This window comes from Nuphar pumila, chromosome 13 (genome assembly GCF_984573655.1).
Source record: "Nuphar pumila chromosome 13, dmNupPumi1.hap1.1, whole genome shotgun sequence".
Taxonomy (NCBI): Eukaryota; Viridiplantae; Streptophyta; class Magnoliopsida; order Nymphaeales; family Nymphaeaceae; genus Nuphar; species Nuphar pumila.
The window spans coordinates 91,436,852-91,508,940 of NC_143261.1; the positions used below are offsets into that span (position 1 = coordinate 91,436,852).

Below are 72,089 nucleotides of genomic sequence, written 5' to 3' on the forward strand. Positions count from 1 at the left end.
TGTGATTCGAAGAGGGCAAATTGGGAGACAGAGAGCGAGAGGATGGTTTGGTCTGAGTTAGGATGGAGGGCGAACTAGTATTTAAAATGGCAGAAGCTAGCATTCAAAGAGCGTGTGGAGAGACGGGTGGGTGGTGGTTGGTGAGAGGGGGAGGCTGTTGAGAGAGAGAGAGAGAGAGAGAGGCGATTTTACGGCAATATTGGCATCTAAATACCACACGCATAGTAATAGTATTCATAACGAAGAGAGAGAGAGAGAAGTACTGGCCACTCTTATCTCAGTCTTTCCTAGAAGGCACTGCCATATGTGTAGGGAGTTGACCTTGCAACTAATGCATTTATGAAGCCAGCCTTTCGCCCTTTACTCTTTTCTATCATTTGCGTTGCACAGGGTGTCAGTGGGTAGGATCTAGTTAATTCGGACTCAGGTGAGTTCAAACTTGGATATGAGTTTGAGGTGATGGTACCAGGTTTGAACCCGGATCTGATTAGATCCGCGGAAAAAAAATACCTAGGTACTATAAAGATTACATGAACCAGAGCCATTTTATACATGGTAAAATAATATTGTTCATCTTGTTTGTATTAAAAAATTACAGGTCTTAATCGGAACTCAGGTTGGACAAGGGTGTGGTATGAAGTTTTACAAACCATACCGGACTCTTTATATTAATCATACCCATTGGATCCAACCCGGTTTCTAATCGGGCCTCCTTCTTTATACCCTGAGCTTATAAGGTTTGGTACAGGTCGGGTCTGAGTCAAACCCCAACCCATCGACACCCCTACTCCTCATGTGGTAGCTATCTTAGAACGTAAGAGTGGCACTTACATGAACATGGCGCTTATGCAGTTTGGTTGAGCCCAACACCTACAAGACTCTAGACAATGGTCATGTAACTGGTTCGAAGATTGGCTTGCATATCTAGCAGGTCCGAGTCCACGTAGTTGGATTTTCAAAGCACCAACAAGATCCGTTTAGATAAGAACTCAGACTCAAACCTGAAAGATGCCCAAATCCAATATAGATTTTGGTCAATTAGCCCCATAATCCTATACTTGACCCCCATTAGATCAAAGTCGGTCATACCAATATCAGAACCAAGTTGGACATGACCAAGTCCTAGACATGCCGCTGATCTCATATCGAACGGTCCACACCATGGCTTATCTAGGGAATATGTCATAATTCTTATATCTACTTGTGGGGTGAAAAAATTAATTTAAAATGTTCGTGCATTGCACCAAATGTCTAGCTTTGGTCCAAGCAGATTAAAAGAATCTGATGGATTTATTTTGGATACGAAGATCCTATTGTCATGTGATATATAGATTTGGCAAAAAAGATTAATTGGAAGCACCCCCAAGATGGCACCAGATCATCTACTGCTGTTTAGGGCCTGTTTGGAATCTCAGCGCTGGGATGAGCGTTTATGCATTTGGTGTTCCCGAGGCAAAATCTTGGTCAAATGCCCGTGGTAGCCCCGTTTGAAATCTTGGCGTTTATGCATTTGGGATGGGATACATTAAAGGACATGACCAAGTCCTAGAGGTGGTAGATGGCAAAGCAGCTGCCCCTTCATCAAATGCATAAACTCCATAAACGCCAATCCCAGCTACCTATCCCAAACAGGCCCTTAGTTTCGGTTGATCGGATCATAGACTTTGGCATTAATAACAAGAAGAGTGCTGGTGGATGCCATCAAGAAATTGTGATCCTTTGTATTATTCAAATGCCAAAAGCATAACAAAAAAAATTTGAATAGTAGCATACATATAACGCTTCTTCTTTTTTTTTTTGATGATTTGAGAACAGCTAAGGCTCTGTTTGGGAACCGGAGATGAGAGAAGAGATGGAATTAATTTAATGAGGGTTTAATAAAATCACCCAAGCATACAGATATTTGGAAGCCTGTTTTGGGAGATGAGAATGGTGTTGAGAGCCAAGGGTATGGAGATGGGTCAAGTAAACCAAGTCCTAACAAGAATATAGTTGACAACTCTAACATCATCGCCCATTTTCTTTCACTTTGATCACCCCTCTCGTCTCCTCTCCAACACCAACTTCTAAACAGACTCGGTGAAATGCCCCGGACCTCGAACCCATTCACACCAAGGTGAAAAAATTTAACGGCTTTGGTCCCTAGTCCATTTAAGATGCCCCGCCCCAATCACTTATTGGTGGGCTGCCCACACTGGGGTTCGAACATTAGATGTCTAGGAAAAGCTCAAACAGTCGTGCTGGCCCCAGTCAATTACAGTTGGTTTGTAGTTTTGATGGGACCAATACGTGTTTGGCTGGTCCCCAATTTTAGCGGCGGTTTTGTTTTGGGAAGCAATGCCAATGATCTCTCTCTCACACGCACACATTCAACCTAATGATTTTTTTGGGGAGAAATTGAGAGTTTTTCTTTTTTCCTTTTCCTTTTTTAATACAATTTTGGGTAAAAAGATCAGGTGCAACATGATTGCATAAACATTTGTGCATTAAGCACCTGATCACCCTCCATCTTGGGGACAGGGCCTGTCAGTTGTGGGGGCAATCAAGTGCTTAATGCACAAATTTTGTGCCATGTGATTGCACCTGATCCTGACTCTAATTTTTGGCTCTTTTCATCATAGAATAGAAGAAACTTCAAGCGTACTGTTAGCCTAATTTTACCAACACAACGGAGAAGCAAAGAAAGGATCTGTTATTTTAGGTTGACGACGCTTCAATATGGCAATGAGACAAAAATCTTTAAAAATAAAAGAGAGGATCATTTACGAAAACATGCTCAATAATTTCTCATAATTCAAATTCATACCAAAAGTTGGTAACTCCAAATTGACACCTCATTTATTTTATGGTTAACCGAAAGAATATCTATGGTTAGTTTCTAAGTTGGCTTTTTCCTTTTTTTTGGCTCAAATTCACATGCTTGCCCACCAGAAAAAAAAAAGACAATTTTTACCTTTATGTAGAGAGAGAGAGAGAGAGAGAGAGATTAATAAGGGTAAAAGAGAACAGATACATATTTAATATGGAGTTCGTCATGAATTTATTATCTAATAACTAGAAGGAAAAAAAAAAGTTACAAGGGTAAGAATTTGAATCAATGAAGTTGAAACTAGGCATGATTTTCAATCATAAGCTTTTTTACATATGAACTTGAATTACAAAAGAAACTGATATAGACATAGATGGCACTAGCTTTAGTGCACAATACCAAAATTGGCCACAAATTAGAAAATATAACAAATCTGGCCAATTAATTTTTAATGGTTTTCCCCTTTGATCGCCTGAAAATTTAGACGCCTAGGTCAAAACCACTTTTCTTAGTTTCTCGCCTGAAAAGTTTAAGCAACTTGATCAAAAAAATCAGGCTGTATGTTCTTGCTTGAAAAAAAAAAATCAAACACTATGATAAGACCACTAGGCAAGTGGTTTTGACCAAAGTGCCTGATTTTTCAAGCGACAAAAAGGCAAAAAAGTGCCAAGACAAAAGTTAATTGGCTAGATGTGTCATATTTTCCACTTGGTGACCAGTTTCGTTATTGTGCCAAAAATTAGTACCACCTATGTCACTGTCCTCAGAAGAAAGCAGATATGTAATCGTATGTAACCCAAAACGAAACCTCCAACTCCTCCATGTTTATGCATATCTTGGTCACAAAAATGAAATGGTGACAGAACCGTTGGATCTTAAAATCAATCCAGCTCCCTGATGCTGTGAAGTGGCAACACTTCATGGCGTGGGCTTGGTTTTAGAATCTTCACATCGATCAGTTTTCTTTTTTTTCACTAAAAAAAGAGTTTGTTGATGAGTTATATCAAAGCTTGCAAACACAATAACACATACACCTTGCTAATTAACGCGTAGAAAACAAAGCTGTAATGGTGTTTGTCGGTGTTCCCGAGCAATACGATCCACAGGAAAGTTTTGAGCTGAAACTAATGGTGAAGGCTGCAGATGAGTTTGGTTTTGAAATCTGAACCAATGAACTAGAATTATGTGGACCATCTTATCAGAGGTGCTTTACTGACTATCAATTAATGCATAATAACATTTTCACGAGGTTAGGTGTATGGCACCATCCAGACAAACCTGTGATGGTTCTACACTGGCTTTAGAGTAAGTTTTCCACTTTTTCATTTCTAATGTGGTCCAAACATTTTTCCTGAGCACTCTCCTGCTCATTCAGAAGATCCCTACTTTATTTTGTGCATTACTTTGACAAGAACTAGACCTAGAAGCGTCTTGGGGAGAGCACTTGGTGGTGTGAGGAGCCAACGCTTACCATCGATTGCATTCTGTCACCCCCTGACTGGAGACCAGGTATCATCACTAAAGGCAGGACAGTAATGACTCAAGTTGAATCTAGTATCAACCCTAGAGCCTCATGCTAGGCATACCTGCAACTTCAAATTAAGCCCTCTAAATCTAAAGCTTTCTTGTGATATCATTGTCAAGGTATAATATTAAGGGACCCTACCAACGGGGCTCTGCTTGTGTAGTAGGAGCAGCTAGTGCACGTCACCTTGTGTTGGGACGTTGCAAGTCCGAATCCCATTGGTATCATTGTATACCTGGTAGGGGTCTGCCTAACCCCAGCTTGGCTTTCAAAAAAAAAAAAAAAGTTATTAAGGGATCCTAACACAGAATTAGCTAAGGCAATGAGCAATAAGGGTTTAAGGGTTAGATGGCTTCACGTGGATTTCCACCAACACTTTCCTTGGTTGGTTGGAGAAGGGCATTTTCCAAAGAAATGAGGGTTGTTAGCATCGACGGTGTGCATCTAAATGTTAGCTTCACGTGCACCTGTACCAACCCGAGTTTCCCATAGCACATGCCACAAAATTGGAGAAAAAAAAAATTTATACTTTAATAGAAGTACTAACAGTAACCCTAAATGCTACGATAATTGATTTTCAAGAATCCTGGACGCGGTTCGACAGTGATCGCACGAAATGAGTCATTTTCTCATTAATTTTCCGTTTTTTTCTGGAAATGTGTGGAAGAGGAGAGAAACAAGTATCATAGGCTTGATTCGTACAAATTCTGGATTGCAGATGGGAGACGGCAGAGTAGGAAGGCCACTTTCTTTACTTTTAGAAACGAAAAGAGAAAGTCTAGCTGGACAGCTCATTATCATTTTTTCTTTTTTTTTGAAGGAAAAGCTAATTATCAATTAATTTAGAGAAGGTAGGAGCAGCTAACACCTTGTGTTGGGATGTTGCAGATTCAAAACCCAATGGTATAGTTGTATAACTAGTAAGGGTCTGCCTAACTCCAGCTTGCCTTTCAAAAAAAAAATTTAATTTATAGAAAAATCTAACGCTCCACTTCTTTCATTACTCATATTTTTCACTCAGGCTGTGTTTGTGAGCCTGCGTCAGAAAGGAGAAGAGAATTGGAGATGAGATTGGAGTTGTCAACTACACAGTCGTGACTCCCATCTCCCAAATCCAAGCTTCTAAACATCAGCCAGGGTAGATGGGATCTCCCCTCCTATTTCTGCCTCCCAAACCAAAAATTAATAGGTGACTCACATTTCACAGCTAAATTACCATTTAAAAAGTCAGGTTTGGCATGTAATTGCTTCTGTTTAAATTAGCATCACCAATAATGTCAACAGTCCTTGTTAAATTAATTTTGGCAACTAGAAAAACAACCTGCATATACAGCCAAAAAGAAAGCCGTGTTGTGAACTTTTCTTGCCTATTCAGTCATATAATCAGTAAGTTTCCTGAATTTGGTAATCCACCTGCAGTAAATGGTTTACCTACCCGTTTGAGTTTTGAAGTCCTACTGGATTAGCTTAATTCTTTTCTTTCTTCCACCTTCACAATTTTGTGTGCTTATCATTTTTCTTTCCTCAGTACATGCAAGACAGTTAGCTCTTTTTCTCATCAAATAAACAAACATATTAGTGAAAAAGATCGAAAAAATAATTACTCATGCAAAAAACTTCTAGGTCTGAGAATTTTATAAAAATATATTGGCACCAAAACTAAAATAAGGAGGAAACTACTTTTCACACACAAATATGTGCCCGTGTGTGTGTATGGATCTAGTAATATTTGATTATGTTGATCTGACCATCCAAATGAGCTAGAAATAATAGGTGCAGGTCCTGTCGATCCAATTAGATCTCATAGATGAATTAAACATGGTTCAAATGCTAATAACTAGCTCTTGGATCCTATTTTTTTTATAAGAAAACACGATTTCTGGGACGAGAAGATATCTCGCACATTGTATGCTGTTCATATTCAAGGCTCTTAAATCGTGCATAAATGTAATTGAATGATCCAAGAGCTGATTCCCATAAACTACCCATTTAGTTGATCACATCTGCAAGGTTAGTTTCAAGAAAAACAACCAAAAACGAAAAAAAAAGAACAATTATACGTAATGGTGATCTAACCACGTTATATATATAGTCACTAGAATATGATAACTGAAATATGAAAACTAGAATAGGAGAACTAGAAATATGGGTGTTCCAAACACTTTGTTTGCAAATCCAACCATGTGGATGTGTTTGACATGGTGAATTTGCTAGGAATCAATCATTGGATCATGTATTTTCGATAAAAATGTGATTTTTGAAATCTTAAATATTTATAAAGATTATGAACCATTGCCTTAAAAAATCTCGTTCATGCATCAAAATTAGATGATTCAAGAGCAGGTTATTATAAAACTAAGCATGTAGATCACATTCTTATGGTTAAATTCAAGAGAAAAGAACAAAAAATCCACTAAAATCTTGGTTCACACATTAGTTCCCTCTATATGCCTGTGTGTGGCACTGAACTGCCACAATTTATGGCGTACACAATTTACATGCCCTAATTTCTAATACCAAAAATTAATTTGTGGATCACATTTAGCATATATTACTTTACTATTTTTATGTCAAAATTGACTCCAGTATGCTATTTTACACCATTTTAAGCCATCAATATTTCAACATTCCAAAAATCAAATCTTATTATCAAGAATGAGAAAACCTCCTATTATAGTAAAAATAACCACATTAAAATATGTCTATATGGCTAGATCTAAAATTTGGTTGCTAAGATCCACGTAAGGGTGGGTACCACGCTACAGTATTATTGTTCAAAACCACCATACTCTCTCTCCCCACATATATGTGATAGAGTGTGAACCAGAAATTTTATGAGTTTTATTGCTTTTCCTCAAACTTAACCGTATAAATGTGATCTACATGCTTGGTTTTATAAGAGCTCTTGCATCATCAGATTATGATTGATAAGCTAGAGTTTTTTCAAGACTTGAAAATCAACGGTTACACATTTTTGTAAATATACAAACATCTAAATATCTTGTTTTTTGTAGAAAGATACGATACAGTAGTCAATTCCTAACAGACGAAGCATGCATAGCATATCTGGAGGTTTATATTTGCAAAAATGCGTACCTAATCCACACTCTAGCTCACATATTAAAGTATATATATTGAGAGAGAGAGAGAGAAAAACATGCTAAATGGGTTTTTTAGGCTTTTTTTGTTTTATTTTTAAAATTGACGATACAGATGTAATCTACGCACTTGAGTTTATAGGGATCAGCTCTTGGAGTGTTAAATTCCAACATATGGATGAGTTTTTATAAGGTTTGAAAAATTATCTGTCTAAAATCTTTGTAAATTTTTATGGATTTTTATGAGTGATCCAACTTGGCTCGGTGAGACCCACAATAGTTTCTATAGTACAACTCGCCCTTTTGAATGATGGCACTGATCTCGCTTGGCAGGACCACAAAAATGGTCTTGACAATCTAGTCATCCAGAAATTGGCCCAACTTCACTCAACGAGACTATAGATGGTCTCAAAATCCTGATCGATTCACCTCCTGACCTCGCTCGACGAGATCACAAACGGTCTCAAAAACTAGTTGTCCCAACACTAGACCAACCTTGTTCGATCAGACCACCAAAAAGGTCTTGACAATTCAGTGGCACTAAAAATTTGACAGTCTCTACAGGTGTCTACTTCTTTGCCATAAGTCAAACTGCATTCGATTAATTCGAAAGAGAGGCATCCGTAAACACCTAAATTTTGATCAAGTCATTATAAAGTTCTGCTAGCTTAAACTTTTAGACTCCAAAATGGCATTTTCTAGACTTTTATTCAAAACATCAATTAATATAAATGATCTTAGCTTTCTAACAAGCTAAAAATCAGGTCAATATGATATCAAAGTAGGAAGTTATGCAGAAAACAATGTAACATGTTCAATAAAAATCATGTTTTCAAGTAGGACCCACTTTGAGTGTATTTTTTAATACCAAAAAAATTGAATTTGGTTGCACTTAAAAGATGATTTAAAGTTGGTAATGTTATCTTTTCAACACATCAAATGTTGCATCAATTTGACATCTGGATAGAAAGTTATAGTCAAAACAAATTATCCTGTCATAACGGATCTAAAGTATGACTTCTAAAATTCCATTATCCAATCTGTAGGAAACCTCTAGAAACCCCATCTACACGTGTTATTTGGATAAAAACCACCTAAAAGCATATCCTTATCTCCTTAGATCCCAAAAAAAATAGAATCCTATCTTACTCAAAATCCTATCCCAAGCAGAACTCTTCTTGGATGAGTCTTATCTTCTATGAGGATAAGAATAAATCCATTTAGGTTGAATTCAAACCCAATAATTCCTGAATCCATATCTTATACAAAATTCTTATAAATAGAGGTAGCCCCCTTTATAGTTTAGGAGGATCAGAAAATCTGAAAATTAGATACCAAAGTGTTGGCCCTACAAATAAGTCTACTCAAGCCCTACCTACACTTTATCTTGAAGCTATTGAAGAACCATCATACCTATGCGGAGGTGTTGATGGACCAAAATGAGCGTAAAAGCTAAACGAACCTAAAATATAAAAAAAGTATTTTCAAATCATTAATTTTTTTACTTCTATTTCATTTAATCTTTTAATTGATACTTATACAAGTTTTCTATATTTGTTTGCATATTTGAATCCACGATGGTGTGATTCGAGTTATGGATATCAGAAAACCTATTTTGATTTTACTTTTTTCTCAGGCAAATGATGGTTAAGACTTGCATATGACATCTCGGGTAAGTCCCTTCTTTCCCACATTCAAAATTTGTATCAACAATATGCAATATCTTTGAGTGAGTACATATTTTTAAGATAGTTTCAAGTGTCAAGCTCAAACTTTGCTAGGGTAGAACACTTTTTAGTGTCTACCCTATTGATAAGCCATGGCATTATTTTCATGTGTCTCATTCTACACTCCTTCCACCTTTTTCCATAATCTATTATGACCTCAGTCTTCTCTTTGCAATGCTACATCTTTTCCATTCTTGACTTTGGTAAGGAGAAGTTTGGGTTCAGGATTTGAGCCACCCATTAATTATCATGAACCATTATCTTAAATGTGGTACTTCATGATAGAGGACCATATTATGTAATTTGTAATTTAGCTTAATGAACACAATGATAACACTCTTTTTATCCTCTGTGAATAGATACAAATAAAGGGAGAAAGGGTACAAAAGAAACAGAAAAGAGAGATAGAAGATATTGAGGAAAAACACGTACACTTTAACCACATTCACTTAAAGAGCGATCCACAAACACATGAACAATGAGATTACCAACTTTCAAAATTAAGAACACTATAGCTTTGATACCATGTAAAGAAATTAAAACTATCCCATGAATACAAATGACTATCAAGCTAACCAAATCAATAGGAACAAAGTGCCACTATGGGCACTCACAAAGGCCTCAAAGGGTGTACTTGATGTCTTGTACAAGATTGAACAGAACAACAAAACAAAACAGACAGAACAAACATTGTTTATAGTGTACAATTGTACTATGTCCAATATTTGTTTCGAATGTACACGAAAGTTGTGTTTCTTATGTCAAATATTTAATTTATGTTATGTGAACAATTTGGATACACATCGATAATGGGTCGAATAACTTCATTTTGAACATATGACTCCATCTGCCCACAATATATTTTTTTGATGTGTTTATTATGGATTTTAACCACAAATATGAATCTCAAATTGGATCCAATTACCAAAAAAGTATAAAACTTATGTAAATCAAATAATCAATCATATTTTTCATATACAAGTGTTATAATTGGTGTCATATTATATCAAATTATAAATGTATGTCAAAATAATATATGACCTCAGAATTATTGAGTTTAAACAACCCATGATCTTTGTCAAATATCCCACCAAATACAACCCGAACATGCTTTCCCACTATGACATTTCCTGAGAAAAACCTAACTTCAAAACCCTTATTAATCAGCGATGGGACAGACACAAGGTTCTGTCTCATGGATGGTACAAACAAAACATCGATCAACGGAACATTATTTTTTGGGATTTCTATATCATAAGTCCCAACACCCATAACATCAGAGTAGGTGTTGTTCTCCATGTACAACCGATGTTTTTCGGGTTCAAACTTAGCTATATCTACTACACATTCATTGTTCTTGGCAATATGTCATGTTGCTCCATAATCCACCCACCATGTAGAAAGTTTTTGGTCCGTATATGAACACTCCAATATCACACATACTATATCACGTCTCTCATGTTACCTGCCAGATTTGTAAGACCTGTGAATTTTCTGAGAAAAATTCAATACACAATTAAACTTCAAAAAATATACATATATATATATATATGTGTGTCTATGTAGATCTATGTATGCGCATATGTATGTATGTGTGTGTGTCTATGTATATATATATATATATATATATATATATATAAACCCTAAAATGAATGAGTATATATATCGTAATGATATTATACCGAATCCTTAAGTTTTTATTTAAAATACATAAGAAACATTAGAATTGATCCATCGAAAGATTTAAATGCCTAAGCTCAATGTACTTTGAGAAATTCTGATAAGAATTGAGGTTTAAGAAAAAAATTTAGGTTTTAATTGGAATTTAAAAAGGTTATTTCCAAAGACCAAAATGGGATTTCAAAAGAGAAGGTATTTTTGGAAATGAGCCAAATTGGAATTTTACAAAAAAACAATAATATAAAAGAGGTTTTTAAAATTTTTGAGACCTTGGCATAGGGCCAACGTCACTCTAAGGGGCATGGGCACACCCTAGAGTGCAGCCCACGCCATCTTGAGTAGCCTAGGGAAAAAAATATGTTTTTAAAACTTGAAATCGCCTAAGGGAGGGGCGATGCCTTAGTGGCATTTTCAAAAATATTGCAAAACCTCAGCTGGGCATGTTTGACTAGCTGGGTGGGTTTGACCAGCTGGGCAGTGGCCCAATTGAAATTTTTGTAAGTCTTCAAAAAGGAGCATGCTTATTGGCCATAGGGGGTTGCTACCCTGTGGTATTTTTGAAAGAATTTTACAGGATTTCAAACAAAAGAAACCTATTGGGTGTGAGAGAGGTTGGGTTGAAAAAAATCACTAATGTGTCATTGTCTAGATGGGTGTGAAACACATCTCCACTGTACCTTTTAGCGATTTAATCTCAGTCACACATTTGAAACCCTAACATTAATAGCATTAGAAAAGAAAGAGAAAGCCATGGGAGGGGCGATTTTCTCTCTCTCTCTCTCTCTCTCTCTCTCTCTCTCTCTCTCTCTCTCTCTCCCAACCGTGGACCTCCTCCTCCCTTTGTACTCTTGTGTAGGGGTGGGTACCGAAAAGGGACTCCCCTCTACACATTGAGCCAAAGGGATTCCCCCTTCTCAGGATTTCCAAGATAGCAAGGTGAGATTTCCATTCCACTTTATCGTTTTGTTTGGAAAATTTTGGTATGCATGATTCGTATGAAGCATGAAGCCTTCAACCTCCTTTGCATTTGATGCATGCAAGAGGTTTTGGTGGATTAGAATGTTCATTTGGGTGTTTCTTGCTTTCCTACGTTGTTTCACTCTTGTGCACACATGCACATCACATTATGCATTTTTTTTTGTTTCGTGTTTCCCCATTGTGCTTGGGTTTTCATGGTTCCCCCATGGCCGTGTGGAGCTCCAGCAAGGGGCAAAATGGCATGGGTGGTTGGAACGCACCCTTGCTGGGATTGCGGTTTTGGTACCCCCATTTCCTTCTCATTTTCGTTCTTTTTGTTTTTCTATTTTGGCTGTGAGTTGCAGCTGGGCTAATCCCGGTCCAGACCATGCAGCCCAAAGTTCTGCACCCCATGTGCAACCGCAGGGCATGTCTGGACTGGTTTGGTTCAATCCAGTCCATGCCCTAGCCTTGCCCTTTTGTCTGCACTTTGGTCATTGTCATTGGACGATGAGGATACTCCACTTTTTCTTATCATTTTCTTCGCCTTCTAGATGCCCAGGCCAGACCGGGCCTTGCTGCCACAAGAGTGGTTGCAACACCTCAAGTGTTGTGCCCATATTCGGTAGCCTTGCCTAGAGGAGTTTGAGCTGGGCTGCAGCCGCAGTGGCAGCTGCCTAGCCGGTGCACCTATTCAGCTGGACCTAGTAGGGTGCAGTCACTACAAGAAAAATGCTACTTAGTGACAGAAGTTTGCAACGAATTTTTTCCATCGCAAATTTGCGACAGATTAGCTAGAGAAAATTATATGTCGCTAACATTCGAATTATTTGCAAAAAATTAGCGACGGAAAAAATTTTGTCGCTAATCTGTCGCTAATTTGTGATGGCTTAGCGATGGGAAAATTTTGTCGCTACTTTTCTATTTAAACCAGCCCATCTAGGGTGCAAAATTCTTCCTCGCTTGCTCTCGCTCTGATTACCCCCAAATATTTGGCTTCTCGACGGGGAAGAGGGCGTGATCAATATGGCTGCCGCGAAGCCGCCCCAACCGGATCCTGTGGCGCTGAAGAAGGCGACGAACGTAGAGGAAGACGATGTGGGTGGTGGTGGCGGATTAAAGGAGTATGATGTGGTAGGGAAATCGAAAATGGGTGGAGCTGTTGGTGGTGATGGTGGGAAGAAGTTGGCGTTCTTTCCCAGTGCAAGGAGGGGCTTCGATATGGAGGACCTTTGGGCTAGCAGGGATCATAAGGATTAGCGCTTAATTCTGGTTTTACAGACTGAAGATGGCGGAAGAACCAACCTCCATCACACACGACGTCACCGAGGTGTGCCCTTTTCATTGAATTCTCGTTCGCCCCTTCTTGAAGAATCTTCATCCTTTTTGTTTTGTTTTGAATTTGCCTATTCTCTGTTTTGAACAGTTGATCGGGAAAACGCCTTTGGTGTATCTCAACAATGTCGTAGATGGTTGTGTTGCTCGCATTGCAGCTAAGTTGGAGATGATGGAGCCATGCTCTAGTGTCAAGGATAGGTACTATGGTCACCTATATACATTCTTTTTCTTAAGTTTATCATATGCTCACAATGGTTGACTTTGTTTTTCACAGAATTGGGTACAGTATGATCCTCGATGCAGAAGAGAAGGGGCACATAACCCTTAGACATGTTAGGAAATTCTTTTCAAGTTCAATATTGTATCTGGTGAATGGCCTTTTTGCATCATAATCACAAATACCGGGTATTTTCTGAAAAAATGTTGCAATATTTTCATAAAAATATATTATCAACCATCTTTGAAAAGATACCACCAATTTGAATATCTTGTGGAATTTATTTTCTATGATCATCGTCCATATTTAATTTCTATATTTTGTTGACATTTGTATATTTTTCCTAAGTTATGAAAATTTGTTTTTCTTAGTTCCAGTTTTATATTTTTCAAGTTTGTAAAGATTTTCCCGTGTTATTCTTGAGACTTATATAAGAAAAGTGAAATAATCATAAAATAAATCTCTGTGTTGCTGAGGTATTTGGTGTTAAATGACATTGATTCCTTCTCACCACTTCGTACTCCTTCCCTTTTATATCTTGAAACTTAGCCTTCTGGTTCCATTCTTTACAACATTATTTACAATACTCTCTACTAAACATTTGTTGGTATTTCTTTCGGGAGGCAAAGTATAGGGACTTGATATTCTCAAATCTTAACCCTGGATTTAGCTGCTCGGCCCCGTGTAGCTTCAGCAATGTTCCATTGAATGTATCTTTTTTTAGAGTGTTCAATTCTAGTTGTAAGAATTATGGCATGTATCGGGTTTAAACTGACTCAAGTTGATTGCTTCTCTCTCTCTCTCTCTCTCTCTCTCTCTCTCTCTCTCTCTCTCTCTCTCTCTCTCTCTCCCTCTCTTGTGCAACCTTTGTGTTTTTATGAACACCAAAGAGTGTCTTGATCGAGCCTACTAGTGGCAACACTGGCATTGGGTTGGCATTCATCGCAGCGGCCAAGGGTTACAAGCTTATAATCACCATTTTGCTTCTATGAGTCTTGAGAGAAGAATGATCTTTCTGGCTTTTGGAGCTGAACTAGTGCTCACAGACCCAGCTAAAGGCACGAAAGGTGTTGTTCAGAAGGCTGAAGAGTTGCTAGCAAAGACTCTCAATTCTTACATTCTTCAACAATTTGAAAATCTTGCTAACCCAAATGTACAAAATTGCATTTTTTCTTTTTATTAATTTTGTTGTCCTTTCATTCATCTATTTCTTCTTTTAGCTGATTTGGTAGCTTCATTCTCTACTCCGGCTATTAAGTTGATTGAGTTGTTCTTGGCAATTACTGACAAGCAAAATCAGTTGGTCATTTCGGTCTTGGCATTTTGTGATTAATGTTGATAGCATTTAGATCTTTATGTTTTTTATTCATCACACTGAATTGTGATAGATTTTCTTGATGACATTAATCTAGATAGTCTCTTTGTGTTATGTATCCTTTCTTTTCTCTTCTTTCTTCTGATAGAATGTCTGTGAACAGAAAGCAGAGGAGCAGGCAGAACACCACTAAATTGGGAGACAAGGTCGCGAATAGCCCTGGGAGTGGCAAGGGGAATTGAATATCTCCATTCGAGTAGTTTGTCACCCACAACAGTTATGCACTATTTAGGCATATAGAATTTGATATGAAGTATTTATATTTCATTTTTTTTTTAAAATTTGCGATGGATATTATCTATCCCTAATCAGTCTTTAAAATAACGACGGATTAGTGACAAATAATATCCGTCACAAAACTAAGTCTATCGGTTATTTAGCGACGGATATTATCTGTCTATTCGTCACTAGTTAGCAACAAATGAGTTTCGACGCTAATTAGCGACCAAAAATCTGTGACAAGAGCTATCTATCGCCAATCCGTCACTAAACAGTATAGCGATAGATTGGCGATAGATAGCATCCATCGCTAATTCACGTTTTTCTTGTAGTGGGTCTTTACTTCTGGCCGGTGGGTTTGGGCTTGCAAGTAAGGTTGTATGACTACCTATTCTTCGCTCTCGTGTCTGCCTATCGACCCTGCCTAGTAGGGACAACAATCTGTGCACTTGCCCAACAAGCATCCAAACCCCTCCTAAGCAAAAAACTGACCAGAGTCAGTGTGTTCCTTGGCATTACGTAGTCTGGCCATGTATCAGCCCCTTTGTCAGCCCTTGCCCCGCATTTAGGGGAGCTAGTTGACAACACTTTAAGTGCTGGAAATTTTCCAGCCGTATGATGGTTGTGCCAACACTTTATGTGCTGCATTCTGTGTCGCAAGGATGGGAGGTATGACAGCGTACCTCTCGCTGCAATCTTCGGCACATCGAATATGCTTTTACGCAGTGCTACCCTACTTGCGACAACACAATGTTGGCTGCATTCTCGACATGATCGGCAAACGGCAACACCTTGTGTGTTGTGTTGCTCCTGCAACAAGGGGACCTTGCAGCAACACCATGTTGCTGCAAGTTCTGCAGAATGGTGTCCAGTGGACAGCCTCTTGGTCGTTGCCATTTCTTTTGGCATGACACCTGTCGAGCCATACATCGTCGTTGCATTATGGCTACAGAGATACACCTTTGGGGTAGCCCCTTTTTGCCACTATAATTCCTGCAGTAATGGACTTTGTTACATCATCTTCCAAGCCTTCCTTTTTTGTATGTTTTGACACTCGCGATAGCATACTCCTTGCTGCAAACCTTTTCGCAACGTTGGTGCCATGTGGCAGTGCCCTTATGGCTGTGAGCTCCCTGTAGGTTGGCACTCTTGGGCAGCTATCAGGCTGCTATTGTAGCTGCAAAATTCTATAGTGATGGCGCGTCTTGGCAGTAGGTTTTTTTATGCACTCTCTCACAGTTTTGGCACCTAAAAGGCAGCACTTTAGGTACTGCATTCCATGCAGTTTGGCGTTTCGTGACAACACCTTCATTGCTGCGAATACCCTATCCTTCGGACATTCTGGGGCAGCATTGCCTTGCAGTATTTTACTTCGGCGAGTGTGCTCTTGGGTAGCACCGTTGTTGCAGCAGTTAGCTACAGCATATGCACACGTTTGGCCACCCCTTGGCCACTGCAACTTTCTGTATAGGATGCACTTGGCTGAAGTGCTTCACGCACCATATCTCTCCCACTCGCTATAATGCTTTATTTTCTTACATGTTTAATGCTTATGGCAGCTTGGGTAAAACAAACTAGAATTATCATGTGATTGACAACTTCTGAAAGAAAAATACCTATAATGCTTACACATACATGTTATTGAAATGAGGTACGCTATCGCATGGTCCGTCACTTTGACGAATCATACGAACAAAGCTCACTCTATCAAAATAAATGTCAAGTTTTCCATAACATGTAATTACTGCTTGAAACGAACTGTGAGTAGGAGGATCATTATTCCATTATGTGTGACGAATGGTAATTGCATTGATAATGATGCAATTTGTCTATAGAAGCAGGTACAAAATAATAATGTCTTGCTAAATTGATTTGGTGCAGGTATTTTGAATTATAGAAATATACGACTGAATGCTTGATGATGTGATAGTTTCACATGTACCTTGGCACATCATGTCACTGAACTAACATGTGTTAAATTGAGCATGACTCTAGATTAAGTATCATATATTTAACGATGTTTCTTAGCATGCAATGAAATGGATTCGTGTGCGGTTACTCTTGACACTTGATTCATCCTGAAAATGCAAAGGGGACTTGGGGCACATTGTAGGGATATAATTGTCTTTTAAGACTTGTTGAAAATGGAAACTCTGTGGCAAGTTACGTATGAGCGATGGACCCACCTCGTGAGTCAAGCTCACTTGTTTGAGAATGCCACACACGCCTAAATGATAATTGATTGTTGTCGCCTTCACCGACGAAGCGCTCATCTTAGCTTTGTTGTGCTAGAGCATGTGATGTACAAGTGTGATCTTGTCATATTGTCCATATTGCTCTGCGGGAAACACAAGGTCAGATGGACTTAAGTACCTCGGAAGAAAGGAATGTTTTTAAATAAGCATAATTAAGATAAACTGCCTGATTGCACATTCACATAAGTCGAAATAACCAGTGCCAATGATATTTCTCACAGAATATGAGGTTTCTTTGCATACCCAAAAAGGTAATCAAGATAATATAACTAAACTAATGCGTTAACAACTAACTTATAAGTCTGATGGTTTCTATCATAGTTAATTGCTTAATTTGCTACTTGCTCAATTGCTTAACTACCTAACTATTTAATTGCTTGATTGCTAAGTACACTAAGTTATGATATGCATGCTTGTTACATGATGATGTCACTCACTACCGTGTGATAACTCTGTGTTTAAAGCGTATTTCTCTGCTCATAGTTATAACTGCTGAAATGTTCACTATCGCAATGGAATGTTAGTTATCAATCACATAAGCATGCTAGTCACTTGACAATGTCTCTTACTGCTTATTTTTGCTCATGTTGCTGAAGTTATACTATTGTTGTTTACTGTTTCTTGCTTATAGTTGCTCTTGTTTAGCAGTTTACTTAATGTTATGTATATCCTGATGATATTCAGTTATTGCAGTATCTTGCCTTAGCACTTTTTTGAGTTTGATTATGATACATATGCTCCATTGTGAATAAATTTACATTGTTCTGAAACTAGTTGTTCTAATCATCTCATCATAATAGTGGTACTTATGCTTTCGTAGATTGTTAGCTATATTGATAATGCTATCATGCTAGTTGCTCTTATTTTTTATAAAATGGTATGTTGTGGATTGTTTCTCACCAACTCGCAAAAGTACTGACTCCGTTTTATGAGGATACAGGTGATGACTACTAGTGGTGCGATGATGATCGATGTGCGACAGAGAATTGAACCAACACTCTAGAACTTAGCGATTTTGGTAGTTGGTTATGGGAAGCCTCTTGTTTTGAGAGATAATTTAAAAGAGAAAATGATGTATATTTCTCCTGTATCATTTTGTAAAACTGTGGTAATGAAATGCTTCTTTTTTTATTGATCATACTGTAACTCTCTCAAGATTCTTCAACTGTTTTTCCCTTATGATTTTTCCCGTTTGCGCAACGCTTTAAAAAAAATTACTCTAAAAATCTAAGAATTTTTCAAGTTGGGATTTTTGGGCATTACAAGATTTGTTATTTCTGTTTTTATCATTTTGGTTTTGGCGACTCCTACAATCTCTCTTGATGTATCCATTTTTTTCACTCTTGAAAAACTTCACTTGAGAGGTGACTCCTTGTGGCTTTCGAAATATTGGATCCCTTTTCCTACCAAGTTTGCCAAATTTTTTAAATGGCTTTCTTTTAAATTATGGATGTTTGGGAGGACCATGGCTACCACTAGCAACATATTTTCTGAAATATGATTCATTCTTTTTATCTTGTTGTATATGTTGTTTAATTTTTAATTGAAAATTTGAGCAAGAAATTCTTCTAATGACAAGTTCTTGAAGTTTAGCCTAAGGGTTGTGGTAATCATCTTCTACGAAGATGGAAGGCTATATAGAATAGTAGATATCTGGATACGATCTAGGATCACATTCTCAACTATAGCTAAATCTTTTGTCATTACCAACATCTTATTTACATGGTCAATTACATTATCATTTTTTTGCATTTTACATAAATTGCATTTCTAGGAGCAACTATATGTGTTTATGATGTAGTAACATATATTTTAGAAATTGCTTCAAACATTGATTTTGCACCCTAATTAGATCATCCTTTTATATATGTGAGCATGATTGTCCTGACTAACTTATTATCCTTTTTGTATTTCTCAGTTTTGTCTTGATCACTAGGTTTTTTACCAAGGTGTTTCATTTCTATGTTTAGGGCATTCTCCAAAACAAGAGAAATTCTCATCTTTCAAATGTGAAAATTTGTATAATTCAGTTTGTCTATTTTGGCTAACTCGGTAGCACAAACTCTACTAGTCATGTTTTTTAATTTTAGTTTTTATATATTGGCAAATAAGAATAGACAAGACTCCAATATTCAACATAAAAATGAGTGACACTACATAAGTAAAGTTTATGCAATATATCATCTTTCTAAAAAAAACATGCTTTTAAACATATTCTATCATGTAATTATTGAAATATATGAAAGAGTATTAAATTCTTACTTATTCCAATCAAAATAGAGGTTTATGAGGCAAATTGCATGAGCTAACAACTTTTTTATAATTTTAAAAAAAGTTAGGGGTTGTTTCTATAAAAAACATAAAGAAAAAACCCTTAAAAGGAATAAACGAACTATATGAGTTAAACAAAAAAGTTTAATGGCCTTTCTATAATTTTTAAAAAGTCAAGATCCTATCTCAAGAATTTTCAAGAGTACAAGACTCTTTATAGAATTTATCAGATATAGAGGCCCCTATTTTGTAAAAACAAAGGGTACAATTATAAATACAAAATAAATAGAGGGCAGTATAGTAAATTTGTGAAGCAAGATATAACCAAAAAATAACAAAAATATTTAGGGGCAGAACAATAAATGTATTATAAAAGGATATAATAGGAATTTGTGCAAAAGATCAAGGATATCAATAAAACCCTAATCTCTCAATTTTTTTTCTTCGACCTTTCCTTCTTTGGCTGCCTCTACTCCCTCTTCGTCCCAACAAATTCATCTCCTCCTGCATGATTTTTCCATCGATTTGGAGGGTGGGAGGTGGTCGACCACCACCGATCTACCTCTGAGATGCTTTCCTCATTGAAGATGGGAAGATTCACCATCATCAACACTAGAAAAACCAAAGAAAAAGGGGGAAAAGGAAAAAAATATCCTTGACACCGATGAGTAGAGGGAATGAACTAACGGTGGCTCAAATCTGGTGTCAGGTGAGGGATTCTATAGCTCCTCCTCCTTACTGATGCCCTTTTTATTTTATTTTATTTTATTTGTTGTTGTTGTAGAACCAGGAGTCGCTAAAAACTGGCCCACAGGGAAGGGGGTTTTACCTCCTCCGCTATGAGTCTAGAAGTAGACCCCGATTTGGGGTTTGCCTCTGAAATACGACCATCAAAAGGGGTGGTTTCCCTTTGCCCTTGATGTTTGCAGCCACCAACCGATGGATAAAGGGTTTTTATTTTGCCATAGATGGTGGTAGGCTATGCCATAATCCGGCAGGGATCAACACCCTAAGAAAACATAGAGGGCAAAATACCCGAACAAGGTTAAAAAAAAATTATTTAGTTTTTTTTTATCTTTTGTTTGGTTTCCTTTGTCTGGTGGCTAGATTTTCGGCGATGGTTCAGATATCCAGTTACAGGATTTAATCAGAAAAGAGGGAAAAAAACCTTTATCCGGGCAGGGTAACAAATTTTTTTTTTTAAAGATCTAGGTGAGTCTGTCTCTCCCCAGAAAGGGGGTATGGGTTTTTCGGTGACTATATAGCCGAATTTTTGACGAAAGCCCCACACAGAGTAAAATAATAAACTAACTGATTTTTTTATTATCCCTGTTTCTAGATTCTGGTGGCAATGGACTCGATAGATTGGCAACAATGATCGCGACTGATCAAAACAATAAGTTGCTCACGCTGATAAGTCTCCTAATGCTTCGATACCACAGTAGAGTCTATTTAAGATTCGTTTATGTATGTACAATGAGAGAGAGAGAGAGAGAGAGAGAGAGAGAGAGAATGAGAATTGAGGAGGTTGGTGATTACGGCCTTATTCATCAGAAATAGGTAACTCTTATCACTATTTGAAAGTTACTCCTATTTATAGGAGTAAGGGACTATTTTTCTCTTTCCCTCGGTAGCTGTTATCTAGCCAACGGGCTGCCAATCCCTTGGTATTCTCTTATGAAAGGGATACCAATGGTTGGATAATTCCAACAAATGGGCTTTCCATACATCGAACAGAGAGTAAGCTCACCTCTCTCCTCAACACATGAGTTTCATGCATGAGGTGCATGGTCATGCGTGTCATGTATGACTAATAGTGAAACATATGAAAAAAATAAAGATAAACAGGGTTTGACTTGGAATATGCCAGCATCCACCATCCTTTCCTTCCTCAGGCCAAAGATATAGTAAGTGAGGTAACCTCTTTCCCTTTCTCATGTGCAAGCATGTAACGACCACTATCCAACCCCTTACCACATGAGTTCCTTATATATTTCTTCATAAATCTGAGTTTATATGAGACTGAAGTGGTTCACGATCATGGTGAAACCCATGCATAATGGAAACTTTCATAATTTGTGGTTGTTAGAAAGGAGAGAGAGAGAGGATTTTGGGCCTCTGATTTTTATGCTGCCTACACAGACCATTGGTATGGCAGGCTATGCCAACACGACCAAGTATTCATGCCAGGTGCGATTTCTTCAGGTTATAAATAAAAAAATTGTAACCTTTTGGTTTTCATAAAAAATTATGAAGTGCCTTGTAACATTTTGTTTATTGAAAGACATGATACACAAATGTCGTAACAATTTTAAAATGACATTCCTAAGACATATGATAACAATGTCTACTAAAAAAAGTTATAAACAGTTCAATTTTTGGCACTTGATACCCTTACTTCTGTTATATATATATATATATATATGGATGTCTCCTTTTATAGCCATTTTTGTTCACATAATATTTTTTTTAGCATTATGAAAACATAATTAAAGTTCACTCTCTTTTAAAGCTACGTCTCAATGATGCACCACTTAGGTCTGGTGTTTAATGTGACACGAAATATACACATTGATATGATCCATAGAATTATGACTATTATTTTAATATACTATAATATTTGCAAAATTTAAAATATCAATATATCATTTTCGTTGTTGAAGAAAAATTTATTTCCTTGTGTCCTAATTTTCACAAAAATCATTGTCTTGAATCATGCACCTAGTGGCATCCATATAATTGTGATATAATTTAAAAAATTTATTAATAAACAATTTATGAAAAGCCACCTGACTTATCAACTATTTACAAAATATTTTTTAATGTTTTGTTCGTCAGGTCACTAGAATATGTTAACTAAAAATATGTGAACTAAAGTGTTAACTAAACATTCCCGCCACTTTTTTTTTGTGAATCCAACTCCACAGATGCATTCAAAGCGGTCTATTTGCTAGGAATTGACTATTAGATAATGCATTTTTAATGAAAATTATGATTTTTTGATGCTTGAATATTATGAAAATTCGGAGTTGTTAAATTTTAAGCCTTAAAAGATCAATTTTATGCATTATAATTAGATGATCTAAGAGTCCATTTCTATAAAACCTAGATCACATTAGTACAATGAATTTAAGAAAAAATATGAAAAATCTTCATACTCATATTCTAGTTGGCATTTTTGTTTATTGAAAGGCGTGAACTCCCATGAGTTATTATTCAACGTACCACTGGGGTTTGAACCTACAACGTCCCACTACAAAAGAAGACATGCACTGACAGCTCCTACCAACCACGCAAAGCCCAGTTATCCTTCAAAGACATGCTTTATCCTAAACTAGTTAGTTAATCGTTGTTTAGATAAAAAAGGGTGACCAAAATGCCTTATCTGTTTATTGTTTAACAAACTAACCTAAGACGACATATGATGAGTCGTTCTATAACAAATAAGTCATTTTATACCATAAGTGGTTATTTTAAAAAACGTTTGGATATAATAAACACTTAAATGTAACAACCAAATATATTGAGTTGCTTTTTTAAATAGGCAATGCGTTAGGCGGTTTTCTATAAATTACTCAAAAGAATAAAAGAAAAAGCTCTTTAATATAGCTTTAGCTAAAATACTAACCAACTATCTTCGACACAAATGAATCAGATATGACCAGTGGTAGAGCCAAGAATCTAAACTAAGGTGGTCACAAATGCATAGTAAAAAGAAATAAAATATAAAAAAAATAAATATTCATGTCATTTAAAAAAATAGATATAAAACCTAAATCCTAACAAACATCATTCATATATATAATAATTAAAAAACCCTAAAATTCTAATTATAACTAAAATCAAGCATGTGGATTCAAGTTTATGTTGATTAAAAAAAAAGTACTCAAATGTTAATTGAAAAAATGCAAAAGCCTCAAAACCTAATGAAATATTAATGGTTCATGCTATTTAAAAAAAAAACTAAATAAAAACCCTAAATCCTAAACAAATATCATTCACATGTATATGCTAATTGAAAAAAGTCTTAAAATTCTAAGTTTTAAACTAAAATTAAGCATGCAGAGTCATGCTTAATGTTGATTAAAAATTAAAACACAAAAATACCTAACCAAAATCAAACACCTAAATGCTAATTGAAAAAAGAAATACAAAACGCTTAAAACCTAATGGAAAATTCATACCATTTAAAAATAAATAAATATAAAAGATAAATCCTCACATAAATCATTCATATATGTAATAATTAAAAAAATGAAACCCCTAAAATTTTAAGTTTATAACTAAAACCAAACATGTGAAATCAAGTTTGATTGAAATGGAAAAATACAAAAATACCTAAATGCTAATTAGAAAGAGAAAAACATAAAAAACTCTAAAACCTAATAAAATATTATTGGTTCATGATATTTAAAAAATAAAAAGTAAATAAAAAACCTAAATCCTTAACAAAGACCATTCACACACACACATATGCTAATTGAAAAAACCTTAAACTTAATTATCATGCTATTAAAAAATCTAAATAAAAACCCTCAATCCTAACAAATATCATTCATAGTTTCCTACGTAGGCTAATTGAAACAAAAAAAAACCCACAAATTTTGACTATCATGTCTAATGTTGATTAAAGAAAAAATAATGAAGAAATAACTAATAAATATTTATATTATTAAAAAAGCTAAATGCTAATTGAAAAAAACACAAAAAACCCTAAAACCTAATTATTGATATGCAACTATTTGAGAAAAACAAATAAATAAACCTAAATCCTTCTTAACAAACATCATTATTAATTTTATATGCTAATTAAAAAATAAAATAAAATAAAAAAACTAATTAAATACTAATTAAAAAATAAAATAAAAACCTAATTAAATGCTAATTGAAAAAAACACAAAAATCTCTAACCCTAAGAAGGCACAAGAAGAAGAAGTCTGACCATTCAATGTGCTGAAGAGACCATAAGATGGCATATGCCCAGCCCGATGCAGTCATGCACGCAGACCATGCCTCACCACAGCCTAAGCAAGAATTTAGAGAGAGAGAGAGGACCTGTGTTGTGGCGCCTCCATATGGCGAATGGCTAGATCAATCATCCTCTTGTCTGGTGGCTTGTAGCGAGGTGTGAATGGGGTTGAGAGGGTGCACAAAAAGAGAGAGAGGTCGGGGTCGAGAGGGGTGAGAGTAGGGGTGGCAATTTCTGACACGACCCGCCAACCCGCCTCTTAGGCGGGTTCGGGTTGGGCTTAAGCCAACCCATTTAATAAACGGGTCGACCCGTGTAACCCGTTTATTAAACAAGTCGGGTTCGGGTTGGGGGTATGCCAACCCGGCTGACCCGTTTAATAAACGGGTTAGGCGGGTGGGTCAACCCGTCTGGCCGACCCGACCCGTCAACCCGACCCGCCAACCTGCCTACCCGATCCGTCAACCCGCCAACCTGAAAACCCGTTTACCCGACCCAACCCATTTATTAAATGGGTTGGCGGGTCGTGCCGAGTTACCCGTTTATTAAACGGGTCGGGTTCGTGTTTGCCACAGCCGACCCGTTTAATAAACGGGTCGGGTTCGGGTTGATGTATGCTGACCCGCCAACCCGACCCGATTGCCACCCCTAGGTGAGAGTCATAATATAATAGAGAGTGAGAGGTGGGGTTGGGTGGAGGGGCACACATCGTGCCTTGGCCTTTGGTCAGGCCAGTGTGGTGCCCACCTTAACCTAGGGCACCTCTAATATGTGCTCCGGGTCAGTCGTGAATCTGAATTTGAAATGCAAATAGTAAACAAACCCAAATCCAGATCAGGGAGCTATAGTTGAGCTCATACCCGACATATACGTGATAATTATGGGTCCAATAAGAAAAAAAGAATAGAAAAACAAGCTCTTTAAATCTAAAAATGCAATCAGACCAGATTTTGAACTGAGTCTGAATTAAAACCTAAAAATACAGATTTGGGTAATCCTACTTTAGGATTTGAATCGGAGAGCAATGAAAGCATGCTAAATGGGTTCTTCTAGTTTTTTTCGTTTGACTTTTAAATCTTGACCATGCAATGTAATATGAGAGATTAAATTCCGATACATGAATAGGTTTTTATGAAGTTCAAAAAATCGAATAGCTCGATTTTGAGGTTCCAAGTATCGTCTTTTTGTTTTTCATCGAAAAACCTGAAAAATTAATTTAGCATATTTTTACCACTCTTAAATGGAATTCGGATAATATACACCTTCTAGCCAATAGGAGTGCACACGATCTGAGCCTAGGCTGTTGGACCTAGGCTACCTCATAAACACTGCCTCCTTTTTTTTTACCAACTAGGGCTCCCCTTTTATGTTAGGGGCCGGGCCGCTATCACCTTGTGTTGTGACGTTGCAGGTTCAAAACCCAATGGTATAATTGTATAATCGGTAAAGATCGGCTTAAACCCAGCTTGCCTTTAAATTTATTATTATATGCTTTTAAAGAGGTGAAATTTTATCCCCCACCCTCTTAAAAAAAAATTGCGCAAATGGCTAACAGTTAAGCCAGGATAATTGTTTTTGCCTATCTTAACTCGAATTAACTACACGTTCTAGGGGCACGCACGTTTGGAAGCAATAAAAACTCGCATAGAAAAAGAATTTTTTTTTTGAGAAGTTTTGATATGATATTTTTTCTAAAATAAAATTTCCATTTTTTTGGGTAGCATGAGAAAAATAAAATAAAAAATCTTTAAAAAATAAGAGAGAGAAAGAGAAAAGGGGGAGGTGGAGCTTCTTGGATGTGGTTTTTCAGGAGGTGGATGATTTTGGGTGGTGGTGGTGGTAATAAGATGAATGGTGATGGTAGAAAATCATTAGAAGGTGGTGATGGTGGTAGTGGTGGAGCTTCTTAGTTACTGTTTTTCATGATGTGTGATGGTGGGTGGTGATGGATGGTGTAGAGTAGTTTTTTTGAGAGGTGGGCGGTAGTGGGTTGATGGTGATGAAAAATCATAGCTTCTTCGACCTCATTTTCTTAGAGGTGGGTGGTAGCGGTGAGATGAATGAGGGTGTTGGATAGTGAAAAATCTTAGGAAAGGTGGCTGATGGTGATAGTGAGATGGATGGTGGGTGGCAGTGGTGGTTGACCTCACCATTTTCTTTTGGTAGAAAACTTTCCTCAATCTCTTATCGAGAAATGTTTTCTATCAAAAGATGATGGAATGATTTCTATCAAAAAATCTAATTTTTAGAAAGGTTGGAGAAATCATACTAATTTTCTATATTTTGTATCACTTTTCCTACATCTTTCTCACTTTAAAATGGTTAGTTATTGTAAAAACATGAAAAGTTTTAACGGTGAGAGATTTGATCCATCAAAGAAACACCACTTTTTGTTTTATTTTATCTATACTGTTTCTGCAAGCTTTTTGTTGGATTTATAACCCTAAGAAATCGCATTCGGCATAAAGACTTAGTCACGCTAGCTCTACCTACGGTCATATCGACAACGTAAAACTTTGAGGCTAAGACCCTTGCCCTCAGAGCATATGATATGTGTTGGCTTGCTTAGAGGGGGTGATGCCCATGAGAATTGAACCTTTGACTGCCCGTCTAATAGCCACCCACTACACCCACCTCCTTGGGGCTATTTCTGCGAGCTGAGAGTTTTTGGTGCTTTATTGAGTTTAGCTGCTTGATCATCTCGGCGGAGCCTCGACTTGCGTCGTTTACTTTCACGGACGAGTACGAGTCGAACTCGGCTCGTTGTGCACCCCTTCCGACTACTTCCACGTTCCGAAGGGCCGTCTTCGCCATCGCCATCGCCATCGCCACCATCCCTGCAACCGCACCAAAACGGCGATCTCAGCTCCTCCTCCGGCGACACCGTCGTCGTGCGACCGCTTCCGCTCTTCGCGAACCCGCCTCCATCCCCTCTCCTTTATTGCTCCGTCGTCACCGAAGTCTTCCCCGATAAGATCTCGCGGGGCCGAGACAACGAACCAAGAAGGGAGGGAGAGGGATGGAGCTGCACCCAGACGGCCTCATCGTCGAAACCAACGAGACCCTCCGCGCCTTCCTGCTGTCGGCGTCGGAGGACGGAGAGTCGATCCCCAACGACAGCGTGGGCGGGGTCTCGAGGAACCTCTGGACCCGGGAGTCCGTCCCCTACAGGTCCCTTCGAGACGTCTACCTCGCCACCCCCGCGTCCTCCAGGACGCCGCTCCTCCGCCTCCTCGCCGGCTCCCACCTCCTCTTCGCGAGCCCTAAGCCCAGGGAGAAGGTATTCTATTCGCCCGCTTCTCGTGCCCAATTTCCTCATTTCATACTTGCTCAAAACAGCGTTTCATGCTCTAAATACGAAAGTATATTAAATAAGTTTCCCCGTCACTTCTATTGTGGAGGGCATACGAGTGAAGGACAAAGCAGACGAGGAAGACAGATGAAAGATCGAAGAAGAGAAGAGGAGAAGAAATAATTTTTGTTTAAGACATTAATTTATCTTATTAGCATTGTATTGAGTCATACTGAGTCTTGCTGCACTAATACATTAGTTTGGGTTTGATGAAAATGCCCCTATTGAAGAAAACCAACACAAGAAACGATCTGCATTATAGACATTGAGCATAAAAGATAAGCGGGTAGAGGATAAAGACTGAAACATCCTTCATTTCCTACAGTTCCCTTCGAGCTGGGAGGAGAATGCCCGTCAGTCCTAGCTTGTCAAATATGAGCAATTGCTGGCCATTGTGTGGAGCTCATCTAGATGGATGCACTAGAGGAAGAGAATGGTCATTGATATTGGAGTTTCCAGAGTGGAAAATTACAATTAGTTACATTCCCTTGACTAATAATCTCTAACCCTTTGATAAAGGGCATTCCCGAGAAAATATTGTTAGTTTTTTGAGAAAGAGGTATACTTTAGTCATCATATGATCATGAAGGAAAAATCTACATGGTGCAAGACTCTGGCTGATGGCTTGACGGAAAATCCACGAAAGCCTGTAAACCCCAATAATACGATATAATGCATCAGCAGGAAAGCTACAAATAATAGGAGTTAGCCACTGCAACATCAAACAGATCAATAGCCAAGTTGGAGTTGTTGGCCAGTTTTATGGGGCCGCTTGGCCGTGTGCCTCTGCTATATCCTTCGAGACTTAAGAAGCCTGCCTGCATCTCGTGACTCCTCAATTGTCAAATGTAACCATATTTTAATTTGAGCCGAGGCAATAATCAATTTTAGATTATCTAATTTAGTAAAATGTTCTAATAAACCTTTGAGTAGGCAGTTGTGCACAATGAAGAAGGAACTGCTTTCAATTAGTGAGAAATTATCGTCTCACAGCTCGTACTCTTGGTTTATATAATTGGTACTTGAACAAAATAAGAGATACCTAATTTTCTCTCCCTCACCTCATACATATGTAGTCTCTAGTCTAATCCTTTTGCTTTTATCAGTATCCAGCGCTAATAACCTTCCTCTAGAGCGTAGTACAATTGTTGGCCAGCTAGCTCGTGTACACTAGTGTTGCTTCAAATTCTAATATATAGTGATCATCGACTTCTATATGTTCTGTGTTTCGTGAATCCAAGATAATTATGTATTGCAGCACAATTTTCTCCATAGAATTTACAGGTAGCATCGATTGTATATCCATCTTCTAAAGAAAAGACTACAACTTCATGCCTTCAATATAGAGGTTTCACATACCTATCTTGTTCTCCATTGCTTGCCGCCAGTGTGAAGAACTGAAAGAGAGACTAAAGAAGCTATCCGAATTAGAGGAAAGGAAAGCATATGATGCACTTATTCAGGACATTGCACCAAAGGAGACTGGGGAACCATTTTCTTCATACAAAGATCAGCTAGGGTTTGGTAAGTATTCACCCTTTAACGGTTATCTGGTTACTAGTCAAGTGTAGATAAGGGTCTTTGTTTATGTGCCTTTCTTGTGGGTAAGCTTGGAAGTTCATCTATATTGGGATTATGAACATGTGATAAATCATGCTCCTACACTATGCATTGCTGAGGAACTTACTGACTTAACTATCAACAATTCTAATGCTTCAAATGGATGTACCAAGCTATTATAAGTGGTTCTATTTTGTTGAACATTGGATGATTTATTTCAGGTGCATCAAAGTTGTGAAACCTCTCCTTAATTTTGGTGTATCTTCAAGGTGTCAATCTCCCAAGTTTTTTAGTTTTATGTTCTATTATTCTGGTTATGGCAGAGCATGGGCCGACTATGCATTGGAATATGTGTAATGAGAAATCAGATACCCTTTTTACTGGGTGCAACTTTACCCCTTCGCCAAGTTGGGCCTATTCAAACCTAAATATCAAAAGTTGCCCTACCTTCCACTGTGTCATCATACATGGCACAGTTGAGGCTGAGGAGTTGCAAGCAGGCACACCGTAATCTCTTTCTCAGGCTGAGTTTCAGCAATCTACATGGGGACTGAAACAAGGTTTTTTAATGTAGTGTCTGATTAGAGATATTGATGGATCTACTTTCAACAAAGATCAAATATTTTTATGTGAGCGACTTTTAATAGTTATCCTCTAGTCACTGTAAGTGATTTTGGTTTTTGTCATTTGTAATCCTGGGCTAAATGGAATAGACAAATTTGATCATCAAAAGGTTAAACATGAAATAACAAATGTGTAGCCTTCTTGTGCTTTTGTTCCTTATTGAAACATCAACTTAGTAAGAGGGAGTTTCTAATTTATCACCTTGCTTCTGTGGCTTCTGTAATGTTTAAGGTTTTTAATCAATGAAGATATTGTACCGGTCTATGTCACATGGGTGCGGTGCGGGGGTGCGGCACTTTCAAAAAACTTGGGTGCGGGGGTGCGGCAAAAATATAAAAAATTATATATATATATAAAGTCCAAAAGTTGGACATAAATGACCCTAGGTGCGTTGACCGTACCTAGGGTCAGGTTGACAGCACCAGGTGCCATACCCGCGTCGCGTCGCGTCGACGCGGGTGCGGCACCTAGTTGGCCGAGTCCCTGTGACATAGGTACCGGTGCTTGAAATTTGTTATCTAACTTATTTTGTTTTGATTTTATACTCTCGATTGTTCACTGTGGGGCTAACATTTTGGTAGGCAATTGCTTAAACAATTGGCGCTTTGTCTTTCTGCTCGCGGGTTCCGTCATATTCGTGTCAGAAAGTGACTTTGAATATTTTAGGTTCGATAATGAACCCATACACATGCACATTAAGTGCGAATATACCCACTTAAGAGGACAACACAAGCACATCAAGTGCTAATACATAAACCCATAAAAGGGATAAATATGATCATAAGTTGAATATTATTGAAGAAATAGGAAGAAAAGGGTAAAAACCCTATACAATGGAGCATAAGCTCCTCCAAGGAGTGAAGAATACAAAGGGGGAGACCCCTATTTATAACACAAGAGAGGAGCCACCTAGGGGGCTCCCAAAGGAGTCGTTGGGAGCCCCCAACGGTCACATTTGTGACCGTTGGGAGCTCCCCAATGGCTCTTTGGGGAGCCTCCCTAGGTGGCGCAAACCACAAAAAAGGGAAAAATAAAAAGAAAATTAAAAATAAAATTACAAACATATTCCAAATGGAATATGCGTAAAAACTATGAAATGTCTAAACTACCCCTATGCCTATAAATATATATTTTATATATATAATTAGGATAATACATATGCATATATACCATATATGAATATGTATTATCCTTTATATATATAAAATATATATAATATTACAATTGTTGAATGATACATTTTAACAATTTGAACACTGTATGTAAATTGCGTCAACGCCAGGCTAAAAATATGTGCACGGATCATCTGTCTATAGGTGGGTGCTCTGTGGCCAGGGGCTTCACAAAGGTCTAGGCCCCACTTTCTAATCAAGTGGGTAAAGAAAACACATCAAAAAGTAAAAGCGTTAAGCTAAGATCATTATGTAGATTTTAGAAAGATACAAGGGACCTGGTTTTTGGTTCTTAGTTCTGACCTTGTTGAAATAGGTAAGAGGTGTAGTGTCCTACCATTGGAAACAGTTAGCTGATGGCTCTATAAGGATCTGTTTGGGAAGCCAAGATGGCAGCAGAGATGGGATTCATTAAAATCCCTGCTAACCCACCTAACCTCACTGCTGTTTGGGAGATGAGAGTGCTAATGAGAATGGAGATGGGATTGAGGATGGCCTCCCATCTCCCCATTTCAACTACATCCTCACAAACCTTTAGTTGAAAATTCCTGTCTCATCACTCATTCTCTTCTCCACTCCCATCACCCCTCTCATCTCATCTCCAACACTGGCTCCCAATCAGTCTAAATGTATTTCTTGAACAATGTGACTTGTTAAGAAAAAAGTAAAATGCAGATCGATGAATTATCCTTCGGAGCCTTCTTATGTACATTCTTTCATGGCATTCTTACCCTCTATTGACAGTCCTTTGTAGTCAGAGCTTTCTTGGCTGTTTCAGCTAATTTGTTTACATTGATTTACCATCATTGTTTTCGTGGGATTCATTAGCTTAAAAGAGGGTAGTTGGAACCTTGCATGATTAATTTCGCACATTATCATGTGGGAGCTTGTGGTGTCATTGAATTTCTTTTGCAAGAGGGCCCTATGGAAGATGAAAAAAGGTGAGGACTGAAATGTTGTAGTAGCTACAAACTGTTTAAAGTAGTTGGAGGAAATCCTTTTTTTACCTCTTTAGTTGTTCATCTCTTACCCATTTTAGTAGGACCTTGCATGATTTACCGTCCTTTTTTTTACCCATTTTAATGCTCATGTTACTAGGACAATTTTTCTTACCTGATTATTGATAAAGGAGGATCATTTGTAAATAGCGCATTATAGGTTGGGCACACAGTCACTGAGGGCCTGTGGGTCAGCACCTTCGAGTTGGCCATGAAGCTAAATGATGATACAACGGTTTGTTCTGCTTTAGTGGTTTTGACATTTTCATGATTTTCTTTTCGTATGGATTTTATGCATAACGTGGTTTCTATCATGACTTTTCTCATCTGATGAACACTATGAGGTTTTCATGCTTGAAGTGACTTCTTCATTGCATCTTTATCATCAACTGTAATGTGGCTTTCACACGTCTAACGATTTCCTCATCTTGATACTCATTTTCAAGTGGAAATATATCTGATATATTAAGACTAGCATGTTTATTATATAATTCCCTAGATGTACCTTCTGTCGAGGGATTTTGATGAGAAGATTGCCACACACATGAAAGCTGCATGACAATGGCCGATGAAATTGATGACTAAGATGCTGTAACGAGAAAGCCTCAAGCATAGAAGCCTTTTATGGATAAAATGCGATAGGTTATGGTAGAAATTAGAAATCACTTCATGCATGAAAACTAATAAACAAAAAAATAAAAAGGTGTTCATTATAAAACCATGGAAATAACACAAGCTTTTGCAAAATCATTCAACTTTGTGTTCAAGTGCGAGACGATGGTCCACAGTTGGGCCTCTGTGACCATGGGCTTCATGAAGGAACATTGGCCCATTTACTAATGATCCTATTGCAATGAGTAGGTTGAAGAAATCCCTCAAACAGTAAAAAACATAAAATTCAGGACCATTATGCAGGGGGGGGGGAGTATGAGCATTGCATAAATACCAGACATGTAGTTGCAGTTCAACTAGTTGTGATTTTTAAATTTGCATAATTAGGAGATTTAAGGATATTTTGGATTTGCATTCAAGTGTGAAGCTTCTAAGACTTACTCATCACGCACACTTTTCAATCATCGGTATCCTTATGGTTCTCTTATTGCATTTTGTTTCTGGCTTGTTCGTAACACTCAATCTTTATATTCTTGATTTGTTTTTGAAAGGTAATTATATTCTTGATTTAATAGTATAATTAGCTGAAGTTTTAAAGGTTACTTCTCTCTTTGTAGGTCTTCATGTTGTGGTGACAATGTTTACCGGTTATTTGGTTGGTTATGCTGCATTTAGAGCTCTTTTTGGTCATAATCAGTTCTTGGTAACATCTATACTTAAATTTTAATTTCATGCTGCCTCTGTGGGTTTTACTCTCTATCATCCTTTATGTCAAGCAGTTTGCATGTAGTCTTGCACCTAAGAGTTCATGACTTTGTTGCAGAGTGCTGCAGGGGGGATCTTTGGGTTGGTCTCTGCCATGCTTCTTGAAACAGTTCTCTTTATCATTAGAACATCTGGTCAGGCTAATGTATCTTCCTCTTCTACTTCGATGCTCAAGAAAAATCTGTAATGGCATTATCATCATTAGGCCCTATCCCATCTTTATGGTCAGCATTGCATCCTAATTTTCAGTTCATCCACGTGTAAAGCTAAAATCTTCCTCACTATGTTGTGCTGTCTGGTTGATCTGGAATACACCTTTTAATGTTGCAAATCATAGTGAATTTCACTTGTACAGTGGCAACAGACTAGCAGTGACTATGTGGAGGTGAAATATATTCTAGTGAAGAAAACGAAAGACAAAGTTGGTTCTCTTTTATAATGTGTAATTGTCTCCTATGCAGATTTAAATGAGCTTTAGAATATTCACAATATCTTTAATGGTATAAAGGAATATGTCAATGGCATGTATCCGTCCATACATAGGTTGCATCAAATTAAGGAAATTGGCTTTTTTTTTATTGGTAATGATAAGTTACTTTAATCGTTCAATCCTGAATTACTGAATGGTGTTCTCAGCCATTAGCTTTATGATCAGGTGCTTGAAAAAGCAAACGTGATTAGTTTATGTTACCTATTTTCTTAGTGTCTAAGGCGCTAGGCAATGCCTACGCATGGGCGTCCTAAGTGCTAGGTGGCGCCTAGTGGTGCATTGCCTGGAGTCCCTTAAAAGATTTCTTTTGTTTTGGATAATCCAAGGGAACCCCCTCCCCCAAATCACGGACCACACATTGACTGGCCTCTAGTTGGTAAAGCATAAAATGATATATTTATTAAAATAAAAATATAAAAAATAACAATAAAAAGTGAAAAGTGTTTCAAATATACAACCAAAACATTATTATAATGTTTTAAACATTATAAACAATAAATATAAAATATCAACTTTGGTGCCCCCCTTTCCCACCCAAGGCAACTGACTTGTAGTTCTCCACCCTCTTGCACCCGACGAACTAAATCTGTCCCTATGCTTTGGAAGTGGATTTAACTATGTTGTTTAATTCAACGATGTTTATCTATAAAAGAGAAGCCTTCACATTGAGTTAGCAAGTCGATGCCTTTTGTCAACTCGAGATCAATTTTAGATATCTTTAATTCTATTTTCTATGGTTTATGATTTGGATATTTTTCTGTTGCATAGATGAAGGTAGGTGCTGAGTAAGGTATCCACCATAGTAACAAATATCGTCCATGTTCTGAAAATATCACAATTATTGCCTAATTTGAGAATATCATGATTTTTTTATTATGTTAATGCGATAAAAAGTGTCTATTTTACAAATATTTATTTTTTGATTTTTCATATATGCTGATTCCTTCTTGAGACTCTCCTCAAGAAACAAAAATTTATGGTTTATTTGAAGATTTTTTTCTCGAGATTATCCTTATATGAGGAATTGTGGCATTGCTATACACTAGTCAGGAGGGTAAAAGAAAAGTTAAATGCTATAAAGATGAGTTTTGAATGAATGTGACTGCTAGAAAGATAAAGAAAGACTGGTTTCATGGGCAGCGTTATGCTTGATGTGGAGGTTAGACCGTAGGAAAACATTTTCATGTAATACTGTGATGTGGACAAGGATCATGAGAAAGGGCCCCAATTTCTAACCTTAGGTACGCTGCTTGGCAGAGAAGAGCTTGTTGGCGTATTTGCAAAATCAAAGCTGAAATGCAAATGTGTACCTGTAGATGCCATGGATGCGGGGTGCGGGTGCTTGGTGTTCTCAGCCTATCAATGCCCACGATGAGCCCAAGCCTTAGGTCGATAGTGAGCAGGATCCTGAACCCAAAGAGATTTTTAGAATGTGGGCAATAGGGGTATTGGTGGCTGATGGCTCTCATCATATGTACAACCCAAACACCCTCTCCTTTTATAATAGGAGATGGGAGTGGTTACGTGAATGTAGTCTCTCATTCACGTAACCTTCATCCTACTAACTCCTATTAACTTCTCACTAAATAGCCCACTAACTGTGTCAAATCGGGTCACCTGATGGGTTAAACCCAGACCCAAAATATCCAACATTATTCCACTTGACCCATTAACACTAAAAGTGTACTAAATCGAGATTTATATCATCATCTCGATTTAATTCTTCATATGGGTTCACATGCTATTTTGTATCACAAGAATGAATCATACGAGTCATGGAGATGAACACCTCTTTATGAAATGTCATATTTTCATGTACTATAATATAATTCATTATCAGTGTTTTAGCATGTTAAGATTACTTTTATGAATAGGTTAGTCTCTAACCCATTATATTGGTCCTTTAATATTGTTACTCTGCTATTCTCTTTAACCATATGAGAGATTCTTTATGCAAAATCAACAATACACAATCTCATTAATATTATTATTCTGTTATTCTCTCTAACCATATGAGAGATCATTTTTGCAAAATCAACAATACACAAAGTCATAGAGAATCAATTCATTTTCACAAATGTGATCACATATAATGTATTGTCATACATCAGAAGGAATAAAAAAGACACATCCCATTTACATGTTGGGAATACAATCTCGGTGTTAGCTCTTTAGTAAGGAGATTCACAGTCATTTCCTTCATCCCAATTGTATCAATATATATCAGATGATTCTCAGTCATTTCTTTAACAATAAAATATTTTAACTCTATATGTTGACATGAGGTTGAGCCCTTATTGTTATTTGAAAAGGACACGACTGCTTCATTATCACAAAAGATATTTAGTAGTCGCTCAATAGAGTCTACAATACCAAGACCCATAATGAAGTTTCTTATCCAAATAGCCTGAGATGAAGTCTCGTATAGAGCAATAAATTTTGCCTCCATAGTATGAGCAGCAGTTGTAGACTGCTTTTCACTTCTCCATGAGACGACACCACCTACTAGTAGGAAGATGTATTCAGTAGTGAATTTTTTACTGTCGAGACATCCTCCTAAATTCGCATCAGAGTATCCAATGACCTCTAGGTGGTCAACTTTTCTATAGGTCAACATATAGTCTTTCGTTCCTTATAAATAGAGTATGACCTTCTTCGCTGTCTTCCAGTGCGCAATGCTTAGATTTGACTGATATCTACCAAACACTTTTATAGTAAATGATATATCAAGTCATGTGCAGATCTGTGCGTACTGCAAACTCTCAACTGCTGAAGCATACGAGACAGTTGCCATCTGGGCATTTTCATTATCATTCTGAGGACAATCCTTTAAGCTCAATTTATCTTCTTTCACTATGGATGTCAAACCATGAGAACAATTCTCTATTCTATATCTTTTAAGAACCTTAAGGATATAGGATTTCTAAGAGAGGCCAAAGACACCCTTAGTTCTATCATAACGGATCTCGATTCCAAGGACATCTATGTCCTTCATATCGAAATGGGGGGAAAGAAAATCTTTTGTCTCATATAATAGATTCAAATCATTAGTTACAAGAAGAATATCAACTTATAAAACCAAAATTATGAACTTACTCCCACTAGTCTTAATATAAATGCACTAATCAACAATATTTTCAGTAAATTCAATGTTCATAATTACCTGATTGAACTTTTTATACCACTGGCGGAAGGCCTGTTTAAGTCCATAAATTGACTTCTTCAATTTGCAAACTAAATGATTCAAGTCATCTACACTGAAATCAGGAGGTTGTTGTATGTATATACCTCATCTTCCAGATTCTCATTCAGGAAGGCAGTTTTCACATTCATTTGATATATTTCTAAATCAAAATGAGCTACGAGGGTCATGATTATCCTCAACGATTTCTTAGTTGAGACAGGAGAAAAAGTCTTATTATAATCAATACCCTGTATCTGTGTGAAACCTTTTGCAACAAGCCTAGCCTTTTACCTTTTCACTTTACCTTTAGAGTTTGTTTTGGTCTTACAGACTCACTTACAACCAACAGGTCTAACTCTATCAGGTCGATATACAAGATCTCACACTTTGTTCTTTGCCATAGAGTCAAACTCTTCTTTCATGGCATTAATTCAATGCGTTGATCTTTCACTTTCAATGACTTCTGTAAAGATGAAAAAATCATCATCAATATCTATAAAATTATTGAACTCTTGCAAATACACTACATAGTTCGAATGGATAACAAATATTCTTGTCCTCGTAGACCTCCATACATGTGCTATAGGTGGTTCAAAATTAACTTCTGTATCATGTTGTTATTGTATATCCTCATCAACAACTTACTCTATTTGGGATTGATGTTCATTGATCAAACGTTCCCTGACATTATCTAATGGGACAATGACAGAAAAAACTGGGTCTTTCTCCTTCGCAGGTATGGAACCTGAATCCTGCATTTCCTTAAAATCAATATTTTAAGATGCATCTATCCCAATAGAACCATTTTCAAGAAACTTTGGTTTATCTATTTTCACTATATGTGGTGTATGAGATGGACAATAAAACCTAAAGCCCTTTGACCTTTCTGAATAACCAATGAAAAATCCACTAGTCGTCCTAGGATCAAATACTTTTATATGTGGGTTATATAGTTTAGCTTCAGTTGGACATCCCCATATGTGCATATATGACAAAGAAGGTTTTCTATCTCTCTATAACTCGTAAGGTGTCTTCTGAACAACCTTTGTAGGAACCTTATTCAAAATATATATTATTGTCCTAAGAGCTTCACCCAACAAGGTCAAGAGAAGGTTTGACTCGAACTATTTCTTTAATCATATGATTTTTTTTTCAGCTACATCATTCTGGTAAGCACTACCAGACATGGTATATTGAGGTACAATGTCTTCCTCTTTTAGAAATCACGTTAATGGCCCTTCTTTTTATCTCATCTCAGTGAAACGATCATAATATTTGCCACCTCTATCAGACCTGACAACCTTAATAACTTTACCAGTTTGTTTCTTTACTGCTTTCTTAAAGTTCTTAAAAACCTGAAAGACTTCTGATTTTTCAAATAATAAATAGAGATACATATACCATGAATAATCATCTATAAAGGTGATAAAATACTTTTCACCCGTATAATACGGTGAAAAAAGGCCGCAAACATCTGTATGCACCATCTCCAACTTTTCATTGTTGTGTTTGGCATCTTTTTTATACGTATTAAATTGCTTAACCTTTATGTAGTCAACGCATAGCTCTATATCTGTGAAATCAAGGGATCCAACGATTCCTTCTTTCATAAGTCTTTGGATTATCTATTTCGAGATATGCCCTAACCTTCGATGCCAAAGCAAGTAGAATTGATCTTCCTTTAGACCACGTTTATTGCCAATCAATGTGTTCTCAATAGAATGAGATTCTTGAATTTAAAATTTGGTTTTTAACTGATACAAACAATCACACGCATATGCAGAACCTACATTAATAAAAAAAATTTATAATAACAAGCTTGGAGCTTTCAAATTTAAAACTAAAACCAAACTTATCAAGTTTCGAAATTGAAATCAGGTTTCAACTATAGGATATAATATAAAATGTATCAACCAAATCCAAAATAAATCATGATTCCAACACAATTCTGCAGGTCCCAACGTTCTTGACATGCAAACACATCTTATTTTCTGAGAAGATGCTTCTTTCATGCTCTGTTGGTTCTCTTTTATTCATAAATGCTTGCAAAGACTTGGCAATGTGCACCATGGCACCAGAATCAATCCACCAACTATGTATTGGAACATGAATCAAATTTCACTAATGAGAAATGAATGACTTATTACATTTATTTTTGAGTCATTTCTTATGCTTCAAACTGTCCACCTTCTTATACATCTTCTTCTTGTAGAAGAAACACTTTATAGAAAAGCCTTCTGCCTGAGATTTGGCTTTCGCTTGAAAGTGAAAACTCTTCCAAGAGACTTTCTTATTGTTTTTCCTTTTGAAAGGACTTTTATTTGGCTCCGACCTCTGTTTTTCCTTATGAGAGGCCATATGTGCACTTGGCACCCTCTCACCCTTCAGTCTCTCCTCTTCTTCAATATACTTGGGCAATAGGTTATTAAAAGACCACTTATTGTTATGTGTGTTGTAAAAGATTTTGAAAGGTTCATATTTAGTAGGCAACGAAGTCAAAATCAGATGGACTAAGAAAGAATCAGAAATGATGAACTTAATGTCATTCAACTGAGATACAATATTTCTCATTTTCAAAATGTGTTGTCGGATGTGACTGTCACTAATATATTTTATAGATATCGATTTGGACATGAGCGTATGACCCTTGTCTTATTATAATTGACAAATTGAGTCTCAATGGCTCCCAAAAATTCTTTCACTGTCCTGCTGTGAGAAATGACACCTTGAATATTCTTAGTCACTCGAGATTGCAAAAGCAATAGGCTAAGTCTGTTTAAGCGCTCTCACTTCTCAGAAGCAACCTTTTGTTCGTCTGTGCTCTGCTCTGTAAGAGCAAGAGGTTCGTCAGTTCTAAGAGTCAAGTTAAGATCCATATAACCCAGAGTGAACAACACTATTTCTTTCTAATATGAAAAATTAGATCCGTCTAAAAGGAAAATGTTATTAGAATCATCGATAAGGAAAGAACCTCACATAACAAGGAACGAAAGATAAAATTTTATTATTGCTCAAACTAAACTTATGATAAAAAGGTGAAAAGTGAGACCCTTTATTATTCATCTTTTCTGAGACAAGTATAGTTGAGCCATTATCGTTCAACTGTGGTGAAAACGACAATACTCATAGTTGTTCCGCCTTTTCAATTCACAAGAAATTAACTTCAGTTGGTGAAAATAGCAGATCATTTAGCCAATAGCAATTCAGCACTGTACCTTTAGGTACAAACATGTTTTATGAGTTGGAATACACATCTACTATAGTACTCTGTGTGAATTTGGAACACAACAACCTGCCTTTGGGTAGAATGTTTGTTTTATAAAGTCATACAATCATAATAACGAATCTTAATACGGTCCAAAGAATTCTCAATCAACACAACTCAGATCACTTTGGTGATTGCATGAATCAGTCAATAAAGATCTTTTATCGAAAACATATTCGTATTATGGAGTATGCCCACACACACATGTTAATGCATGTATATTCATGACAAAATATATATTATATTATCAAAATATAAGTTTATGTTTCAACTTATATGCATAAACTAATAAAATGTCATGAATTTAGTCATAATTCATGCTTAAAAACATCATGCATAACTTAACCAACATAAAACACATGAATTAACATGCATAAGTCATGCTTTCTTAATAATGAACACTTATAAAGCATGAAAAATAACAAAAGCAAGCTCATATGGGTAAAATTCGGGGTTCTCAAGTTGAAACCAATTTGAAAACCCTGAACCGGTCTAAAACGATCCTGAACCGATCATCTAAGGGTCTAAACTAGTTCTAGACCTAATAAACTAGTACAAAACATGAACAAAAGCTCATAAAACTCTATAACCAAATGAGAAAATCATTGTCTTTTCATGGATTCATGAAAACAGAGTTTCTATATCTCAAAACTGGTGAAAAACTGAAAGAAACTGGTCAAAAATGGCTTCGAACCGATTCTGGAAATGACCATATCGATCATTGATCCGGTTTATGTTTAAATAGTGCTTGGACCCTGTTATGGATCCTATCTAGTCCAAACAGGATCCGGGATTGACCCGATCCAAACAAGATCTAGGTCGGACCCGATCCAAAGTGGACCCGGGTTAGACCCGGTCCGAACTTATTCCGGATCATGACTTAGTACATCTGGATCGTACCAGACTTGTAACCCAAATTGGTCTGATTATGATACAGTGGATTTGAACCCATATCCGATCCAAAACTTTCAGATCAGACCCAGACCCGAAAGCTAGACTTGATCCAAACCTTTCAGATCGGGACCGCCACTGGGTCAATATGCTGGACTTGATCCAGTACCCTGCTCATTAAAAAAATAGAAAACCGATGGCTTTCGATTTATGAGAAAACCGAAAGCCATCAGGTTTTCTTCGGTGACTGTTTCAGATTGGGTCGTGTCTGAAACCAACCTGTACTAGAACAATAGCCACGATAAAAACATAAATTGAATGCATTTGGTTTCTCAGAAAACCGAATGCCCTCAGTCATCCCACGTCGTCGTACAACGTCGCCGACCGACGTTGCCCCGACATCGGCGGACGGCACCGGCAGTCGGCCAGCGTCTGCCATCCATCGGTGAAAGAGAACGCCCTGTGATTTTCGGCGATGATCGGCCTTAGTAGAAAAAAATCCTTTTGGCGCAAAGGGGACATCGTCGGTGATGAGGCAGCGACCTCCAGCTCTCTCGACGATGACCCACAACGTTCGACAATCGTCAGCAATGGTGAACCCCACCTCGCTCGACTTTTCACCGCCCCCTTTTCAGAGGACAGCATCTACAAGCCCGTCGGGAATGGCGACTATGTATGTCGCTGACCTTTTCCAATGCAGAGGGTGGTATGTCATTGGCGTATCATCGACGACGATGCAGTGAGTGGTTCGGCGACAGCAGCCGATGACAATGTATGGCCGGAACCCCTCACCCCCCGACAAAAACGTCACCGACAGGTAATAGCTTTTCCTGATTTTTTTTTATCTGCCGTTCGGGATGGCTTTGCCTTCCGGCTGCAGAGGGTATCTCTAGTAGTGGTGGCAAGCTTTTCCTGATTCTCCTTCCTTCCCAGCGAAATCCGTTTCTGCGAAGGGGACTAGAGAGCGCTGCTGGCCAACCAGGGTATGGCTAGGCCGTCAGCCATTGGTAGCAAACGAGCATTTTGTATGCCGGCCTCATACTGCTACTTGCCGATGACACAAAAAATGTGATAGTAACAGCGAGAATCGGATACATTGACGTTGATGAGCATAAACCAAATGCTCGTGGAATACGTGATAAGTGGGCCCATAACCCAATGTTGGCAAGCGTTGAGGCCTAGCGAGGCGCTCCACCAAAATCCGAGGCTCAGTAAGCCTCAATTTTTTTACATTAAAATATAATATATAAGAGTCTATTCTTATTATTTTGAGTATGTTGAACACATTCATGGAATCATATTTGGCCAACACGACCTTCGCCGTATGGGGTTTGGAACCAACAAAGGATAGCAAACATTTTTCCTCATGTATATATTTCATTTGTGCCTGGACTTGGACATGGACCCGATTAACTTATATTTGGTTGGACCTTGGATCCATTATAAACCAGACCCGCTTAACTGGATAGTCTAATAAGGGGAGCAGATCGGGTCATGCTGAATGGAGAGCCACTCATTTTATACTTACGAGCCGAAATGGGTACGATATGCATTAATACCAAAGGATGGTGGATGGATGGGATTGCCTTTCTCACTTTCCATCCGCAATCAAAGACAGGTCTGGGTGAATATATTAGTACTCGTCAAACTGTACATACACACTCAATTTGGGAAGCAGATCAGGTCATGCCGACATCGTGGCCATTCGATTTGCATTTTAAAAAGCTCAAAAGTCAACAAAACCACGTGGCATTCATCCAAAATGCAAACAAACGGTCCGCATGAGCAAAAACGCTCATGTTCAACAGGACCTGATCTGCCCCCCTTTCCTGTGGACCGCAAACTAGCCGATCTCCACTCCCGACTCTTCCTCTTCATGAGAGTCTCTCTCTCGTTCACTCCTCTCTATGTTTACCCCCACACTCCCTCTCAGATCCCTCTCTCTCTCTCTCCCTCTCTCTGCTCTGCCTACTCCACTACCACCACCAAGAGCATCGTCGCCGCCGCCCACTGCGCCGGTGAGTCCCCTCCTCCCCTTCTTCTTCTTCTACTTTTCTTTTTTTTGCCGCTGGCGACAACTGCAGCTACCATGTTGCTGTTGCTGTTGCTGCTGCCACAAGCCAGGCAGAAGGGATTGGCCAAATGCCACCCTGTTGGGTGAGCTTACGCGGACTATTTGCCTCGCAGAGAGACGAGCAGAGAATGAGGGCCCTCAATATTAACCCTAATTTTCAGTCAAATGGGGGCTTTGACCCATATTTGACCAAAAAATTGAGGCATGTATGCCTCACTTTGAGGCGTGCCTCACCCCGAGGCGTACGCCTCAAAGCGTATGAGGCGTACGCCTTAGGGTATTTACGCTTTTATGATGTGCCTCAAGGCACAAAGGCCCTCGCCTTGAGGTGAGACGCCCTTTTTGCGAGTTGAGGCGTGTTTTTAATAACACTTGTTGGCATATTCACAAAATCAAAGCTGAAATGCAAATGTGTACCTGTAGATGCCATGAATGTGGCGTGTGGGTGCTCGACGTTCTTATCAGGCTGAGAATGTGGGCAATAGGGGTGTTGGTGGCTGATTACTCCGAATGTGACACTCCGCTAACTCTTATTAATTTCTCACTAAACAGTTCACTAACAGTCTCAAATAGGGTTACCTGATAGGTTGGACCATACCTAAAATGTCCTCCAGAGCTATTATTCAAAATTGATTTACATCAGGCTTCTTTTTTTAACGAGATTTCTATGTCTCGTTTATGTCAGACTATCTTAAGAATATGGTGGTCCGGGACAAAAGCCCTAAAACTAATATATACATATATATATATATATATATATATATATATATATATATATATATATATATATATATATATATATATATATATATATATATATATATATATATATATATATATATATAGAGAGAGAGAGAGAGAGAGAGAGAGAGAGAGAGAGAGAGAGAGAGAGAGAGTACCAAAACGACAAACGAAGGATATCATTTCCGGAGAAAGAAATCTGTGTGCTACCGGAGATCAACAATGCACTGTGCCTGAAAGACACGTTTTGGAGGTGATGTGTGACATTTAGGTCTTATTCAAGCTCAGGGTCATGAGATGAAAATCTCTCTCTCTCTCTGTCTTCCACATAAAACAAAATATTAAAAAGCGTTTTGTTTCGTTTTTTGGACTCTACTCGCTTTGCGTATATAGCCCCGACAAGCCTTTTTCTATAGCAAGTTAAAATAGATGTCTCCACCCTTTTGGCTGTCGGTCTGAAGTCCTGTATATAAAACCATAGTTAGTAGGAAGGAAAATGGATATGCAAAGTGATGTGAACGTGAGCGGAGCAGAAAAGAGTGTTAAAAAGTAGTATGACCTGAGAAGCAGAATTCGTTTTGAAAGCTATTATGGAAGAAAAAGTGAAAAACAATGAAGGAAAAACATTGAGAAGCAAAGAAAAAAAAAAAAACATTAACATAAGCTTATATTAGGTAGAAGTAGGTACTCCAGGAGCACCTTATCATTACCAATATATATATATATATATATATATATATATATATATATATATATATATATAATGTCTCTTTTTCTCCTTTTTGCCCTGTTAGGTTCCTTCAAAATTCATAATTTTTTGTTATTTTTCTCACATCCAACACCATATATGTGATTTATAGGTTTTGTTTAGTGGGAACCGGCTTTTGGATCACCCGAATCTGACTTGTATATAGGGTTTTTCGGTGATCCAAAATCAATGGTTATGAAGGAATCAGTTTTTCCTGGCTCATTAAATCACATTTTTTTGTTAAAAACATGATCCAAGAGTCAATTCCTACTAAATCGGGCAATGCAAAAACACATCTAATGGATCAGATCTATCGTAAAAACACTTCAACAAACTATGAGGCTTAACCGGATAAAACTAGAAAAGTGAGCTTAATATGTTCAGAGTTCTCTCTTTATATATATAAGATTAGCTTAACGATGGTTTTCTTTTCTTTCTTTCTTTCTTTCTTTTTACGCCAAGCACATGCCACACAGACCAGTGAAATGAGAAACTTTTACTGCTTTTCCTGCCAATTCTAAAGCCTAATTCAATGCCAAAGGAAGCTCCAAAGAAAACTTGGTTTCTTGTAACAAGGCTTGCATCAATCTAATGATACACTGGTTTAACTAATATAGTAGGTGGACTGATATAGACGACCATCATGTTTAATACTTTTGTATTTCATAAATGCTGGACGGTTCGTTCTTCAGCATTAATACTTTATTGACAACTTGCTTGACAATTCTGCCTTGTATCTTTATCTAGAAGCAAACAGTGGGAGGGACACCCAAATTGGATCAAGCCAGTTTGTAATAACTCCAACTACTATCTTGGCCACTAGTCCACTAAGTGTAGTCTATGACTTTTCACAGCTTGCAACTGGGCTGAGTCAAGTCAAACTAGTCTTGGCTGCAACAGATGTATGTGAGCGCACAAAAATTCAGATTTAGCTGTTAGAGCTCTCCTGCCAATTGGCCTAAGTGATTGAGGCAGATATGAAGGTATAGACCCCGCATGATGCCTTTTGACTTGCAATCTAGGCTGAGTCAAGTCAAATTGGTCTACAAGGTTGATGTAAAACCGGGGAACCATTTAGGAGAATTTTTTAATCAATTTTGAATTATCTAAGAAAAGAGAAAATAAATCTGAAAATAGCAAAAAATTCAATAAAATTGCTGGAAAGTAATAAAAAATTACAAAAAATGAATGAAAAGCATGAAATACACAAAATAAATTGAAAAAATAAACAATCTTGATTTCAACTCTAGTCTCTTAAACCCATAGACATTCTCTATATTCATAGGAAAAAAATCTTAATCTAAGTAAATCCAACATACCAATTTTGATAGACACTAATTAAGAAACTTGTTAGTTCTAATGAATTACTAAGTTGAAATATGAATCAAGTATTTAGATCTCATATCCATTCCAAGAGATTTAAGTAGGGATGGCAGTAGAGCCAGGGAAAGCAGGGCCCCGCCTTGCCTCATTTCGACCGGGGATGAAGAGTATGAAACGGGAAAGGAGGCAGGGACAAAGGTTAAAATCCATCCCTGTTCGGGGATGGAGGCAGGGATGGACGTACCCTTTTCCTGGCCACGCCCCGTCCCTGCAACTTTGCCCCGCCTCATCCCCGTTTGAACCGGGGATGGAGGACATGAAACGGGGATGGAGGTTAAAATCCATCCCCACCGGGGATGGAGGCCGGAATGGAGGTTCTAATCTTTAGGCGGGGCGGGGGTGAAGACCCCCGCCCAATGCCATCCCTAGATTTAAGAGCTTCTTTGGAATCTCGGCGATGTGATGGGTGTTTATGCGTTTTGTGGTCCCGAGGTAAAATCTTGGTCAAACTACTTTGGTGGTCCTGTTTCTAATCTGGGTGCTGGGATGGGCATTTATGCATTTGGAAGAGAAAGTGAGGCCCTTTCTCCATTGTATTTACACTAAACCATGGACTTGGCAGCTGCCATTTCTTCACATACATAAACAATGTAAACCCCCATCCCAGCTACAGATTCCAAACAGCCCCTAAGTAAAAACTAAAAAGATCGAAATTTTAAAATAGATCCAAATGAACCGTGTGAACCTGGAATCCTATCGCTCTACTCTTGCATCAGATGGTCATACCTAGTGCAGTTCCATCTTAAGGTGCTAAGAAGATGCAGGTGGAAGTAGACCTTTTGCATCAAGCGGCCGTCTTCATGACTCAAACTCTCGAGAGCAGGTTGTATGTTACCCCCTGAATACGTGACGGCGTGTTCGGGGTCCGAATGAGTGCCACGTGGCACTCATTTGGACCCCTGAACACGGGACCGCGTGTTCGGGTCCAAATGAGTGCCACGTGGTACTCATTACAACCTGGTCGCCAAACTCTCTCTCTCTCTCATTTCCATACTGACAACTCCAGCACTTTCTTGTTGTACTAGGGCAAAATCCTTTGAAGATAAATTAATATATGACTAGAAGTGCAGTTATGGAGAGGGAAGAGCCACATTTACACCCAAGAGGAAAAAAACATGGGGGAAAACTTGTTTTCCATTTGTGGGAAGCACACTTCCCACTTTGCTTTTTAAAATGGCTTTCACTTTCCCCTTGCTACTTTTTTTTTTATGTTTTTCATATTAAATCTATTATTTTTTATTTTCCCCTTGCTTTCTCTATGTTTTTCCTATAGCTTCTTACGTTTTCCTTTTTGCTTCTTAGTCATTTCCACAGTCATTTTCAAAATGAATCATGCTTCATACGAGTAATAGGTCCGTGCTAAACCGATTTGATGCTAAACCGCATGCTAAATGGGTTTCTCAGCTTCTCCGTTGCTTTTTATGCTGTTCCAGCCCTATAAATGTGTTGGGGATGGTCGATTTACTAAGATCCACATCTGGATCATGTGTTTTTTGAAGAAAAAAAATGATGTTTGGAGCCATGAAAATTTACAAAGATTTAAGACCGTTGATTTTAGAACTTTTATAAAAACCCACCCATGTGTTGATCCCTATAAAATCAAGTACATAAATCACATATGTAGGGTCAGAATTTAAAAATAAAATAAAAAAAGCCCGAAAAAACCTATTATTTAGCACATGATTTAGCACCAAATGGGTTTAGCACTTTCAAAATGAACCCTGCTTCCCGCATTTCTTCTCATATTAATTTCGTATAATAGTAATTATGCTGTAATACACACACGGCTGCAGCATAGGTAATCTAAATCCTCTTCATGTGAGCTAAGGTTGTCATCGATCAGGGTGCACTCAAACTTGCCCGTATAAGAAGCAGAATAAGCAGTGGGGTTTCGGTTAGTTGGGTCCAGAAAATAGAATCCCTAACCCAACCTACATAATTTATGATGTATTTTGAATACATTTTCTTTACATAAAAATATATAAGAAAACACTCAGGTCAGTTGGGTAGGGTTGGACATCCAACAAGGCCAAACCTGATCCATATGTTACTCTTGTGGGCATAAGCTCTACCTAATTAACATTTGGTACAGCATTTTTATGTGCATATCTGGATATCCGACTTCAGGTCAGGTCGGGTACCCGAAACAGACCCTGCCAATTGACAGCCCTAATGTGAACATTCAACTCGATTCAAATTGGTCTTTGGCATTCCTGCTGAGTTGGTGCAACTGGCTAAGTGACTGACTATTTTAGGTTTCAACTGAGTCAAGTCGCATGGGCTGCTCAGACCCATCAAACCCTCTCTTCCCGGACCATCTTATCATGTAATGAAAGCTAATTTGGGCTTAAATATTTTCACAAATTTTGGTAGGTTGCTGAGGAGTCACTAGAATATGTTTACTGAAGAATCTTAGGAAAATGGATATGCATCATAATCGCCTATTCGAGAGCCAGTCCCCATAAACTGGCCATGTAGATCCCATCCGCATGGTAAAATTTAAGAAAAAAAAAAACTCATGAAAATCTCGGTTCATACTCCAATAAACATATATATTTCCAGTAAACATATTCTTGTGACTCAAGTTCCTAAGAACTAGGGATATGCCCTACAAATTATGTAATCGCTGATGGGGTGTAAACTGGCAGTGCAGGATCCTGTGATCCAGATCCATTATGCATACCTCCTAATTGGATCTGAAAAAATCTAATGTTAAAATATTTAAAAATAGTTTTTTATTGATGAAAAAATTTGTGTCCTCGTGTCCTATTTTTTTAAAAAAAAACAAAAGTTCAAACTATCGAGTCGAACTCGAATCCCACATGCTCAAGTCCAAGAATCATTGTGACATAGCCTACCCATTAGGGTAGTTCCTATATTTTTGTCATATTTGAGAAACAGTGTTGATTCCAAATCAAGTCTGAAACCGAAATGGTCCATTTGACCCAAGTCAGAATCTAATTCAAATAACACATTCAGGTTCTATTTCGAGATTCATATCAAAAAACAATGCGGATTCGTACTGGAAGTCTGATTCAATGGGATCCATTTTCTTCGAAATAGGAACCTCATAATGTATAAATAAATGGATTTTTTTTTTCTTTTGTGAACTTGTAGATCTTTCTAAGTTTGTGTTATTAATATCTGAAAAAACTCCACCATAATAATTCAATAACCTGACAGGACCGATTTAACAGTATTAGGGTCTAAACCTGTCCTACCGTCTCAAAGCTAGATCCTGGTCCAGTCATACCAGATTCAGCTTAGGACTAGTGTTACCCATAGACTCCAAGTGTGACAAATATCGTATGATTTTCAAATATATTGCAAAAATATCGTGTTACTTTGAAAAATGTGGTGATGCTTTTATTTTTTTAACAATTTATCTGTTGGTTAAATTTGGAGAAATAGGTCTTTTATATTTGTTATATATTTGGAACAAATATCTTACCAATAAAATTTAAAAAAATTTCAACTTTTCATAAGCTATGTCACATGGGCACTTCCACATGCCTTCGAGTCGTGTCCCCTTCATACTATTCTTAATAAAAAAAAATTGCACAAAAATAACGTGTCCCCTTGTCCTCGTTGGGTTTGTCGTTAAAAACCCTTCACACTGGTTGACTGCCTAGTTGGGTTTGGGTTTGGGTCCAAACTAGTCAACTTCTGGGGTCACGGGGTCAGCGGGCAGGTTGCGAATTCACGTGAGGTGCTGACCGTAGGACGTTAGGAAAACGGGTGACTGCACTTAGTTTTACCAAACAGCCATTTTTGTTGAAAAAGGCTGGCAGTTTCGTCGTCAGGCGACGTTCCACACGCGGCACCGAAACCACCCTTTGATACCTTCTTTATTACATTTTTCTGCCACGCTGCAGCTCATGGTGCGGGTCTTGATCGTATATGCGATTGACCCGAATCATTTTCTTGCTTAGGTATCCTGGTCGTAGTATCTAATTAAGTGGATATATTTTTTTTTTGCTAAAAAATATACGAATATGATGAGCACCTCTATTATTTCATGGATTTTTATGTCGATAATTGATTTTATTATAATCAGATTTTATGCACAAAACTGATTATCATAGATGTGACAGGATCCGACCCGCCCCCGATAACTCAGAAAAAAACTGAGGGCATTCTCGGGAAGCTCAGACATACGATGAACCTCGCCAACAGGGGGAAACGTCGTCCATACTGCTGGGAGCCACCTTGGGGCCCGCAACGGACGACGGACGGTCAGCGTCCGTAACGGCGTTAAGAGCTCCCGAGGACTATAAATAGCGGGAGAGGGCGGCCGTCTCTTTATGCGCTCTTCCTTTTCCAGTTTCCTTCATCTGCAAAATTTCGTTACCAATTTCTTCCGGAAAAGAGAAGGGGAAAAAGAGAACTGAGAGGCCACCATGGAAGCAATCCTGTCGAGAACCAGTTCTGGCCATATCGTGGTCCCGACGATCGGCTCCGGCTCGCCGAGAAACTTTTCCGATCAGTGTTCCAGCAACGGAGTCTCTTTTCCTGCAAGGACCGGCGCCGTTTCGTCGCCCAGGACTACCCTGAATTTCGAGGTGAGGGACTCCGGTCACTCTCCCGTATTCCGGAGGGAGAGGTCGGAAACCGACCTCGTGCGGCTGGAGAGGAGGGATTCCGGTGCCGGATTCGGCCTCAAAAGGTTAGCTTCTTCTTGTTTTCCAGCGGTTGCGGAGTCGAAGAGTTCCGGGGGGGAGGTTCGTGAAAAGAGTGTGAGGATTTTGGAAGGGATGGAGGAGGAAGATGAGGAAACTCTGATGATCGAGAAGAAGATCTGGAGCCTCTACGGGGTGGTGACGGACGACGAGTTGTCGACGAAAGAATTAGGTTTTGGCGGTGGCGGTGGTGGGAAGGGAAGGAAGACCGGCGGTGGGGGTGGAGGAAGAGGCGAAGGGAGCCGGTCGTCCAGTGGCGGAGGAGCGGATCAGAGTAGGGTCGGGGCGTACTATGAGGAGATGTTGAAGGCGAACCCTGGCAATCCTCTTTTGCTGATGAATTATGGGAAATATTTGCATGAGGTATGCAAAATTATCTCTTTTTTGTATTCAGTTGGGGGTTTTCTGTCCAGCGCTCTTTTTGTTTACTATTATTGATCGTAATTGCTTGCGATCTTCCTCTCACGGCCCGACGTGCTCTGTTTTTTGGTCTCTGTTTTATAGCTTGAAGACTATCATTAATATTTTTAAGATCTCTCGTTTCTCTTTCTACCTTTGTGCTTGTTCTCAAGCTTTGTTTTTTCGTTCTCTTCTTCATTCTTCTGTTCTTGGACTCCTGTGCGTTTCGTCCTTTGCGTTTGTGAGGTATGTAAAATTATCTCTTTTTTGTATTCAGTTGGGGGTTTTCTGTCCAGCGCTCTTTTTGTTTACTATTATTGATCGTAATTGCTTGCGATCTTCCTCTCACGGCCCGACGTGCTCTGTTTTTTGGTCTCTGTTTTATAGCTTGAAGACTATCATTAATATTTTTAAGATCTCTCGTTTCTCTTTCTACCTTTGTGCTTGTTCTCAAGCTTTGTTTTTTCGTTCTCTTCTTCATTCTTCTGTTCTTGGACTCCTGTGCGTTTCGTCCTTTGCGTTTGTGAGGTATGTAAAATTATCTCTTTTTTGTATTCAGTTGGGGGTTTTCTGTCCAGCGCTCTTTTTGTTTACTATTATTCATCGTAATTGCTTGCGATCTTCCTCTCACGGCCCGACGTGCTCTGTTTTTTGGTCTCTGTTTTATAGCTTGAAGACTATCATTAATATTTTTAAGATCTCTCGTTTCTCTTTCTACCTTTGTGCTTTTTCTCAAGCTTTGTTTTTTCGTTCTCTTCTTCATTCTTCTGTTCTTGGACTCCTGTGCGTTTCGTCCTTTGCGTTTGTGAGGTATGTAAAATTATCTCTTTTTTGTATTCAGTTGGGGGTTTTCTGTCCAGCGCTCTTTTTGTTTACTATTATTCATCGTAATTGCTTGCGATCTTCCTCTCACGGCCCGACGTGCTCTGTTTTTTGGTCTCTGTTTTATAGCTTGAAGACTATCATTAATATTTTTAAGATCTCTCGTTTCTCTTTCTACCTTTGTGTTTGTTCTCAAGCTTTGTTTTTTCGTTCTCTTCTTCATTCTTCTGTTCTTGGACTCCTGTGCGTTTCGTCCTTTCTTTTTGTTTCTTAAGGGGGCGGCGAAATATTATGCACATTCACACGCATGCGAGGTGCTATTTGATCTACATGGCCCCACGTATTACGAAAAATGAAAATTCTCTTTCTATTTTAATTTGGTTATTAAGAGCTGTATATTTTGGTTTCGGTATTTGAAAATCCCCGCTGCAACAAGCTGTCTGAAATAATGAGATCAATTGAACAAGTAATTTGCGTGTGTATTGTTGCGAATTTGTCGAGGCGGAGTGAAATAGCAAAGCTTAATTTTTATTGGTATCCCCTTGCCTTTTGTAGGCCTTCTTCTAATTGGTTGTTGGTACGTGTCTACAGGTAGAAAAGGACGCAGCTAAGGCGGAGGAATGCTATGGAAGAGCCATCTTAGAGAGTCCGGGTGATGGCGAGGTGTTGTCTCTGTACGCCAAATTGATTTGGGACATCCACGGAGACGAAAAAAGAGCTGAGAGCTACTTTGACCAAGCCATCAAAGCGGCCCCAGATGACTGGTAATGCTAATTTCTTTTCAATCTGTGTTTTTCTCCACAACACACGGAGAGAGGGAGAGAGAGAGAGGTGTTGCATGGTTTAATTCTTTTTTGCAACGATAATGCAGCTATGTGCTTGGTTCATACGCTCACTTCCTGTGGGATGCTGAAGAAGGGGAAGAGGAAAATCTAGAGGAGAATGCGGTGGCTGCATCTCCGTTGATTGCGGCCTATTAACGAAGACGATGAGCTGCTGCTACTTCAAATACTACCTTTAGTGTTACTACCACGCCAATCGTTATTGCCAGTAGCCACTTCGCTGGTAGTGCTGATAACTAAGCTCTTTTTTGCATCATAAGAGGAGAGTACTTGATAATCTGATGAGAATAAGGGGAGCAACTGTATCTACTTTTGTTGCGAATTTTGGTTATAGAGGTGGAATGTGCGGTCTGGTTCAGTTGTATAGTTGTACAGTACCTACTGCTGTTGTACCAGAACTCACTGACCCTGTAAACTGCAGCTTTTTTACGGTCACAGAAGCGGCGTTATCTTCTTTCTCCGTATATATATATATATATATATATATATATATATATATATATATATATATATATATATTAATACGTTCTTTAGGCCCTCTTTTTAATTAGGTCTCGTTAGGCCTTTTTAAAAATAGTAGTTTTAAGTATTTCTTTTCTCACGTCTAACTATGTAGATGTGATTTGTAGGTCTTTGTTTACTGGGAACCAACTCTATACAGTTTTTTCATCCAAAATCAATGAGTATGAAAAACTGCTCATAAAATCATGTTTTTTCATTGAAAAAACGTGATCCAAAAGCCCATTCTTTAACACATCTAACGGTTAAAATCTATCATAAAACAATTAAAACCTCTAGGTCTGAACGGGTGGACCCAGAAATAAGGCCTAATATATATATATATATATATATCTCGAAAGAAATGGCATTTGGATGCATGAGATTAAGCTTGCTTGCAATTTCGGATGTTCTTTTGACATGGCAATCGGGTTGGGTTGGTGGGTCGTGTCGGCGGGTCAGCATACCTCTACACGGCCCGTTTATTAAACGGGTTGTTTGTGGCAATCACGAACCTGACCCATTTATTAAACGGGTAACCTGACACGGTTAACCCGTTTAATAAACGGGTCGGGTCGGGTAAACGGGTTGGCAGGTTAGCGGGCGGGTTGGCAGGTCGGGTTCAGGGTTTTATATTGAAAAGTTTACGAGTTGGTGGGTTAGCGGGCGGGTTGGTGGGTCGGGTTTGGGTAAACGGGTTGACCCACCTGCCTAACCCGTTTATTAAACGGGTTGGCGGGTTGGCATACCCCTAACACGAACCCGATCCGTTTAATAAACGGGTTAGGCGGGTCGACCCATTTACGGCACGAACCCATTTAAGCCAAACCCGAACCGGGCTAAGAAGCGGGTTGTGTCAGAATTTGCCACTCCCAGTAACAGGTGAAGGAGAGAGGGTGGATCAGGGAAAAGATAGGAGATTTTGAAGGGTAGATTGGTCATTGAGTATTCAAATTAAATAATATAATTTATGCAAATGACAGAAAACCCATTAAAATTACATAGTAGCCATTTTTAAGGGCATATACTGTCTTAAAATCAATTGTGCATGTTATTAAAATGCAAAAACGGTTGTGGGTTGTAACACTTCCTCTATATATATATATATATATATAAATAAAATCGTTGAACTTGGGTGAGACTCACAAGACAAATTTTTTAAAGTCGCTCGGTCAACACATGACCTACTCACATTATGGGGTCTCTCTATACATTCATGCTTGAGAGAGAGAGAGAGAGAGAGGGGGGGAGTCTCTCTCCTTTTTATAATACGATCCAAAGCTTACACGTTTTGGGGGTCTCTCTCAAATAAGAAGACTCAGTTACAATTTGAGTTGAACTATTTACAATTAGGCTCATTACTAGACTTCTTAGACAGAGCCTTTCCTGGATGAGCAATCTTTCTGAATAGGTAGTCCATGATTCACCTCAATGTGAGAACATGCCTGGTGATCCAACTTAATGTGTGGATCAGCTTAATGAGGGTCCAATTCAATCGTGTATAGTATTTCTTCACATGCCCCTTCAAATTAATCTCTCTAAGATTCAGCTTGTCTTGAAAAATAATAAAGTTTTGGTCGTCTGATCCTTGTTAAGAATGATTTTTGGGGGGGACAAATTGGACTTTAAGATCTTTGTGAGCAACCTTTTTGGGAACAAAGTAATAGTCAATCTCTATGTGTGTTTTTTAGAATGAAACACGCAATTGACCATTAAATTTGTAACTTTCAAATTATCACATCCAAGGGTGTCAACAGGTCGGGTTTACTCGGACCCAACCCACCAAACTCTATCAGGTCTGGGTACGGTGATAAATAACAATACTTGATTAAAACCCGGGTCCTGACCCAAAGGTCTGATTAATACATGGAGTTGGGTATAATTTATGAAATTTTATACTGGGTTTGGTTCATGTAATTCTCATCGGGTTTGGGTATGATTTCTCTTATGGTGGGTCTGATTAGACTCGGGTTTGAACCTGTTACCATACCCAAAAATTGGGGCTAGGTCTGGTTCCACTTGGGTTTGAATCAAATCTAACTTGTTGGCACCCCTAATCATACCAAAGGATTGGGACCTTTGGGGAATTAAGACATAAACCCTTCAAGAGTTGTTTGGCCATATTAGTTTTGAGGTTGCCCAAGCAATGGCCTTGCATTCGGCTTTTGTATTTGATTGAGCGACTATATGTTGTTTGAATGAGCTCTAGGACAACACATTAAGCCCTAAAAATGTAAGATATCTACTGGTAGTCTTTCAATTATCTGGGCAACCTGCCTAGTTAACATCAAACGACCCTGCAAGTCTAAAACTATTGGACTGCTGAATGTGTAACCCATAGTTGAGTGTTCCTTTGAGATATCTTAGAACAAGTTTGACATGTGTCTAATGATCTTGTATCCGATAACATACACCATCTTTCAAGTGTACCCAAAATTCAGAGAATCCAGTAACATATATTGTCTTTCAAGTATATCTAGAAATCCTAAATTTTAGTTAAAGAGTGTTTATATTGGTTTGTATATTATTTTAGTTCATATCACAATATCTCATGAAGATACTGTAATTCTATCCTGCACTTGGGTGGTAACAAGTGTAAATGGGTCCGATATAGTGCAAGTAAATACTCGAACAACTATCCACAAACCACAGGCTTAGGTTCGCCTAACACTCTTATTTTACATGTCAAGTCACTTTGACAAATCGCATGCACATAAACAAGTCATGTCTTTATAGAATTCTCAAGAGCTCCCGTGGCTCTATACAATTTTGATGAATTCCCACATGTATATATGAGTTTTGGAATTACACAACATTCCCTTCTTAGTGTGACATTAGTTCTCTTAACTGGAGACTAGTTATACTCGAACTGTGAACACTTCTTGTAAATTTACACCATTTGAAGTATGATATGAGAATTTATTAAATTTTGTTCAGTCACAAATATACCTCAACATGGATAATTATGCATGACGATTTTGTACAACTATATATATATATATATATAATTCATATTTCTTTTTTTGTTTTACATTAGGGCTATTGCATACCCCATAGACAAAGTGTGAGTTGTTGTTCGGTCTGCAGCACTCAGTCAATCATGTTTAGCATACTATTGATATCTATTCAAAAGGCGAGTTGGGGCTGCGACAGATCGCTTTTATTATGATCTACAACACCATTCCAATATGATACTCATTTTTTTTAAAGGCAAATTGGGGCTGCGGCAAAACCCATTAGAACAACCTATGGTGTTGTTCAGGTCTATAGCACCCAACAAGGTCACCCAATGCTGGTAGTGCGTCAATTACATGGCAACGCACAACCCGTACAACACCGTTAGACTTGGTCAATTTGTTTTATTATTTTTTTTTGTAGGCTGGACTGCAGCTGACCCCTACCATTCGGGTCTGCTATGCCCAACACAACTCTGTGTTTTTTTTTTTTGCAAATCTAATAACAAAAATCAAAACCTAACATGGTCATGTATATACTCTGAGAGATATAATGATAATCCAAACTTTATCATGGTCACACATATCAATTCAAAGAAAATCTAAATACATATAGCAGCCATATATATTCTTTAACAGATCTAATAATAATAGATCAATGATAACACAATACATATTCTCGACTAGTCTAATATGAAATCATGATATGATCCAATCATGCCTATTTATTTTCTATTTGTACAGGTTCAATATAAATCAAACGCTAACACTATAATGTATGTGCTAAATCACAATATGATCTGATCATGCACATATATATGTTTTTTTTGTACAGATCTAAAATAATTCAATGATAGCAATATATATATTTGAATAGATCTAATATGCAATAACGATGTGATCCGATCATACTTATTTATTTTCTATTTATTTTCCATATCTAAAATAAATCACATAATAACACGATAATACACATGTTAAATCATGTTATAATTCTATCATACATATTTACTTTTTGTTTGTATAGATCTGAAATGATAATCAACATACGACATGGTCATGCCTATTTTTTTTCTTTGGATTGATCTAATGAATCAAACTATGATAGAACTATGCATAGTTTTTTTTCTTTTATTTTTTTAAACAGATTCAATAATAAATCGAATATGACATGGTTATGCATAAGTTTTCTTTTCTTTTTTTTGAAACAGATCCAAAAATAAGTTGAATATGAGACGGTTATGCATAATTTCCTGGATAGGTCTAATATGAAATCACAATATGATTCGATCTTACATATTTATTTTCTTTTTGTATAGATCTAAAATAAATCGCATGATAACACAATATTACATATGTTAAATCACAATATGATCCGAGCATGCATATTTATATTTCGGTTTGCATAGATCTAAAATAAATCACATGATAACATGATAATGCACATGTTTTGGACAACAATGATTTGATCACTAGATATCACGCATATATCTAGTCTCACGGCCATAGATATGTATAATTACACATATCCAGATTGTTGGTGCATACGTGTATCACACGACCCTAAGCAGCTATATAGGAACGGAATGCCTTTACCTCTTTTAACGATTCGAATCACCGAATACACCCGAGTTGCTTGGCTGGATCTAGATTTGCAATCCTTCCTTCGGTCACTTATTTGTCCAACACTCACTATGCATGGTAGCACACCAAGACAAAGGTAGAAGGAAAGAACGGAAGAGAGGGAGAGAGAAAAAACTTTGGGGAATGAGAGAGAAGAGAGAGAGAGAGGGAGGTTGAGACCAATCAACACAAAAATCGTGAATCATGTATTATGGCAACTTCAGAAATTTCTCCCATCTTATTCCCTTCCTCTCTCTTTATCCACTCCCCTTCAATCCTTTCCTCGTTTGTTTTCTCATTATTATTTAAACTTTACCTTTTTTCCAACCCCTTAACCCTATCAAGAAAATCGTGACTTGGAAGGAGATCCAGTTTCCTAAATTGAATTTTTTTGACCTTCCACTCTCTTTAAATTCTAAATTAAAGCTTATAGAGAAAAACATGTGCTAAATGGAGAATTTTATTCATGTTTAAAAAATCAAGATTTGAATCTCAAAACCCTAATTGAGTTTCTTATTTTGGAATTTTCGACTAACCTTTATCTTTTATAAATAAAAATGTGTGGTCTTACAATTAAATCCAGTTTTTTGACAAAATAATAAAAAGAAAAGAGATTATAGTGTACCACAACAAAACCCGTGTGCGTGCGGGATTTGAACTCAAGTCACTCTCCAAAAAGGCAACAAACCTTTCCACAACACTATTGTTCTTTTCATTGCAATTTGAGTCTCCGTTAATTTATTTGTATACATATAGGTGTTGTAGCCTTTTTGTTAAAAAGGAATGTAATGCCTTCTTACCAAAATCATGTGTGCATGTGTGGTGAGATTTGAACTCGCATCAACTCTCAAAGAGGCAACAAACCTCTCCAAAACACCACTTCACTTTTCGTTGCAAATTATGTCTACATTAGCGTATTTATATATTTATGGGTTTTTTAACGGATCTCGAATTTTGAAGTAGGATTCCTGAATATTATGATTTTATAAGACTCTCTAATTGATTTTTGGATCTTGATTGGGGCTATATAATATTTGCAATGTTACAACGGGTACATCGTAAATGGTTATCAATTCCATACAAAAGACTACAATGTAAACAAGTCAACGATGAATAATGGTGTGTGTATCAAGGGTAGCAGCTACGATGAAAATGAACATGACTACTACGGTGTTATAGAAGAAATAATGGAGTTGACTTAGGCATAAATAACAGGGTAACTTTATTCAAGTGTCATTGGTTTGATCCTACAACAACAGGAGTTAACAAGGCCTCAGGCATTGTGGAGGTGAATCATAAATCAAGGTTTTGAACATATGAACAATTCATATTAGCCTCACAAGCTCAACAAATTTACTATATTTTATATCCGAATACAAGAAAGTCAGATAGAAATGAATGGTGGGCAGTTTGCATGGTGAAGACTAAACTATATCCCATGTATGATCAGTTACAAGAAGACAAGATTGCTGAAGAGGGTGATTACTATCAATCAGATGATATGTATGACTTCTCTTATGGTCACGATATCAACATGATATGCATGTGATATCTCCATTGTCTGATGACACACATATAGAAGAATGTGATCCAAATGATATACCAAGTGAATGGGCGCCCAATGAAGATGAAGAGGACGAAGAGAAGGAGGAGGAAGAAGAAGAATATGAAAGTCAAACAAGTGAAGAGGAAGCATACTCAAGCTAGTGAAATACATCTTCTAATACATACCACACCACTTTCTCATATGCTCTTATTTTTGGAGTTTGGATTCCATGCTAGTCATGGTAGTAGTTAGCGGGATATTGGAGTGTGTTTGTTGCAAATACATGTTTGACATTGTTTTGATATGAATGATTTGAATATATTGCAATGTTTGATGTGACTGTATGCATGCTTGCATGAAGCAATTTTTGATTTGATTATGTATCCATGAAGACATAAAGTTGTGTAACTGATCCAAATAAAATTTTTATTTGTTAGAATATGGTTCATGGAGGTCACAGTGGTCGAGCACCCAGTGGTAGTCAGTCTCAGCCTTCATCTTCACGGGCTGCTTCGATAGATATATCATTTAACTAATTGTATACTTGATTAGTTTAAATGTGCATTATGTAAATTTCTAACTCATTTTTCTATAGATAATGTTTCACCTGCATATGACCCACCTATACCAGCTATCTATAAACGTCACAAGACAACGCCAGATGCAGGGTCTTCTCAGTCTGACACACGATGACTCATTCAAATACTATATATCGATAGTCAACCATAAGTATTTTATTTTCACTTATCCAATATTTATCTTATAAATAGTGTATATCGATAGTTAATGTGTATCAATTCATGTGTAGTGCAAAGTTCGAGCCACAAGAAGTAATACGAAAAATTAGGCAATCACTAGTTCAGCATCTTCTAAGACCGGTCGCTCAATGAAAAGAGTACCCAAAGAAAGTGTTTGACAGATTGTGGTTCTCATTCATGGTATACAATCGTTTATCATAGCTAATGTGTTTCATATTTATTTTTTTGTTATAGTCATGTCTACTAACTTTATAAAATTATTTATAGGCTTCGAATTACTTTGTGACTACGATGGAGGAGCAGGACGCGAGGCGGGTGTGGCAAAAGGTGGCCGCTAGTCGATTTGCAGACATGATGCACAATATGAAGACTGCAGCAATAAAAACATCTGGTGGGCTAGATGATCCAATGCAGTGGAAGGGCCATGACCCTCCTACTATCAAGTCATATTTTTGGGATGCAGTATGCGACAAGTGGGCGTGGCATGAATTTTGAAACCGCTCAGCAAAGGCTACACAAAATCGAGCGAAGATACCCGATGCCCATCTATACAGAGGTGAATCTAGGACTTTTGGGAGCTACCTGAAGAAAATGGTAACTCATCAATATATATATATATATATATATATTGTCAAATTTATAAGTATTGTTGCATATTTTTTAAATATTTTTTTTTATCATTTAACCTCACAGGAAGCAGAAAAAAAGAGGCATTGTGCCTTACAAGGATGCGTTTGTTGAAACACATAAACGTAAGAGCGTGAGAGAGTTCGTATCAGAGAAGGTGAGAGCGACAATGGTATGTATTTATTGTATTAATGAGCATTGTAATATACAAGTTACTATGAACATTGTAATTCTTAATTCTTAATCCATACTGTAATCATTACTTTGTAGGAGTCATACGAGCAGCAGATGGTAGAGCGATATGGCGATGACTCCACTCAGCATCCGCCTTTTGATCCTGCAACATGGGTGACTACAACTAGTGAACCAAAAAAGGGTCGTGTGTTTAGGTTTGGGAGTAATATGAACATCAAACCAGTCGTTGCCTCCTCCAGCCAGGGCTCTCAGAGTTCTTCTGCCAGCATCAACTCTAAGCGTCCGATTGACCCGGCTAATTCTTGGGATGGTGTTCGCCAGCTTGTTAAGGACACAGTGTGTGACTATTTACATGAAGCAATTTCCGACGTTGTCCGTAATAAGTTGTGCAGTTTTTTTTTAAGACAGGAGAACTTTGTCTGCAAGTGTCTGTCAGGTATGAAAGTTTCATATCATTTATTTCATGTTGTTAGATTTTAAGCTAGTATATGCGTAATTTTATCACATATGAGCATGATTTCATCACTATGAAAGTTTTTGACTGCCTTATAACACATATATGCATGATTGAATCACTATGAATTTTTTTTGACAATATTAGAACACATATAAGCATGATTCCATCACTATGAAAGTTTTTTGACTACCTTAGAACACATATATGCATGATTGAATCACTATGAAAGTTTTTTGACAACCTTTGAACACATATATGCATGATTGAATCACTATGAGAGTTTTTTGACAACATTAGAACACATACAAGCATGATTTCATCACTATGAATGTTTTTGATAGCCTTAGAACACATATATGCATGCTTGAATCACTATGAAAGTTTTTTGACAACCTTAGAACACATATATGCTTCATTGAAGCACTATGAGAGTTTTTTTTTATAACACATATATGCATGATTGAATCACTATGAAAGTCTTTTGACAACATTAGAACACATATAAGCATGATTCCATCACTATGAAAGTTTTTTGACTGCCTTATAACACATATATGCATAATTGAATCACTATAAAAGTTTTTTGACAACCTTTGAACACATATATGTGTGATTGAATCACTATGAGAGTTTTTTGACAACATTAAAATACATATAAGCATGATTTCATCACTATGAAAGTTTTTGATAACCTTAGAACACAAATCTGCATGCTTGAATTATTATAAGAGTTTTTTGACAAACTTAGAACATATATACACTTGATTGAAGCACTGTGAGAGTTGTTTGACAACATTAGAATACATATAAGCATAGTTTCATCACTATGAAAGTTTTTGACTGCCTTATAACACATATATGCATGATTGAATCACTATAAAAAAATTTTGACGACATTAGAACACATATAAGCATGATTCCATCACTATGAAAGTTTTTTTACTGTCTTATAACACATATATGCATGATTGAATCACTATGAAAGTTTTTTGACAACCTTAGAACACATATATATATGCATGATTGAATCACTATGAAAGTTTTTTTACAACCTTAGAATACATATATAAGCATGATTTTATCACTATGAAATTGTTTGACTTTCTTAGAACACATATATGCATGCTTGAATCACTATAAAAGTTTTTTGACAACTTTAGGACACATATATGCATAATTGAATCACTATGAGAGTTTTTTGACAACATTAGAACACACATAAGCATGATTGTGATACAGAAGACATTTATTTGACAACCTTATAACACATATATGCATGCTTGAATCACTATGATATTTTTTTGACAACATTAGAATACATATATGCATGATTCCATCACTATGAAAGTTTTTTGACTGCCTTATAACACATATATGCATGATTGAATCACTATGAAAGTTTTTTGACAACCTTAGAACACATATATATGCATGATTGAATCACTATGAAAGTTTTTTGACAGTCTTAAAACACATATATAAGCATGGTTTCATCACTATGAAATTGTTTGACTGCCTTAGAACACATATTTGCATGCTTAAATCACTATGAAAGTTTTTTGACAACCTTAGAACACATATATGCATAATTGAATCACTATGAGGGTTTTTTGACAATATTAAAACACATATAAGCTTGATTGTGATACAGAAGACATTTATTTGATAACCTTATAACACATATATGCATGCTTGAATCACTATGATATTTTTTTGACAACCTTAGGACACATATCTGCATGATTGAATCACTATGAATTTTTTTCTGTCAGCCTTAGAACACATTTGAATTCTGTTAATGTCCTTCACTTTATTGCTAGCTAGTATATGTGTAATTCATTCATGTTACTTTGATTGCCTTATATTAACTCCATTGCATAAAATTTATTTCATTATATTTTGTTTATCAATATTAACCTTTCTTTTCTCTTGTAGGATGCTGGAGATAATCAGCGTAGATGAGCTAATGAAAGCATGAATGAAGAGGTATATTGAGACAATGAAGAAGATGATGCTCAGAATCTTGGCGATGATTAGATTCATGTGTTGAATTTGTTGCACCTTCTTGTTGTTTCAAAAGAAACTTTTTGTAAATGTTCACTTGTAAATAATTAAAACTTGGCGAGGATTATAGTGGATCGATAAATTTTTTCACCTTGTATCTTGTATTAAATTTGTTTCAGCTGGTTTGTATATGTATTTTTTATGTGTACTTTATTTTTTATACACAGGATATATAAATTATATAACAAGAAAATTTTTCTTGATATTTATATTTCAATTTTTTTTTTTTTAGTTTTTTTTTTATTTTTTATGACGGATATTATCCGTTGCTAATTAGTATCAACCTCCAATTTAGCGACGGATTAGGGACGAATATTTATCCGTTAGAAAACTAAATTGGCTGATATTTTGCGATGGATTGTAATCCATCGCTACAGTAGCGACGGAATTAACGACAGATGTGTATCTATCGCAAAACCAAATCTATGTGGATTAATGATGGCCTTGCGATGAATCATGGCATTCGCTAATTCATTGCAAATTAGCAACAAATATTTTTCGTCGTTAATTAGCGACTAGGAAATTATGATGAAAGTTATCCGTCGCTAAACTATTCAACGACAAATTTATGATGAATTAGCGACGGATTACAATCGTCGCTGATCCACAATTTTCTTGTAGTGTGATTCCTAGTAAATTCACCATGCCAAACACATCCACATGATTGGATTTGCAAAGAAAGTAATGAAAATGATGAAAATGCCCATATTTCTAGTTCACATATTTTAGTTCTCAAGTTCTAGTGACTATATATATAGTAATGATAGGGTGCCCTCAGAGCACCTACTCCCAACCAACAAGAGCTTCAAATTTTAAAAAATTTTGAGAATTTTTTGTTGATCGGACCCTAAAAGTTATGATCTGAAACCATTATTTATTCGAAAACAAGTTTTGGATCATGTGATTATAACATACATGCAAGTTTTTTTATGATCTTCAAAAATCAATGGCTCATAATTATCAAAATTTTATGACTTAAAAAAATCTTAATTTTATGTCCAAAAAACATGATTCCTATCAAATAAACTGTGTTAAGTACATCTATAAGGTCAGATTAAGAAGATGCAACTTACATCTATGATTTCTAATGGGTGGGAGTAGGTGCCATAACATTATATATATATATATATATATATATATATATATATATATATATATATATATATATATATATATATATAGAGAGAGAGAGAGAGAGAGAGAGAGAGAGAGAGAGAGAGGTAATACATATGCAAAATGAATATGCTAAATGAAATATGCTAATTGAGTTTTCTGGCATTTCTGTTTTTTTTTTCAAAGTTTTGACCCTATAAATGTGTTAAGCATAGTTGATTTATTAGGAATCCACACCTAGATCATGTTTTTTCGATGAAAAAATATGATTTGGAGTCTCGAAAGTTTACAAAGATTTTGGTCCATTGATTTTTTGAACCTTATAAAAACTCACCCATGTGTCGGAATTGAACTCTTCAAGAGTTGAGCCCTATAAAATCAAATACATAGATTACATCTGTATGGTCAGAATTTAAAAATAAAACATTTAGCATATTTGATTTAGCACATATATATTATCCTATATATAGGTATTCGTTTGTACATGAAATGTAATAGAAAACACTATTTTTTTCAATTTTTTTACTTTTTTTATTTAAATATAACTTTATAGATGTGATCTACGTAGTTTCTTTAGTAGAAAATGGGTTTTGGACTTTGTTTTTGCAACATGTAATTTGGTTTTTCAAGGGCTACACAATTTTAATGTACCAAATTTTCATGACTCATGACTCAATACCAACGGTTCTCCTCTTGTTTGGTAGGAGCTGTTCGTACACGTTACCTTGTGTCTAACCCCAGCTTGCCTGTAAAAAAAAATCATGACTCAAAAGTTCATAATAATGCATAAAAAAGAGATGATCCAAAGTGCGATTCTGAACAAACATGTTGAACATATTGTTTGATTGAGTGAATACATCATGCACGATATATGTAAGAGAATGAGTGAGAGAGTTGAGACAATTAATTCTTGATTTTAAAGTTAGGTTTTCAGGATCAACCTGCCCCACCCACATGGCCTGTTGGACCAATGAGCAAATGGGATAAATCATCGGTGAAGTCCCGAATTTGGTATCCATGGGGTAGACTATAGAGTTCTATATCCAAACTTAAATTCGACTAGTTGGATTTGACTAATATCTGAATCCAAGTACTTGCGAAAAGTGTATACAATTAGCTATTTAAGCTAACTGGATAAGGCCCCAAAGGGGTTTGGCATAGTGGGATGGGACCTAGGCCGTAGGTGGTTTAGGTTCAAATCCCCTGGGCATCACCCTTGCGCATGCTTAAGCGTGGTGACACCCTGGGGGCAAGGTGTCCACGGAGTTTTATGCTGCCATGACTGCAACCGTAAGTACGGCAGGCAAAGCCATCACGGCTGGGTCTTTGATCTTGGGGGTGGTTTCTCTGAGTAAATATCAAAAAAAGCTATATGACAACAATTTCTATTTGAAACCAACCTGCTTTAGGCATGATTATGCCATATATATATATATATATATATATATATATATATATATATATATATATATATATATATATATATATATATATATATATATATATATATATATATATATATATATATATATATATAGAGAGAGAGAGAGAGAGAGAGAGAGAGAGAGAGAGAGAGAGAGAGAGATGGGTACGTGCTAAATGAGACATGCTAAATGGGTTTTTCGGCATTTTTTTTGCAGTTTCCATCTCATAAATGTGTTGGGCATGATCGACACACCTGGATCATGTGTTTTAGATTAAAAAATTGATATTTGGACCCTAAAAAATTTATAAAGATTTTGGACCGTTATAAAAACCGACCCATGTCAAACGCTTCAAGAACTGATCCCTATAAAATCAAGTACATAGATCACGTTTGTATGGTTGGAATTTATAAATAAAACAAAAGAACTAGGAAACCCCATTTAGCATGTATATATATATATATATCATCCCTAAACTGAATTAACTTGTCTATTTGGTGAGGAGAGTTGCCTTTTTTATTTTATTTCGATGATCAAGTGGGGGGATTAAGGGCCGTCCTTTCTAGTAGAGAAGCCCCCACTGTGTTTGTACAACCAGGTAGTAATTCAACCACTATACCAGTGGGGTTCGAACTTGCCAAGTCACTTAGCATGGTGACTTGCACAACTGCTCCTACCAAACCGCCAGGGCCCCGTTGGTGGGAGGAGAGTTGACGCTTAAAGCCCATTGTACCGATAGACACGTTCCTAACTGACACAATCTTCATGTCAAGGAAAGCATGTCCCATGTGTATTTGCGGGTGGAATTCTCAAGTTAAAGTAATGTATAATTCAGTAATTTGTACATTTGAAACGAATCCGAGCTGCTTATCTCTGGACTCTAGAGCCGATTGCATATTGAAGCTTATTGCACCCAAGGACATAAACATAAGAAAGTGGCTCAACTTTCATTCCAAAAGATCCACATCTAATGTGTGCCTTTACCGCCAACTTCTTTGCAAAAATTCAAGCTTCTAAATTCTTATTTTCCAGTACCATCGAGTTTGGATTGTTAAAATCAAGTGTATTGAGTTATGATCGATAATACGAGCCTTAATGAACGTTAGACAAGTAAAAACTGATATCCACATCCTTAGGTGACAGCCTCGCTTAAATCCTATAACAGGCAATCCTTAGGGCACGTTTGCTTCGCCACCCCAAATCGATTCCACTCATCTCCAAAGTCATCCTTATCTTCGTACCCCTCTTTGAGATTTCATTGATGCAAGCTGTTTTGATTAAATTGGACTCCATAGATGTAGATGTGATCTACATTATTCATTTAATGAATAATATACCAACATTTAAATAGCCTAAATCCGACCTGGCAGGAATTTTTGGTGATTAAAAAATAAATGGTTGACAAAAACACCCAATTTTTTGTGATTAAAAAAGTCGTATTTTTCATCAAAAAAAAAAAGATCCAAGAATATGATTATTAAATCTACCATGCTAAATCCTTACAAAACAACTTATGGTAGGAGCTGTCAATGCAAGTCTCCTTGTGGACCCAGCTTGCCTTTCAAAAAGAAAGAGTGAAACCGTACTCACTCCTTCGATCCACAATATTTGATGGAATCATGTAAATGAGAATCACAAAGGGGGGCAGATCTGACCCTGATTGTCCGCAAATGAGAGATTGACTCTTATTTTATTAAAAAAAGAAGAAAGTCATTTTCTCATGGTCTATTTTTCCCATGTTTGCTTGGACGTGAGGAAATTGATGCAATGAAAATTATTTTTGGATGATGAAGAAAAACTCACACCAAGAACTGGGTCACTTAAATAAAACTATAGGCTGAGGACACAATCACGGTCCCAACCCTAATAAAGCAAACGGCAGCCCCATGCGCCGGCAAGATTCGATCCTTGGCCTTCAGCTTGACACAGGATCCTCTTGAGCGAGAATCATTCTTCATTTGTATGAGAGAATTATTCTGGTGACAGCTAAAGGATTGGGTCAGACCTCCGGTTCCAATTTGACGCATTCAAATGTAAAAATGTAATTTGTTTTTGAGAGAAAAATGTAAATTGTATTCAATTTTACGTGAGTCCATTTTTTGGATTCGGATCTTTACCTTTTATTGGATCTACATTTCAGTCTGGATCAAATCCAATTCATTTTGTTTATTTTACGTTAAAATGCCCTTTTCTAGATTTTTTTTATAAAAAATAATAATTCAGATCCGGGTTCAATCCTACTGCATGGAAGCGGATTTAATCTGGAACAGCGTTCGGTTTCAGATCTGTTACCTTACATCCGGATCTTCCACGATCCAGTCCAGATTCGACTCGTTTGGCGACGATCTTACAGAAGCCCTAACAAAGACGTTGTGAACCCTAATTTCTGATTTCAAATCTCTCTCTCTCTCTCTCTCTCAATTAGGGTCTCTGGTTCCGAAATCCACGAATGAGTAAGCAATCGGGAGACGGTAAGGAATCGTCGGAGGTCTTTCGGGCTCTCTTCGGAAACTTCTCCGGCGATGGCGCTTCCTCCCTCTTCACCAACAACCCCTACAAACGCAAACCAGAGGACCAGAAAACCATTCCTGCAGAAACCCTGTCCCTAGTGCTTACGTCATCGGGGGAAGATAGGATACTCAAGAGGGCGAAGCTCCTCGACGATGCCGCAGACGTCCTCCGAGTCGAAGGCAGTGCCGAGAAGACGAAGAAGAAGAAGAAGAAGAAGAAGAGGAAGAGGGCTGAAGATGAAGGAAATACCGATTCGTTGGCGAACGCGGACTCCGCGGTCGTCGAGGCGGGAATGGAGGAGCTGGAGATCGGCGAAGGCGAGAAATTGAGGAAGAGACGGAGGAAGGAGTTGGAGGCCCCGAAGGGGAAGAAGCGGAAGCGGAGGGACGTTGAGGAGGAGTACGAGGCGATGAAGTACGGACCGAAGGAGGCCGGGGAGAGTGGAGGCGAGGAGGAGACTGTTAGGGTGGGGCGGAAGAGGAAATTGAAGGAGAGGTCGAGGGAGACGGTTGCTAATAGGGATGATTTCGACGACGAGAATAAATTGCTGCGGACGGTGTTTGTGGGGAATTTGCCGCTGAAGGTGAAGAAGAAGGCTCTCATGAAGGAGTTTTCTAGGTTCGGGGAGGTGGAATCTGTTAGAATCCGCTCGGTGCCGATTATGGATGTGAGTTGTTGCTCATTCCGAGATCGAATTTCCTGTTTTCTTTGAAGTTTGTGAAGTTGATTGTTTTTCATAAAAAGTTCGACATTATAAAAAATTTTGGACGAGTGGATGCTAATGTATTTTTGTTAATTTTGTTTTATGGAGCAGAGTAAGTTACCAAGAAAAAGTGCGATTTTTAAGGGGAAGATCAATGATGCCATCGCGAGGTATTCCCTGCTAATTCTGCACATTCTTTAGTTGTTATTTAGTTCAATAATTTAGATTCTAGTGAAAGTTGCATTTTAAATAGTGTGAATTTATAGCGGTAATGCGTGTGAGACAATGCAATTATGAATCATGGGATTCATCTGAGTGGAAGTGGATATTCTATATGTATAGATACCCGTGGTACTTTGATTCATGAATCTTTTGTTTAGTACGGCTAATGTTGAGCATGGAATTGGATCCATGATTTCTCAATTAAGATTATTCATTTCACCTTATAAACAACACACTGTTTCTCCACAGGTCAGACCTTTCGGTGAGCTGTTTGTACTGGGACTAACACAGAGGCATTTTATATATATGTGGAAATTACAGAGAAATTAGAGATACATAAAATTCCCTCCCTGAGAATCAGGTGACTAGTAGATTACCAGCCTCACAACACTCCTCACTGATGTGCGCTAACTGTGTTACTCTTCTATACATTGGATCCTTCACATTTTGCTGTGTATCCATGCCGTCATGTCACATAGCTATTGGGTCATTGAGATCAATTTTCTACTACTGACAAGTAACTGGTAAAGTCACAAGACGTTTAAAGTTAACATTTACCAATTATACCATGGGAAGATTTTGTTTTAACTTTAAACAAGTGAAACAAAAGAAAAATAAAGAATGATAACTAAAGAGTGGTGGTACATTAGTAGCCAGGGGTGCAGGCAGAAGCTGTGTTCCAGCGCCTATGGAGAATTTTAAGTAGCGTAAGTAAGATACATGAGAGGAAGTTTGGACCAAGTGGTTAATATGACCTACTGATTGAAAGTGACAGAACATGATGTGAGATAAAATCTATTAATGTTTATTGAAATGCTTGAAGCCCACAACCAACAGGCCATGGTTGTGACAACTTTGAAAGCCACAAAAGAATATGTGCTGATTACATGATGATACACTATCATTTTTCTTTGTAACATGGAGGACATTGCACTTGGAAGATGCATGCTTAGAGCGGTGGAAGAAGTTATTTAAATATAAAATGCCTTTTTGCAATGTGGTTACTTAGCATCTGATCTATCCCTTGCTGGAAATACAAATTTATTCCAGCATGACCACACATGTATACTTGAAATTTTATCAAAAACTCTCCTTTTGGTCTTTTAGTTTTGGCTTCTGCATCATATGACATGCTTAATATGACAGCTTGTTTCTCCTCTCTTTTTTTCAGCGTCCATGCTTACATTGTTTTCAAAGATGATCAGTCAGCTACTTCTGCTCTATCACATAATATGACAAAGGCATTCTCTCTAATCTTAATCATTTTACTCTGCATAAGTTACATCATATGTAGCGTCCATTACATCTTTTGTCAATTCAGTTTTCGGTGAGATATAAAACACTGTTGTTTACATGGATAATCTTCATGCGTGTAGATCGGAGAGAATCACATCTGTGTAGACAGAGCTTGTCCTCCTCGCAAGAAAGTGAAAGGCGAGAATCCTTCTCTCTATGACTATAAAAAAAACATTTTTGTTGGTAACCTTCCTTTTGATGTGAAGGTGATTGTTTTTACTTTGTATTGTTTGATCAAGTCTAAGATTGTTTTTGAATTGTTGTTGATCTCACTTCTCCTTCAAAAGCTCTGTCTTAACCCTCTTATCACCTAGCTTTATTGAAATTTCACTGTTGACTGCAGGATGAAGAGCTGTATCAATTATTTTGTCATCTGAGCCAAACGGGGCCTAGTGTTGAAGCTATACGGGTTATTAGAGATCCACATACAAGTTTGGGGAAGGGTATTGCTTATGTCTTGTTTAAGTCAAGGGTAATACTTCATCATCCTTGACATCTTTGGCATGACATTGTTTCTTTGACTATTCATTATTGATTAGTTAATCTTGTCCCAGCATGTCATTATTGGTCAGCAACTCGTGTGCTTATCTTCATCCTTGGTTTTAATATTATTTAACAATTTGCCCGTAAGGGCTTCACTCATCCGGTAAGGGCGGCTTGTGAATGTCACCAAGCTGAAGGGACGCCACGAGTTTGAAACCCACATGGGGCATCCCTTGCGGCAAGGTCAAAGCTGGGTGTACTATCTGGTAGGCAAGGGGTCCTCAAGGGTTTTACCAACTGGAGGCCTGCCCATGTGCAGTTGGTGATGGGGGTGTTTGTCTCTTGGCCTAGCCAAAAAAAGAAAATAAATGCAATTTCAAGTGGCCTTTCCTTTCTTGCATTTATAAGGTTATTTTTCTGCTCAGCCAATTGCTTTTTTTTTGTATCAAAGATGAAACGCAAAGGGTTTTAGTCAAAGATGAGGAGATTAAGGAGAGATGGAAAGATTATTTTGATAAGCTATTTAATGATAGTCATGCTCAAGATCTTGGAGACTTCTCCATTCCTTTTCATG

General features: G+C 37.5%; 4 protein-coding genes, 1 long non-coding RNA gene and 1 pseudogene across 6 annotated transcripts in view; 5 read left to right on the forward strand and 1 right to left on the reverse strand.

Moving 5' to 3' along the window:
- The window catches only part of LOC149819147 (cinnamoyl-CoA reductase-like SNL6), a 6,822-nt gene extending 6,773 nt beyond the window's left edge, over positions 1–49 (reverse strand). The window contains exon 1 of the mRNA XM_089985409.1: positions 1–49. This exon is cut by the window's left edge and continues 150 nt beyond it. The gene's annotated coding sequence lies outside the window, so the exon portion shown is untranslated.
- A 13,035-nt stretch (positions 50–13,084) lies between these two features.
- On the forward strand, positions 13,085–14,684 carry LOC149819148 (cysteine synthase-like; annotated as a pseudogene).
- Positions 14,685–19,996: 5,312 nt separating this feature from the next.
- Positions 19,997–21,333, forward strand: LOC149819149 (uncharacterized). Its single transcript, XR_016427256.1, has 2 exons — positions 19,997–20,180; positions 20,811–21,333. It is a non-coding gene; the product is annotated as an uncharacterized LOC149819149 (long non-coding RNA).
- A 5,744-nt stretch (positions 21,334–27,077) lies between these two features.
- LOC149819150 (uncharacterized) lies at positions 27,078–34,108 on the forward strand. The gene is made up of 4 exons (XM_089984664.1): positions 27,078–27,720; positions 29,181–29,316; positions 33,376–33,461; positions 33,582–34,108. Exons 1-4 carry the CDS (start codon positions 27,460–27,462, stop codon positions 33,708–33,710), a joined length of 612 nt encoding a protein of 203 aa, XP_089840790.1. The 5' UTR covers positions 27,078–27,459; the 3' UTR covers positions 33,711–34,108.
- A 16,501-nt stretch (positions 34,109–50,609) lies between these two features.
- On the forward strand, positions 50,610–53,481 carry LOC149819151 (uncharacterized). Its single transcript, XM_089984956.1, has 3 exons — positions 50,610–51,341; positions 52,791–52,963; positions 53,071–53,481. Exons 1-3 carry the CDS (start codon positions 50,700–50,702, stop codon positions 53,177–53,179), a joined length of 924 nt encoding a protein of 307 aa, XP_089841082.1. The 5' UTR covers positions 50,610–50,699; the 3' UTR covers positions 53,180–53,481.
- A 15,241-nt stretch (positions 53,482–68,722) lies between these two features.
- Positions 68,723–72,089, forward strand: part of LOC149819152 (nucleolar protein 12-like) — a 6,303-nt gene continuing 2,936 nt past the window's right edge. Inside the window, exons 1-5 of one of the 2 annotated variants that reach the window (XM_089984576.1) lie at positions 68,723–69,478; positions 69,626–69,684; positions 70,908–70,977; positions 71,113–71,238; positions 71,376–71,497. In XM_089984576.1, coding sequence (XP_089840702.1) covers positions 68,750–69,478; positions 69,626–69,684; positions 70,908–70,977; positions 71,113–71,238; positions 71,376–71,497 — 1,106 coding nt within the window. In that variant the 5' untranslated portion in view covers positions 68,723–68,749. Of the gene's footprint in view, positions 69,479–69,625; positions 69,685–70,907; positions 70,978–71,112; positions 71,239–71,375; positions 71,505–71,663; positions 71,870–72,089 lie in introns of those variants that run through there. The other variant, XR_016427134.1, reaches the window with a different exon arrangement.

Coding starts and splice junctions, on each gene's coding strand:
- LOC149819150 (XM_089984664.1), top strand. CDS start 27,460: ATGGAGCTGCACCCAGACGGCCTCATCGTCGAAACCAACGAGACCCTC. Junction 27,721..29,180: donor GCCCTAAGCCCAGGGAGAAG/GTATTCTATTCG, acceptor GCTTGCCGCCAG/TGTGAAGAACTGAAAGAGAG. Junction 29,317..33,375: donor CAAAGATCAGCTAGGGTTTG/GTAAGTATTCAC, acceptor CTCTCTTTGTAG/GTCTTCATGTTGTGGTGACA.
- LOC149819151 (XM_089984956.1), top strand. CDS start 50,700: ATGGAAGCAATCCTGTCGAGAACCAGTTCTGGCCATATCGTGGTCCCG. Junction 51,342..52,790: donor ATGGGAAATATTTGCATGAG/GTATGCAAAATT, acceptor ACGTGTCTACAG/GTAGAAAAGGACGCAGCTAA. Junction 52,964..53,070: donor AAAGCGGCCCCAGATGACTG/GTAATGCTAATT, acceptor ACGATAATGCAG/CTATGTGCTTGGTTCATACG.